The sequence below is a fragment of the Gossypium hirsutum genome, chromosome D10 (genome assembly GCF_007990345.1).
Source record: "Gossypium hirsutum isolate 1008001.06 chromosome D10, Gossypium_hirsutum_v2.1, whole genome shotgun sequence".
Taxonomy (NCBI): domain Eukaryota; kingdom Viridiplantae; phylum Streptophyta; class Magnoliopsida; order Malvales; family Malvaceae; genus Gossypium; species Gossypium hirsutum.
In genome coordinates, this window is record NC_053446.1 from 48,563,666 (window position 1) to 48,635,754 (window position 72,089).

Below are 72,089 nucleotides of genomic sequence, written 5' to 3' on the forward strand. Positions count from 1 at the left end.
ACCAAGTAAATACGGTTTTCTCGTATTAGAGTACCACTATATGTACTCTAACAAGGGTTACAAATCGAAAAAATATCCAACTGAGGTCTCCGCGCCATCCGGTTGTCCCACACTGCAATATATTATTGATGCACAACCCCCAAATTATTTTCATGTTTTCCTCTCTTGTTAATGCCATAGATCTTCCCCAATTGCATTGGCGGAGCCGGGATGTACTGTATGCAACCAAACTATCAAAGTACTCGATCCCTATTATACCACTTCATTGTCTAGAAATTGATAATGGGGTGCGTTAATGCAATTTTCGGTCTTCGATAACGAATCCAGATGAACTACACAATTAATAGCATGGTTAAATTCTAATATGGTTCGAGTAAGATATACAAAGTAATTACATGTCACGAATATTGGAATAGCTTACCCCTACCCCAACATGTTGTTCAATCATCAGACAGTATATCATAACAGTGTATGACCTCCGGATAGCTGGATTGGTACTCCATCTACGAAAACAAATAACTTGTTAGAATAGTATCATTACAAAAAAATGTCAAATAATTGCTATAATAGATAGAATTTTGTCACCTATTCACCAATGGAAATACTTATGCTTGGTGACTAACCGATGCCAACAATGGCATCCAGTAAAGAGCCCAAGATAGTAGCAATATGAAGCATCCGCCTATGTCCATGGCAGAAGACTTTGTCATCCGAAAAAGTTCACGGTACAATATGGCCAGTACTGCAAAACCCCAACTATACGAGTGGACATTATGCAAATCAGTTAATAGGGGTAAGTACATCAAAACCTTGTTGTTTACATCTGACATGAGTATGCCCCCTATAATCTGCATAATGTAAACTTGAGCAGCGCACATCACCTCCTGCTCAGTGGTATTAATTGATAAATGCTCAAAATTGGCTTTTAGCCATGAAATCTCAAACCCGTAAATTTCAACTTAGCATCACCGAGCGAGAATCCTAGTAGGTTATCACAAAGGGTGGTAAGCTCAAAGATCGTACTTATGTCTGTTACAGCACTCTCGTCGATTGAAAGCCTAAGTTGCAATACAATATCCTCTAGAGTGACAGTGCACTCCCTATACAGCAAATGAAAAGTGTGGGTCTCCGGGCGCCAACACTCGACAAAAGTGGATATTAAGTCGTACCACAAATCAAACATCTGGATCAATGTTGCTGACCTGAATCCGACTAACTCAAACTATGGTATCAGTCGTTGATCCGAGGGATATCCTAAACCATTCACACGACCCTTCAATGTGTGGTACGAGTCTTGACACTATTAAATTACAGAAAATAGTTACTATAACATAATTTAATTCCGTAAATGACGTGGAACTTTTTATAAGGGAACCTGTGAATAACAAATAACAATATACTACCATCTCATTAATTGTGTTTGATATTTGATCATCGTTATTAATCAAAGAACCCATTTCGATATCTACAATTTTAAAACAAATTTCGATAATTAATTTCTAATTCTGTTCCATTTTAAATATTTATCAAAATACCTAAATGTGATACAATAGATTTTACAATAAATACAATACAAAATTTCATTACAAAAATACTAAAATACTAAACAATTTTGTTCACATCATAATTTTTTGCTATACTATTGCAGTATATAATTAAAAAATAAAAATATCTCATAAATTCCAACTCAATGGTCCCATTCATGAATTTCAACTCAATGGCCTCATCTTTTACCTACATAAAAAAACAAAAAAAATTATGTTAAAATAATAAAAATTATCAAAACAAAATAAACTTAATTGGACTATATATTGTTATGTGCATCTAATATTAAACCTAAACAAAAAAAAATGTTAATTAAAAAATATAACAGAAACATAACATGAACTATCTCAACATAATAAACCTAATAAATATGAATGATGTTATTATTATTTTTTTTTGATATAAACAGATTGTGCTTTTGCTTATCATTAATCCAAAACAAAAAAACTTAAAGACAAACATAAGTATAAAAACACCAAACAAACACAAACAAATCTAAAACACACATGACAAATGTTAGAATTAAGTGACCCAAATTCTTATTTAAATAAAATACAGTGGTAAAATAAAATAAAAGTAAAATTCCTATAGAACTACACTTCTTTTATTTTATTTTAGAATAAGGTTTTTTAAACCTTATTAAACTCCATCTATTTGATACTGATTAGAATAATGTGTTTCAATCTTACTACACTCATATTAGAATATGGTTTTACAAGCCTATAAATAGACATAGTCTACTCTTCTTGTATTCTTTCAAATTCGACATAGTGAATTATCTTCTCCTCTGCCCGTGGTTTTCTTCCCGAAAGGGTTTTCACATAAAATCTGTGTGTTTTTTTTAAATTTTTCTCTCTTTTTTTTCTTTGCGATAAATTTTCATTATTGACGTTATATTTTTACAAATTGGTATCAGAGCTTTCGGGTTGTTCATCTCAATCACGATAATGGCATCTTTGAAGTACGAAATTTTGTTGTTGGATCATAACACTAAATTCGTGTTGTGGTAGATAAAGATGTAGGCAGTTCTTACACAGATGGACTTAGAGGAAGCCCTGCTAGGGGTAGATAAGATGCCTTCAACATTGACGGAGGAAGAGAAGAAGCGCAAGGATCAAAAGGCATTAACACAGTTACATCTACATTTGTCTAACGAAATTTTATAGGATGTGATGAAGGAGAAGATCGCTGCTGGATTATGGAAGAGGTTGGAACAAATATGTATGTCAAAAACTCTAACTAGCAAGCTACATATGAAGCATCGTCTTTATGCTCATTGTCGCACCATTTTTTTTGAAAAAAACAAAATTTTAGTTGTCGACTAAAAAGAAAATTAAAAAATGGAGTCGCCACCGATACTTTATTGGAGTGAGGTGTGATCGGATCACCTTGAAAATAATTTTAGGTCTACGAGATTTGAGAAAACAGGTCCGGGAGTCGGTTACGCACGAGGAAGGGTTAGCACCCTCGTAACGCCCAAAATTGGTACCGAATCGATTGTTTAATGTCTTAGTGTCGAAATTTTGAAAAGATTTTAAAATACGACAATCATTTTATCTTGAATAAAATGAATTGGATGATAAGGCTCATTTATTTCAAAGAAATAAATTGTCACACTCAGTAAGTTAGAGTGCAACACTTCAAATCCCCAAAATTAAGTTTGACTTTTAAAACCTATGCATTTTGAGAAGGATATCTGATTATTTGGGTCAAATGAAGAAATCAAAACCCAGTAAGTTAGGGTTCGATTTCACAAAATTCCTAAATATCAAATATTGCCTTTATGTTTATTTATTAGAAAAATCCTCGCCTCGAGAAAACAACATGTCATATCCAATGCGTTAGGACACAACACGTCGAATTCCCGAGAATGAGCTTCTTATTTATGTGTTTTGATTAAAGCATATCCTCGATTATTTAGATTCGACGAGGAAAATTGGAACCCAATACGTTAGGGCTCAATTCTTTCGGAGATCCTAAATATCGAAGATTGCGCTATCTTGAAAGACTTTTGAATGAATTGATTTTGATATTTAAATAAAATGTAATCCTTTCGATGAATAAAACGCCATGAAATGACAATGTATAACGCAAGAGGATAACTCATAATATACATTACTGAATGACAAATAATCAATAAATACAAGTAGGCCAAATATAAAACAAAGTTTCCCCCCTTTTTTCTTAAAAAAATAAACTATATATATAATTAAGTTCGAACGTATATATACAAAAGCTTGTTAGAGGAACAACTTAAAATTAATAATGATAATAATTGTGAAATTAATAGTAATTTAATATAAGTCATATATGCGTATAAATAGTTTCTATTATGAAAATTCTTAAAATATAGTAATGCATGTAAAATACAAAGACATTGAAGCATGAGTATAAATCATTGAATCAATAAAATGTATAATGATGTTAAATTGGGTTTTGATGCACAATATATATATTAATACGTAATACTTTTTTTTAAAAAAATAAAATAATAATGCATAACAAATTTGAAATGATAATACATAATGAATTTAAAAACAAATACATAATAAATCTAAGCTAATAATACATGAAAATTTTATGATGCTAACAATATATTGTGACTTAAAAATAATACATAATGAAATTTAACACTAATACATATGATTATAATAAATAAGGAAAATTAAAGTATAACACGTAAAATAAAATATACATATGAAAAAAATAGATAAATAAAATCTGAATAACATAACAACAAATTAATTATTGAACTAATTAATAAAAGGATCCAACCATAATTAGAACTGAATTAACAGGAAACAAAAGAAATTAAAAATAAAATGCGGGGTCAAAATGCAATTAAAATAAGATTAAAGAGCCACAAACAGAGTTAAAATAAATAAAAAAAGGACTAAAGTGAGACGCGCTAATAACACGAGGGATCAAAAGGGGAAATGATCCCAACACCTCGAAACGCAGCGCCTTGACACGGACCAAATTGGAACACATTTCCAATGCGGAGGGGCTACAGAGAAAATAACCCACTTAACCAATAACGTGCGGATCCCCCATGGAGCAAGCCGGGTCGCGCGCGGGTTGCTAGGTAATATGATGCCATTTTTGGAGCCAATGATTCAAGCCCCAAACGGCGTCGTTTAAACACCCCATACGAAACAACTTTGAAACCCTAAATGAGGATGATCTGCCATTAAAACGCAGCAAAAGAAACTTTATCTCTCCCCTCTCCTTTTGCGCCGTTTCAATCATGAAACCCCTATCTAAACTCCGATTTAGGTGGAGTAGACGAGGGCTCCGTCAACGCGCTCGTAAAGGTAAGATTAATCCTTCTTTCTTTCTGGCGCCACAACCACGAGGACCCCTCCAACTCTGATTTCGGATGGAGTGAACGGAGCCCCGACGGTGTGCTTACAACGGTAGGAACCTCTCTCTCTTTCGTTTTGGATTTCGTAGGGGAGCAAAAATGATTTGCATTCTATCAGAAAATGAAATCTGCCATTACTCTTTTAAAAATTGATCGATTATTATTTTTTGTTCATAAAAAAATCAAAGAAATAAAAGAAGAAGAGAAAAAAAAAGAAAACAGAGAATCACCTTCAGAAAATTACTTTTTGATTCTTTTGTATTGATATTGTACGTGTGTGTAACCACATTATAGATTTAAAATCAGCTTTTTATACCCAAAAATTACAGAGAATTTCATCTTTTTCTCTATCCTATTTGCTGTATTTTTTGTTGTCCTTGTTGCCCCTCTTTTCGTCTGTCTTTTTGTTGCTTTGTTTGTTGTTTGCTATAGGTGTAGCCGTACGAAAGTAGACATGGAAGTACGGAGGCACGAGTGAGGCTGAGGGAGAACCCTGGTGGCTGCGGCGCTGGAGGCTCACCATTGTTGCTAGGGCTTCAGCCTCTGATTTTGCATCGTTGGGCCACAGAGTAATTGGGCCACTGTTTTAGGAATTGGGTCTGGGTAGATTCGGTTTCAATTGTATGGGTATTGGGTTGAAAATGATTTGGGCCATATTGGGTTATTGGCATTTGGGCCTACTTGGATTTAGGCCTGCTAATGTAAAGAATTGGACTGTATTATTATTATTTTTTAGACTTTTAATTTTTTTAATTTGGTTTATTTTATTTAATTATTTGGGCTCAGGCCGGGCAAAGTTTGGGTATTACAGCTGCCCCACTTTGCTCATTCTCGTGTAACGGGAATAAAGCAAAGACTTTAAAAATGGCCAATTTTGCCCGGTCGTGCTGGACCTTGGTGCTCTTCTTCTTTAAGTAGCCTCATTCTATCCTACTGCATCTTCAGAGGTATAGGAATTAGTGCCTCAATCCACTCCACCGCAACGTTGAAGAGATGGGATTTGTAACTCAGAATTTAAATTTGCTTAGCTGTGATGTCGGGGAAGCAAGATTCGCCATTGTAGCTTCAATCTGCTCCACTACACCACTTGGGAAGATAAGATTTGCTTCTTCAGTCTGCCCCACTACAACCTCAGGGAGATAAGACCTGATGCGATCCACCCTACTGCAACTTCAGAGAGATAAGATCTATTACTTTAATCCGTTCCACTACAACTTCAGGGAGATAGGATTATGCTTTAATCTGCTCCATTGCAACTTCAGGGAGATAAGAGTTGCCATCTTTGATCTGCTCCGCTACTGCTTAGGGAGACAAGATCTATAATTTCAAACTTATTCCACTGCTGACTAGGATCATAAGACTTGTGGCTTAAATCTGCTTCCTTACACTTGAAGATAAGATTCACCGTCTTTGATCTGCTTCACTGTCGATGTAGGAAGGCAAGATCTGCTATCTTTAACCAGCTCCACTACAACCGAGGGAGGCAAGGTTTGTGTCTTCGATCTGCTTCGCTGTCGATACAGGAAGGTAAGATCTGCTATCTTCAACCAGCTCCACTACAACCGAGGGAGGCAAGGTTTGTGTCTTCGATCTGCTTCGCTGTCAATACAGGAAGGCAAGATCTACTATCTTCCACCAGATTCACTACAACCGAGGGAGGCAAGGTTTGTGTCTTCGATCTGCTTCGCTGTCGATGCAGGAAGGCAAGATCTGCTATCTTCAACCAGCTCCAGTACAACTGAGGGAGGCAAGGTTTGTGTCTTCGATCTGCTTCACTGTCGATGCAGGAAGGCAAGATCTGCTATCTTCCACTAGCTCTACTACAACCGAGGGAGGCAAGGTTTGTATCTTCGATCTGCTTCACTGTCAATGCAGGAAGGCAAGATCTGCTATCTTCCACCAGCTCCACTACAATCGAGGGAGGCAAGGTTTGTTCGATCTTCACTGATCTGTTCTCTGGGGAGCATGACCTGTATAATGAACCTAATTATGCCTAATGATCAGGATGGCATGATCAAAATGAATCAAATGCTCCTAATTAGACATGTGTGAATGGTGTTTGCATGAATGCAGAATTTTTTTTTCTGAGAATGATCCCGCTTAGGTTGTCATTACTCGAAGTTTATTAAGGCTTTGTGACTGACTTGCTATAACGACTTCTTGTTTGACTGACTTTTCTGAAGAAACATTTGGCCAGGTTGCCCCCCACTGTGAACCTCCAAGTTTAATCCACTGGGGTACAAAATTTGTACTATCATTCTCTCACCGTAATCTAATGGTAGAAATATGACTTTTCCTCAATCCTCTTATCACAATTCAAGGATATAGGATCTTAATCTTTCTAGTTCCTTACACCATTCTCAAGGTGTCGTACCAAAGACCTATCGCAGATGAAGGCTCTCTTCTCTGAGGTAACCTCCTTCTCTTGCCTGGTGATCGTTGCTTGCTTGTTTATTTAAGCTTTGTCACCAACATGGCATCTTTTCATTTTGTTCAATCAATGCATTTGACCACAAAATCCAAAGAGATAGTCCAAATTTAGACTCTTCCTTCTCAAATTTCCAACCTTTAAATTCGGTGTGTTCTAAACAATAATCCTGTTTCAGGTTCCTATATTATTTAGAAACTTTTCAGAGTAATATGCAAAACTTCCTTCGTGAAAGTTCTATTAGTCCATTAATCATTATTCCAATGCAACATGCTTGCAAAAAGGGTCATAACAATGGATAAGAATAAAGTTGATTCTGAGTATAGCTCGAAAGAACAAATTATCGAAAATAGTAAAGAATGATGACAAAGGAATTAATTGGGAATGTATATCTTGGAAAAGAAAAAAAAGTATTCCAAGAGCAACAAATAATATGAGAATTGGGTGCCCCAGATATCGCAGCTTGAACTTCTCTGCACAAACTTTCTGAAGACCATTTTTAGTTGGACATGTGTTTAGGAGATCTACAGTGCCTTGTTGATGCCCCAAGATGTCACCTATCCTCTCCTGTTGATTCAGGCATAGCAAGATCACCACATGCCCAATCTGATCAAGATTCGAGTTGCTTTGATTACCTCATGCCCCACTTTAATCAATATTTGAGCCGCCCTTTTCGGGTTTTCAACTCAAATCCCCTTTGGCCTAAGGCCCTTTGCGGATTTTCCCCTTAGCCTCTCTGTCATTACTTTTCATTTTCATTTTTCATTTTTCATCCCTTTTTTTTGGTTTGAAGAATCAAGGCACCCTTTGCAGGCTTTCATCTTGGTCCTTTCTCCTTCTTCAGGTGAGGTAATGCTCGACTGAATCTGAGTTTGCAAGATTTGGCGAGTTTTTACCATCTATCCTACTCAAGATCAGAATTCCTCTGGAAAAGGCCTTTGGTATCCATTTTCCTCTAAAATATTTTTGTGTAAGAAGGATCTTTCTCAACATTAGGTTTCCCTTATAGAATTCTCTGAGGAAAACCTTTTGGTTGTAGGCTTGCGTCATTTGCCTTTGATACATTTGACTGTGCTGCATAGCTTTTAGCCTTTTCCTTCTGATCAGATTAGATTCATTCTACCTCATCCAACTCTTAGCTCAACTAACATCTGGAGGGAAAAGATTTTTACTGTAATGGGTAGAACTACCTCCATCCCTCAAACCAAAGAGAATGATGCTACTCCGATAGGAATCGTGGTAGATATTCAACCAACAAGAAGGGCAAATGGTAATTTCTCATGCCCGTCCTTGTAAGTCTTAGTCATCTTTGCAATTCATTGTCTTGTAATACAGTGACAAATCGTGGTGTCTAATTTTGAATTGATTACAGCTCTCAGCTATCGTGTTATCATTCAAGTTCAATGCATTTTCCAATACCATCCTCTTGGAATTCTATATCGGTATATGATGACATTGATGTATGGAGCAGCCTCTAATGATCTCAAAATGAAGCAATTCCCATTAGAAGTCCTCGATAATGGTGATGACCATGCCCCCTTTTGCTCAAAATTTGAGTCATCATTTTTGGGTTTTCAACTCAAAACCACCTTTGGTCACAAAGCGCCTTTTGAGGGTTTTCGCCGAATGACCAAATTGGAACACATTTCCAATGCGGAGGGGCTACAGATAAAATAACCCACTTAACCAATAACACGCGGATCACCCATGGAGCAAGTCGGGTCGCGCGCGGGTTACTAGGTAATACGACGCCGTTTTTGGAGCCACTGATTCAGGCCCCAAACGATGCCGTTTAAACACCTATAAGAAACAACTTTAAAACCTTAAATGAGGATGATCTTCCATTAAAACGCAGCAAAAGAAACTTTATCTCTCCCCTCTCCTCTTGCGCCGTTTCAATCATGAAACCCTCATCTAAACTCTGATTTAGGCGGAGTAGACGAGGGCTCTGTCGACTCGCTCGTAAAGGTAAGATTAATCCTTCTTTCTTTCTGGTGCCATAACCCCGAGTACCCCTCCAACTCCGATTTCGGACGGAGTGAACGGAGCCCCGACGGTGTGCTCACAACGGTAGGAACCTCTCTCTCTTTCTTTTTGGATTTCGCAGGGGAGCAAAAATGATTTGCATTCTATCAGAAAATGAAATCTGTTATTAATCTTTTAAAAATCGGTCGATTATTATTTTTTATTCATAAAAAAATGAAAGAAATAAAAGAAGAAGAGAAAAAAAGAAAACGAAGAATCACCTTCAGAAAATTGATTTTTGATTCTTTTGTATTGATATTGTGCGTGTGTGTAACCACATTACAGATTTAAAATCAGCTTTTTATACCCAAAAATTACAGAGAATTTCATCTTTTTCTCTATCCTATTTGCTGTATTTTTTGTTGTCCTTGTTGCCCCTCTTTTCGTCTATCTTTTTGTTACTTTGTTTGTTGTTTGCTATAGGTGTAGCCGTACAAAAGTAGACGTGGAAGTACGGAGGCACGAGTGAGGCTGAGGGAGAACCCTGGTGGCTGCGGCGCTGGAGGCTCACCATTGTTGCTAGGGCTTCAGCCTCTGATTTTGCATCGTTGGGCCACAGAGTAATTGGGCCACTGTTTTAGGAATTGGGTCTGGGTTAGATTCGGTTTCAATTGTATGAGTATTGGGTAGGAAACGATTTGGGCCATGTTGGGTTATTGGCATTTGGGTCTACTTGGATTTAGGCCTGCTAATGTAAAGAACTGGACTGTATTATTATTATTTTTAGACTTTTATTTTTTTTAATTTGGTTTGTTTTATTTATTTATTTGGGTTTTAATATTTGGGCTCAGGCCGGGCAAAATTTGGGTATTACACTCATCGTTTGGAGGAAGGTGCATTTGTGCACGAACACTAAACAGTGTTTAAATAAATTCTCTCAAACTTGGAGGCCATAGAGGTTTAATATGATAAGGAAGATCTAGGGTTGATTCTACTTTATTTGTTGCCCCCGTCTTATTCAACCTTTAGGGATACAATTTTATATAGCCGTGAGTCTCTCACAATTGATGAGGTTTATGATTCTTTAACCTCATATGATAAGATGAAGCATCTTGTGGTTAAAATCGACTCTTAGAAAGAAAGTTTCATTGTTCATGGAAGACAAGATCGGAATGTTGATGATGATCGTGGAAGGACACAGGAACGGAATCCTTGCAATAAATCTAAGGGTAGATTGAAGTCTTCAAACAGAGGTAAAACTTGTAACTTCTGCAAGAAGAAAGGGCACATTAAATCTGAGTGTTATAAGCTACAAAACAAGATTAAAAGGGAGGCTGAGAATCAAAATGAAAAACAACCAAAAAATTCTGGTAAAGTTGGTATTGTAGAAGACTACAGCGATGGTGAACTTCTAGTTACTTCTGTCAACAATTCTAAAGTGAGCAAGGAATGGATCCTTGATTCAGGCTGTGCCTTTAACATGAGTCCCAATCGAGATTGGTTTACAACTTACGAAATAGTATCTAAAGGTTTTGTTTTAATGGGAAATAATGCTTCATGTAAAATTGCAGGTGTTGGAACAATTAAAGTTAAGATGTTTGATGGAGTTGTCAAAACACTTAGTGGCGTACGACATGTTCCAGAATTGAAGAGAAATTTAATTTCATTGAGTAGTCTTGATTCAAAAGGGTACAAATACACAACTGAAAGTGGGGCTTTGAAGATTTTGAAAGGTTCCCTCGTTGTGATTAAAGGGCAGAGAAAGACTGACAAGTTATATGTTTTGTAGGGTTCTATTGTTACTGGTGACGCAACTGTCGCATCCTCTTCCTTGTCAGATGATGATATTACTAAACTTTGGCATACGCGCCTAGGGCATATGAGTGAGAATGGCATAACAGAATTGAGCAAAAGAGGACTTCTTGATAGGCAAAGGATTTGCAAACTGAAGTTCTGTGAGCACTACATTTTTGGGAAGTAAAAGAGAGTTCAATTCACCAAAAGAATCCATAACATGAAGTGAACGTTGGAGTATATTCATTCTGATTTGTGGGGGTTATCCAAAGTGCCTTCGACAGGTGGAGCTAATTATATGCTAACTTTTATTGATGATTTTTCCAGAAAAGTGTAGGAGTTCTTTTTAAAGTAGAAAAGCAATGTGTTTTCCACATTTAAGTCTTGGAAAACTATGATAAAAAAATAAACGAGAAAATAAATAAAATACCTCCTCACAAACAATGACTTAGAGTTTTGTTCTGATGAGTTTAATAAACTGTGTAAGTCAGAAGAGATCGTGAGACACTTGACAGTTCGTCATACTCCATAGCAAAATGGCATTGCAGAATGAATGAACAGAACGATCATGGAGAAGGTTCGATGTATGTTGTCAAATGTCAACTTACCAAAGTCATTTTGGGCCGGATCAGCCTCTACTATATGTTTTTTGATCAACCGATCTCCATCCGTTGCCATTGAGAAAAGACTTCACAAGTGGTATGGTCTGGTAATCTTGCTGACTATTCTGATTTAAATATCTTTGGGTGTCTTGCGTATGCTCATATTGATAATGGAAAATTTGAACCGAGATACATTAAATGTATTTTTCTTGGTTATAAAGCTGGTGAAAAAGGGTATAAGTTATGGTGTCCTGAAAATAGAAAAGTTGTGATTAGCAGAGATGTTGTTTTTGATGAAACTACTATGCTACCTAACTTATCTCTTAAAGGCTTTTCCAATAAAGAAAATCAAAAGCAGGTGGAACATCAGATTAATCCTGAATCTACAACAGAGTCGACTCATTAAGCTAGTACAAAAATTATGAATAGAGTTGCTTCTTCACCACAATACTCTATCGCCAAAAATAGAACTAGAAGAGAAACTAAACCTCCAAAGAAGTATGCCGAGGCTGATCTAGTTGTTTATGCTTTAAATGTGGCTGAAGATATAGATGCAAACCAAGAGCCATCTAATTATTCTGAGGTGCTTAGTTGTGAAGACTCAGAAAAGTGGATGTTTGCTATGCAAAAGGAGATGGAATCACTCCAAAAAAACAAAACATGAGATCTTGTGAAACTTCCTAAAGGTAAAAAGGTTGTTCGTTGTAAATGGGTGTTTTAAAAAAAAAGAGGGGACTCCAAGAGTTGAAGAACCCAGATATAAAGCAAGGCTTGTAGCAGAGAGTTACAGTCAAATTCTAGGAATGGACTTCACAGATGTGTTTTCCCCAGTTGTGAAGCATAATTCAATTCAAGCTTTTCTTGGTATTGTGGCCATGCATGATTTGGAGCTTGAGCAGTTAGATGTAAAAACTGCATTTTTGCATAGAGAACTTGAGGAGGATATTTACATGCAACAACCAGAGGGCTTTACAGTCTCAGAAAATGAGGACTATTTTTGCTTGCTGAAAAAGTCCCTTTACGGTTTGAAACAGTCACCAAGACAGTGGTACAAGAGGTTTGATTCCTTTATGACTTCTCATGATTTTAAAAGAAGTAGCTTTGACAGCTGTGTTTACTTTAAGAAAAAGAGTGATGGTTCTTTTGTGTATCTACTCCTTTATGTTGATGACATGTTGATAGTAGCGAAATATAAATGAGAGATAAGAAAGGTCAAAGCCCAACTATGTGAAGAATTTGAGATGAAAGATTTGGGATCAGCAAAGAAGATACTTGGTTTGAAGATTCTCAGAGATAGAAAAATAAGTAAATTGTACCTAAGTCAGAAACGGTACATTGAGAAAGTTCTTTGCAAATTCAATATGCAGAATGCTAAGCCTGTTAGTACTCCTTTAGCAGCCCATTTTAGACTTTCATCGGCTTTATCTCCACAATCAGATGATGAGATTAAGTACATGTCACATGTTCCATACTCTAGTGCAGTGGGATCTCTCACATGTTCACGTCTAGATTTATCATATGCAGTCAGTGCAGTTAGTAGATACATGGCGAATCCAGGTAAAGAACATTAGAAAGCAGTTCAGTGGATTTTAAGATATTTACGAGGTACTACTGATGTTTACTTATAGTTTGGAAGAGCTAGAGATGGAGTCTTTGAGTATGTTGATGCTGATTTTGCTAGAGACCTTGATAGAAGAAGATCTCTCACAGGTTATGTCTTTACAATTGGAGGTTGTGAAATCAGTTGGAAAGCCACTTTGCAAATTACAGTTGCTTTGTCTACCACTGAAGCTGAGTACATGGCGATTACTGAGACCTGTAAAGAAGTTATTTGGTTGAAGGGACTCTTTAGTGAACTCAATGAAGACATTCAAATCAATATAGTATTTTGTGACAGTCAGAGTGTCATCTTCCTTACAAAAGATCAAATGTTTCATGAGAGAACAAAACACATTGATGTTCGGTATCATTTTGTTTGTGATATTATTGCTCGTGGTGATATTGTTGTGAGTAAAATTAGTACTCATGAAAATCCTGCAGATATGATGACTAAGTCACTTCCTATAACCAAGTTTGAGCATTGCTTAGACTTGATTGGTGTTCATTGTTGAAGTTAAACCCTTAAGGAGTTTTATGGAAGAGGTGGAGAACTTGTTCGTTAAGAGTTCGTGATGAAGAACTTATTCATTGAGAATTCATGTCAAGGTGGAGATTGTTAGAATTAAGTGACACGAATCCTTATTTAAATAAAATACGGTGGTAAAATAAAATAAAAGTAAAATCCTTATAGAACTACACTTATTTTATTTTATTTTAGAAGGTTTTTTAAACCTTATTAAACTTCATTTTTTTGATATTGATTAGAATAAGGTGTTTCAATCTTACTACACTCCTATTAGAATATCGTTTTACAAGCCTATAAATAGACATAGTCTACTCCTCTTGTATTCATTCGAATTCGACATAGCGAATTATCTTCTCTGCCCGTGACTTTTTTCCCGGAAAGGTTTTCACATAAAATCTGTGTGTTCTTTATTTTTCTCTCTCTTTTTTTCTTTGTGATAAATTCTCATTACCGACGTTCTATTTTTACAACAAATAAATTACATAAAAAAAACATAGAGAATTCTACATAAATACAAATGTTGTTATTTAAATATAATAAAAAATAAAAAAATTACAAATGAAAATATAAAATAGAAGCATACCTTACCAAAATAATACCTATAAAAAATTTACCCTTTTTACTGAAATAATACCTTACAAAAATAAAAATAAAATCTGAAATAAATCAAAAACAACAACAAAAAAAGTTAACTTTTATAACAAAAAAACCACTAAATTTTAAAAAAAAATACATTTTTTGATTTTTTTAACACTAAACCCTTATAACCCCCAAATACAATCTCTTAATTTTTTTTCAAACTCCAAACACAACCCCAAATTAAATCAATTTTTCCTTTCTTTCTCCTTTCCTACTCTTCTATTTTTTTTCTTCTCCTTCTCCTCTCGTACCTATTCTGCTTCTCTTTTTTTCTTTTTTTTCCTTCTCCTTTTCCTCTCGTACCTATTCTTCTTCTCTCTTTTTTTTTCTTTTTTTCCCTTCTCCTTCTCCTCTCATACCTATTATGCTTCTCTTTTTTTTCTTCCTTTTTTCCCTTCCTTCCCTTCCCTTCCCTTCCCTTCCCTTCCCGTTCTCTTCTTCTTCTTCTTCTAAACTATTTTTTTTCTTTTAGATCACAAAATGGGATTGGGGAGCATTATAAACTCCCCAAAACATAAGTCACGGGATCAGTGATGGTCTCATCCCATTGTTGTAGTGCAGTGCAGTGCAGCGTTGTAATAGCTCGATTTAGACCCTAGTTGGACAATGATTTTGGGACCACAAATCCGAGTCAGAAAAATATTTTAATATTATTTTTCGTGCTTATAATGTGTGAATTAATATGTGAGAAAATTTCGTGTGAAAATTTATTGTTTGTGTGCTCAATTTGATAAAAAGAACTTAATCGCGTAAAATGCAAAACTTGAGTTCTATAAGTTAAATGTATTAAATGGTTATAGAACCTGTTTATAAGAGTACTTAGGTGATAATTATACCATTTGGTATTAGTGGACATTTATGAGTGTGGTTGCACGGAAATTTATAAAGCTTTTAAAGGGTATATTGGTAAATAGGAAATTAAAGTTAATAAAAATAAAACAAACATCATTAGTTCATTTGTTTTTTTTTTCATTCCCATTGCCGAAACTCAAAAGAAAAAAGAAAAGAAAAAGAGTTTCTAGGGTTCGGTCATGTTCAAGCTTGATTAAGGTATGTATTAAGCTCGGTTTTTGATAATTTTTACGTTTTTGAGATCGTTGCTTTGTATATTACCTAGCCCATGTGTTAATTTTTAGAATTTATGATGATTTTGTGATGTGTCATTGAAGAGAGCTTGTGGTTTTTGTTGTTAAATGATGGAAAATAAATATAGGTCGTTAGATTTTCAAGTTTTAATTAGCAATTTTTGATGAAAATGTGTATTAAGGACTAAATTAAGAAAAGTATAAATTGAGGGATCAAAATGCAAAATAAATGAAATTTTTGGGCTTATATGAGCTATAGAGATATTCGGCCAAACTAAGATATTTTAAATTATGTGTATTTTGTGTTTCGTGAAATAGGGACTAAATTATGAAAAATGTGAAATATTAGGGGCTAAAATGTAATTTTCCCATTTATAAGTTTTTGTAATAAACTTGAATGAAATGTGTTATTAAATAGCCAAATTTGAAATTATTTAGATCAAGAACTAAAGAAAACAGAATTAGATCGGGGAAAGTCGAAAGTGGTTGAGTAGTCGATTCCGTCCGTCCGTTCGTTCCCGTCCGAGGTAAGTTCGTAAGAGAATGAATGATATTAAATTAATTATGTTTATTTATACATATAGCCGAATGGAATTGTATGAATGAATACTACATTGTTGAATTGAATTTGGCATGGAAAATTAGTTACGAGCTTATTTCAATTGAATTACGACATCCGAAAGCCCTAACAAATCATTAGAATTTCGTATATGATTTACGTATAAGATCATATTCGGGACGTTGGCATCAATTTAAAATTTACGCGTAATACCTTGTCTAGGACATTGGCATCGTATATGATTTACGTGTAAGATCCTATCTGGGACAGTGGCATCGATATTTGATTACATGTAAGACCACATCTCGGACGATGGCATTTTACGAGCTGTTGAGCTACCAGAATATCCTTATTGATTCCAAATGGTTCAATGGGTAGTGTTAAGTTATGATCGAGTGTAAAATTGAGTTAGAAAGACTCAGGTATGTATTCATATTAAATTATGAAAATAAGGTAAGTTGAATATTTAAATTGATGATATGATGCTATATGTTAATGTGAACCATGTGTATATAAATGTGAGAGTAGGTATATTTGGCCTAATGATGTAGTTGTATTATTGAAAATAAAGGTTAAATATACTAAGATTTATTTGAGTATTCGGCCAAAAGAAAATTGTTACAAGTTATATATATGCTTTAATAAATGAGATGATAAGTTAAATTGTATATGAAATTATAATGGCATATTACTACTTAACTAGCTTAAATTATGTAAATAATTAAATGTTGATTTGCTTATGACTTACTAAGCTATGATAGCTTACTGTGTGTATTTGCTTTTCGTTTTATAGATTTTTTTTAAGTTGGTTATGAGCTCGGGGATCGTTAGAGAAGTCTATCACACTATCGACCGTTAATTTTGTATTTTAAAAGCTTGAATTATAATCTTTTGGCATGTATAGGCTACTGTCTTTTTGGTTAAATTTTGAATTGAATATATATATAGCCATGCGAATATGGCTTGTTGATGACTTTAATTATGATATGAATCGGCAATGTATTTAGTTTATTTTGAAAGTAAGTTTTAAGATATATCTTATGTGATGGATGATCTTAATATTAGATTTAAGAAATGAAGTAGATGTTGAATGCATTTTATAGTATAATATGTATTTATGATTTTCCTTATAAGTGGTTTAAAAATGTTGTTTAAGTTGGTGTGAATTCGACATGGTACTTAAATCAATTTGGGGACTATGTGACATGGTGTATTATGTAGTTATAGCGATTTAATGAGTTGAAAATAATTGAATGATTTATTTTGAAAATTGGTTGATTGTGTATTAGGAAAATTTGTTAATAATGAAAATTTCTTGGTTATTTGTAAGTTGAAATAGTATAAATGTTAGGTTAATTTGATTTGTGGTTTGGCAATAGTGATTTAATTATGTACTTATTTGTTTAGTTAAATATTAATATGTAAATTTGTTGTATTCATTATATATGAATTATGCTATGCCATGGTTACTTTGAGACAAATTGAAATGGTATGATTTCATTAGTGAGATGGATAGAAATAGTGAATAATGTGTATTCATATATTCGGCCAAGAATTTGATTCATATTAATGAGTATATGTTATGATTTATATTATGTATTGAATTTATTTGAATGACCGAATATATGAAAAATTTTACAATGCGAATTGGTATATAGGTTTGGTTGATAAATGGAAATTGAGAAAGTGTTTAGGTTAATTTTGCTAGCCGAATTGTTAAGGAGCAAGTTGGTTTTGTATGATAATTTGGTGTATATATATGTTGCCCAATTTAGTGTATGAATGCTGTCCAATTTGGTGTATATATGCTGTCAATTTTTGGTGTATAAATGCTGTCCAAATTAGTATATATATGTTGCCCAATTTAGCGTATAAATGCTGTCTAATTTAGTGTATATATGCTGTCAAATTTAGTGTATAAATATTGTCCAAATTGGTATATATATGCTGCCCAATTTAGTGTATAAATGCTGTCCAAATTGGTGTATATATGCTGTCAAATTTTGGTCTATATAAGCTGTCCAATTTTAGAGTATAAATGCTGTCTGATTTGATGTATAAGAGTGGTCCAAACAGGGTAGATTACCTATGTTTGTAATATGTAGTAAGTTAATAAATTGAAACGAAATAAATGTGTACAAATAGATATTTTGATATATGCTTGGTATATGATAAATAATCGTATGTGTTTGAAAATGTTTTAAGAATTTAAATGATATCAAATTTTGATTAGATAAATGATAATGATTTGGTTGAATTTTGAAACATGGTTGGTATATGTAATTTAATTAATGGTGCATGTTTGATTTTAATTGGTTATGTGCTTATATATATATGAGATGACTTATCGAGCGAGTGAATGATTACTATTTGAATTAGATCGAAATAATAATAATAATAATAATAATAATAATAATATATATGGAATTAGGGGTGAGCAAAACTCGATTCGACTCGAAAAAAATCGAAAAAAATTTGAATTTCGAGTTAAACGAATCGAGTTATTCGAATCAACTCGAATTTTTTTTTTCAAATTTCGAGTTCGAATCGAGTTAGAGTTTTCGAATTCGAATAACTCAAATAATTCAAATAATTTGAATATCGAACTATAATATTTTACATTTTTACCCCAAACTCCCAAACCTTTTTACTTTTCCCTCAAAACTTTTACTCCTTCCCACTTTTCCCCCAAAACTTTTACTCCCCTCCCCTCCCAACCCCCAATCTACCCAAAATCCATTTCCCACCAAAATTTTACTCTCCCATTTATTTTTTCTCAAAATTTTACTCCCAAAAACCCTCAAAACCTTTTATTTTCCCTCAAAATTTTTACTCCCTCCCACTTTTCCCCTAAAACTTTTATTCCCTTCCCATCCCACCTCTCATCTACCCCAAACCCTCCCCCCATCCAATTTTTTTTTAATATTTTCCCTCCAAAATTTTACTCTCCGTATTTACTTTCCCTCAAACTTTTATTCCCCAAAACTTTTTATTTTCCCCCTAAACTTTAACTTATTACCCTTTACTCTCAAATAAAAAATTAAAATTATCCAAAAAAAATCACTAAACATAAATAGTAATAATTTTATTTATATCTACTATTTATATTATTAAATTAAATTTCACATTTTATATTATTTATATTATTGAATTGTTTAGTCATATGGAATATTTATATTAAAATTGAATTATTAATTATGCCATTAAATATTCGTGTTAAAATTTTATATTGGTATAAATTTCACATTTTATTTTTAAAATAAATTTTATTAAAAAAAATCATATTTTTACATTTAATATATTTTTTAATTCCAAAATACATAGTGACAAGAATCTGAAGATAATTGAAACAACTAAGTAAGCAAGGAAGCTAATCAGTATATAAAAAATTAATAAATAAATTATGAGGTGATGAAAGTTAATAAAAAATTTGATTAAGGTGGACAAATTTTATTATGATGGGTACAAGGACCCAAAATTATTTTTTAAAATTTAACTCGAACAAATATATTCGATTCGATTCGATTCGAATTCCATCTCACTCGACTCGATTCGAGAAAACTTCAAATAAAGTTAGGATGATAAAATGATATTCGAAAACTCGATTAACTCGAAAATCTTTTATTCGATTCGATTCGATTCGACCGAATGCTCACCCCTATATGGAATGAAATTTCGTGATTGAGTTAGTCTAATTTATGAATCAATTTTTAAAATGAAAGACTGTTCTGAGTTGAGTTTTGATTGGTAATGCCTCGTAACCCTAATTCGGAGACAGACACGGGTTTGAGGTGTTACAAGCGTCCCATCACTACAGAAGAGACTGGTGCCACCTGTCAGGCGGCCTTCACCTTTGGCTCTCACAGGGTTGGGTTGGGTTTGGGTCATATACGAATCATATTCAACCCATATTTCTTTGGTGCTGCCTATCTACAAGTTATGACCTATTAAAATATAATTTTTTTAAAATGGCTATCATAATTTAGGGGTGGTGCTCTTTTCAAATTTAATATTAGGGTAAAAAAAAAAAGCAGCCTAATTTTAGGAGTTGGAAAACATGTGCAGACACAGTGAAGCCGCCTAATAGTTGGTGAAGTGCGCCTGGATTTAATGCATTCAAACAATTGATTCATTTGTGTAAAGAATTTGAGTTTAGTTACTTGATGACAACGACAGTTAAGAAGATTCAACAATGAAAAAAACTTCTTTCATGACACGTGTGTGCTTTTTACATTTTAATTTTTCTCTGAATAACAATACCTTAATGTGTAATAGAGGTGCTCATGGGCCGGGCGGTTTGGCCCGGCCCGACGGCCCGCTTGAAATATGAAAGGGTTTAGGTAAAAATATAGGCTCGAAATATGGACTTGGACAAAAAAACGAGGCCCGTTTAGAAAACGGGCCGGGCCTAGGGCACCACTTTTTTGGCCCGGGCCCGGCCCAGCCCGATATAATAAATATATTTATTTTTAATTTATTTTTAATTTTAAAATATTTTTAAAATACTTTTTTTATTATTTTTTAATTTTAAAATATTTTTAAAATACTTTTTTAAAAAAATTTTAATTTTAAAATATTTTTAAAATATTTTTAAAATACTTTTTTTAATTTTTAAAATAAATTTTTTGTATTTATTAAAAAAATTGGATGGGCCAGGCCGGGCTCGGACTTATTTTTTTTTCTCGGGCCGGGCCTGGGTAAAATTCCAGGCTCATATTCCGGGCCGGGCCGGGCTCGGGCCTAGGACAGGGCCAAAAATTTTTATGGGCCCGGCCCATGAGCACCTCTAATGTGTAAACAACCTCCAATTTTTTTGAAATGTTTTTTTTAATTCTTAAATTAATTTCATAATTCCATAATATTTTTAAGATTTTTATTTCAAAAATAAAAATATCACTTTTGTTTTTGTGTTTTTACTATGTGTTGTGACACGTGGTAAAGTCAATATTAAAAATTAACTATAATTAAGATACTAATAAATAAATTATAAAAATAAATATAATAATCATAAATTTGAAGTAACGCTTGTTTTATTGTTAAAATATTTTTTCTAATTAATCTTTAATTTTATTTGAGAAAAATATTTTTTATTAAAGTAATAAAAACAAGTTTGGTTATAAATTTCAATTTGCAAATTTTAGTTCCAAGCTATCATAGTCTATAAATAGCATATTTACTGGTATGTTAATTCACAGCAAAAAAAAAAAAACCCTTAGCTAATCAATATAAAAAAAACTTAGCTAAGATGAATATGGGCAATGCCAATGGGGAGCTTGATAATGAGCTAGTTCAAGCACATGCTCACGTTTTGAACCATGTTTTTATATTCATAAGTTCCATGTCTCTAAAATGTGCAATTGATTTAGGTATCCCAGATATCATTCAAAACCATGGCAAGCCCATGACGATTACTGAGCTGGTTTGATACGAGCCAAGGAGGTGACACTCAAAGGATTGTCTTTCCTAGTGGTCCAAAGATATCATTCAAAATCAAACATGAATACTTTTGTCCAAGACTTTGTTGCGACAAATTTAATTCATCATGTTCGTGACATTGACAAATACGAGAATGCAATTCACTGAACCAATCTTGGAATAGTAAAAGCCCATAAATTGGTGGATTAATTTTTTATGTATCTTATTATTATTATTATTTACTTAATTCTCATTGGTTGGGACACATCATTTATGAGTTAAGTAATTTTATTGGTTAGGTTATTATTTATTTATTTTCTTAGATAATTTTAAAGAGTTTTATTAAGATTCAATTACTCTTTAAAGAGTTTTTATTAGGATTCAATTACTCTTGAAAGAGTTTTATTAGGATTCAATTACTCTTGTAATTTGCCTATAAATAGGCTTATTTTCTACACATTGGGCAAGAATAAAAAGAAGAGTATTTGTTTTCTTTCAAATTTGTGTGAGGCAAATTTTTTAGAGTAGAGTGATTCTTCTCTTGCTATTTAGTTTGGAGTTTGTTACTTTTCGAGGGTATTTCGGAGTTGCAAATATTTAAATTTCTTTCCCGTTCATCGGTGTTTCTAGAGGTTCTTCTTCTAGGGGTTTCATAGGGAGCTGCTCAATCATTGGCGTTTTTGGTTACAAGTTAACCAAGGGTTCCATAGGGCAAATCTATCCTTTTTATTTATTTATTTATTTATTTATTTATTATTATTTAACTAATTTTATATATTCTCGTTTTATTTCTAATTTGTGTTTCTCTTGTGTCTAGATCCGGGTTTCCGCATCAGTTGGTATCAGTTTCAGGCCATTCGGTGTTATTTTTGAAGCTAAAATCATATCTGAAATGAGTCAAAATATCAAAAACACTTTTCATCGGTTTCGTCGATTTAAAAAAAATTAGTTAATAAAAAAAGCAAAAAGAAAAAAAAAGTTGAGAAAAATCTACAAAAAAAGCAAACAACGTAAAAAAAAAGAGTTGAGAAAAATTAAAAAAAAAGCAAACAGCGCAAAAAAAAAAAGTTGCCTACCTCTCATACGTAGGTTTCTTCTTTTCCTATTATTATTTTTATTATTTTTATTTTTTTCAAAATTGAATTTTTTCCTTCTTCTTTTCTTGACTCAAGTATAATTAAAGCTTCAATTTTTTTTGAAAATCTTAAGACACCGAACGTTTCTGATTTTTGTTTTTTTTTAAATTCGGTAGAGTTTTCTTAAGTTTTCTTTTTATTAAAGCTTTTCTTTGACTCTAGAGTTAGGGATCGTTGCAGGTCTACGTTTTTTTTTCTCTTACGCTTTCTAACACATTGTTTCTTCTTGTGTTAGCAGATATTAAAGGCACGCACAATTCCTTCATCCGTGTAGCCTCCATTACAAATTGCATCGTCAAGTTTATTGGCCTCTTAGAGCAATTAGGGCCTTCATTGTTTCTTTGAAGTTTGCACCTTCGTTATTTGATCTTGATTAGTAACCCTCTCCAAACATATTTACAAGTTTTGAATCATTCAGAGAGTTATTCTTTTGAGAGCTAACGAGTGAGGTTATTATTATTTTTTCTTTCTTATTCTTGTTTGTTTGATCTTTCACAGATACCATGCCGCTCACTAGATCCCAAACTAGTAAAAATGAAGAGGATGAGCAAAAAAGAGAGAACGATCCTTTGGTCGAGTTGTTATAAAAAGAGATGAAAAAGTTGCAAACTCAAGTCGAACATCGCATGACCCAGATGTTACAAGAGCAAAGGGAGTATCTTGATACAAAACTTACAACTCAAGAGAGATACATTGCCGATAATTACAAGAAGTTGAATGAAGCCTTTATAAGCCGATCAAATTCGCGAGATCGAACTTTTAAACGAAGGGAGGACCATGTTTTTGATGATGACTTTGAGTCCGAGTATGTACCTAGAGAAAGGGTGGAACGAAACAATGACACCCCCAAACCAAAATTTCCTTCTTTCTTAGGGAAGAATGATCCTGATGCTTACCTTGATTGGGAGGAAAAGAAGGAAGCAGTCTTTGCTTGTTACAATTACTCTGATGAGAAAAAGGTAACATACGCTGTCGCTGAGTTCATTAATTATGCACTAACATGGTGGAATCAATTATGTAAAAGTAGGATTCTTTATAGAGAACAACCTGTTACTACTTGGGTTGAAATGAAGCGCATCTTGCGAAAACGGTTTGTTCCACCATACTATTATCGAGAACTCCATCAAAGACTCCAACATCTTGTTCAAAAAGATAGATCTGTGGATGACTACTACAAAGAGATGGAGACTATTTAGATTAGAGCCAATCTTGTTGAAGAGGCTGAGGTAACTATGGCTAGATTCCTTGCCGGCCTAAAGCCTGAGATTGTAAATCGAGTTGAGTTACAACACTACATGGATGTCGAAGAGATGCTTCAAACCGCACTCACCATTGAAAAGTAATTACGAAAGAAAGGGACACCGAGGGGTGCTAGTTCAGTTTCTAATCCTGCTTGGAGAGGAAATTGGCAAAAACAAGATGATAGATTGTGGAATGGGAGAGATGCACGGTTCAAGCCAAATGAGTCTAAAACTTACTCCAAAGATAGAGGTATGCCTAATTCATTTAAAGGTTCTACTTCTACTAATCAAGCTCCATCTTCTTCTTCTACTTCTCCTAGTGCCATTAAGCAGCCAAAAGATATTACCTGCTTCAAATGCCAAGGAAGGGGTCACTATGCTCGAGAATGCTCTAATAAAAAGTCATTGGTGATTCGAGAAGATGGGGAGGTTGATTTTGAGTCTGTTAACGAAGATGAGATGCCTCCTTTGGAAGATGCTGATGATGTGCATACTCATGATGAGTACGAAGAATACTTGGAGTATGGTGAGAAAGCACTTGTTGCTCGAAGGGCTTTAAATGTCCAGTTTAAAGAGGAAGGGCGCGAACAAAGAGATAACATTTTTCACACGAGATGTTTGATTGGTGGATAGCCTAGTTCATTGATCATCGATAGTGGAAGTTACACCAATGTGGTGAGTTCTTCCCTTGTTGAGAAACTTGGCCTACCTTATGTGAAGCATCCAAGGCCATACCGCTTGCAATGGCTGAATGATAGTGGGGAGGTAAAAGTATCTAAACAATGCTTAGTTTCATTTTCCATTGGTAGATACTCTGATAAAGTTTTGTGTGATGTTGTTCCAATGCAAGCTGGGCACATATTACTTGGACGGCCATGGCAGTTTGATCGACGAGTAAATCATGATGGGTTCCTTAACCAATATACCTTTGTGTTCCTTAGAAAGAAGTTTACTTTGGCTCCACTTCCTCCTCAAGAAGTCTACAATGATCAACTCAAACTTGCTACTGAGATGGGTAAGGGAAGTGAGGTAAAATCATTGAAAAAGGCTGAGAGTAAAGAGGCCCTTAGTGTTAAAAGCCAACTTAAAGGCCCAACATTGGTGAGTGATTGCACACACAAGTCACGAGATGAGAAAGTGAGTTTATTCGCTAGGTTTCGAGATATCAAATTTGCTCTTTGTACAAAAAAACATTTGTAATAATTAGGTTTAGGGAAAATTTTGTTTTGACTAACCCTAATACACATTTGCCTAGTTGTTTTGTTGATCTTTTGTAGGATTTTGAGGATGTATTTCCTTCTGAAATGCCTAAGGGATTACCTCCTTTACGAGGGATTGAACATCAAATTGATTTTGTGCCTGGTTTGAGTATTTCGAATAGACCAGTCTATCGAAGCAATCCTGAAGAAACTAAGGAGTTGCAAAGAAAAGTTGAAGATCTCTTAGAGAAAGGGTTGATTCGTGAGAGTCTAAGCCCTTTTGCGGTTCCTGTACTTCTCGTCCCAAAAAAAGATGGTTCTTGGAGAATGTGTGTTAATTGTCGTGCTGTCAACAAGATTACGGTAAAGTATCGATATCCAATTCCTCGATTAGATGATATGTTGGATGAGCTTAATGGTGCATGCATTTTATCTAAAATTGACTTAAAAAGTGGTTACCATCAAATAAGAATGAAACAATGTGATGAATGGAAAATTGCTTTTAAGACTAAGTATGGCCTGTATGAGTGGTTAGTCATGCCATTTGGCTTAACTAATGCTCCTAGCACATTCATGAGATTAATGAACCACATACTTAGACCTTTTTGAGGAAAATTTGTCGTTGTGTATTTTGATGACATACTGATTTATAACAAAACTTTGAATGATCATGTTGGGCATGTTAAATTAGTATTGGATGTGTTAAGGCATGAACGACTCTTTGCTAATCTTGAAAAATGCACATTTTGTATGGATAAGCTTGTTTTTTTGGGTTTTGTGATAAGTTCTACAGGAATCCATGTGGATGAGGAGAAAGTAAAGGCAATTAAAGAATGGCCTATCCCTAAAACTGTTTCTGAGGTAAGGTCTTTCCTTGGGTTAGCTGGTTTCTACCGCAGGTTTGTTCGTAACTTTTCCGCAATTGCTTCGCCTTTGACTGCACTTATTAAAAAGAATGTATATTTTCATTGGACAGATAAGCAAGAATTAGCATTTAATGAACTTAAAGATAAATTGTGTATAGGTGCCGTCCTAATGCAAGATAGTAAACCACTAGCCTACTTTAGTGAGAAACTTGGTGGAGCACATTTGAACTATTCGACTTATGATAAAGAGTTGTATGCCTTGGTAAGGGCATTAGAAGTTTGGCAACATTACCTTTTACCAAAGGAGTTTGTGATTCACACTGACCATGAACCACTTAAGCACTTAAAGGGACAAGGTTTACCAAGGACAAAGCGTGGACGAGATAGCATCTTTGTGGTTGTGGATTGATTTTCTAAAATGGCTCATTTCATTCCATGCCATAAGACTGATGATGCAACCCATGTTGCCGATCTATTTTTCTGTGAAGTTGTGAGATTACATGGAATCCCAAGGACTATCGTTTTCTATAGAGATGTAAAATTTCTTAGTCACTTTTGGAAGGTGTTATGGGGTTCAGATTCGAGGACGAATCTTCTTGAAGAGGGGGAGAATGATACGAGCCAAGGAGGTGACACTCAAAGGGTTGTCTTTCCTAGTGGTCCAATCACTCGAACCAAGGCACGACAATTAAAATCAAAGATGAATGCTTTTGTCCAAGACTTTGTTGCGACAAATTTAATTCATCATGTTCGTGACATTGACAAATACGGGAATGCAATTCAATTACTCTTTAAAGAGTTTTTATTAGGATTCAATTACTCTTTAAAGAGTTTTTATTAGGATTCAATTACTCTTGAAAGAGTTTTATTAGGATTCAATTACTCTTGTAATTTGCCTTTAAATAGGATTATTTTCTACACATTAGGCAAGAATAAAAAGAAGAGTATTTGTTTTCTTTCAAATTTGTGTGAGGCAAATTTTTTAGAGTAGAGTGATTCTTCTCTTGCTATTTAGTTTGGAGTTTGTTACTTTTCGAGGGTATTTCGGAGTTGCAAATATTTAAATTTCTTTCCCGTTCATCGGTGTTTCTAGAGGTTCTTCTTCTAGGGGTTTCGTAGGGAGCCGCTCAATCATTGGCGTTTTTGGTTACAAGTTAACCAAGGGTTCCATAGGGCAAATCTATCCTTTTTATTTATTTATTTATTTATTATTATTTAACTAATTTTATTTATTCTCGTTTTATTTCTAATTTGTGTTTCTCTTGTGTCTAAATCCGAGTTTCCGCATCATGGTTGCTGCACTACCGATGCTCAACTCTACCAAAGCATGTAACATTTATAGGCTCATGTGCATTCTAGTTCATTCGGGCTTCTTTGCACATCAGAAGTTAGACGGTGATGCTCAAAAAGAAGGATATGTTCTTACCAACTCTTCTCGTTTGTTGCTCAAGAATAATCCTTTGAGCATAACACCTACTTTGAAAGCTGCTATAGATCCTGTTTTCACAAAGCCTTGGAATTTTTTAGGGGCTTGGTTTCAAAATGATGATCGTACCCCATTTGAAACCGCACATGGGAAGATATTGTGGGATTATTGTAGCCAAGATCCACAATTAAGTGACTTGTTTAATGAAAGCCAAGCTTGTGATTCTCGATTGGTTACTAGTTTTTTGGTTGACAAGTGTAAAGGGGTGTTTGAGGGATTGAACTCCCTTGTAGATGTTGGGGGTGGCATAGGAATCGTGGGCAAGGCCATTGCTGATGTATTTCCACACTTGGAGTGCACTGTGTTTGATCTTCCTCATGTTGTTGCTGGCCTGCAGGGTAGTAAGAACTTGAAATATGTTGGAGGTGATATGTTCAAGACGTTTCCAACTGCAGATGCGATTTTATTAAAGGTTAACTTTTACTATCTTTATTCTCATTTATCTTTTTCTTGATATTTTCACTATTATAAATAATGCACAACAAATTTAGTTGCACATATTAATTCAAAAATTAAACTGTAAATGTAATCACAGTATTTGGCTTAGTTAATAATTTATGCTTTTGAGCAGATGGTATTGCACGACTGGAATGATGAAGAATGCGTGACGATCCTAAAGCGATGTAAAGAGGCCATTTCAAGCCGAGATAATGTAGGAGGGAAGGTGATTACAATAGAGATGGTTTTGAGGGAGGATGATGATCAGGTGTTTAAATCAAGTGAAACAAAGCTCTTCTTCGACATGGAGATGTTGGTGTTGGTGAATGGAAAAGAAAGGCTTGAAGAAGAATGGAATAAGTTGTTTTTAGCAGCTGGTTTTAGTCTCTACAAAATTACTCCTATTGTTGGTTTAAAATCTCTCATTGAGGTTTACCCCTAAGAATCATCGATTCTTGCCTTATGAATAATGATAACAAAGCTATAGTTAGAAGGGTATAGCTGCCCTACTCTACTCCTATTGTTGGTTTAAAATCTCTCGTTGAGGTTTACCCCTAAGAATCTTCGATAACAAAGCTATAGTTAGAAGGGTATAATTGCCCTACTCTTATTGAACTTTTTCTCTTACTGTTGTGAGTACTTGTATCTCTATGAATAATAATTTTCCTACTATTATTTCATAATATAAATTCTTTTCTTGATTGCTAAGATTTAATTTACTTTTTGTCTCACACTATAGTATCTAATCTCACTCGTTACCGTTGTTTCTATACTAACTACAAATAAACGCACCGCTCATCTAAACTCACCCTTTTATACAAGCACTACAATATACACACAAGGAGTTAAATTATTATAAAAGTTTTAAAATCCAAATAATTGTAGGAAAAACTCGATCATGGGTTGGGCTACCAGGCTCAGCCCGAAGGCCCGCCCAAAAAATAGGAGGGTTCGGGAAAAAATATAGGCTCGAAATATGGGTTTGGGCAAAAAAAGAGCCCATTTAGAAAATGGGCCGGGCTCGATAAAACTTTTTAAATATATATATTAAATATATATTTTTTAATCAAATATATATATTAAATATATATTTTTATTTTTAATCAAATATACTTTTTAATCAAATATATATTTTTTTGGTGTTGTAAAATTTAATATGGGTCGGGCTCGAGCTTAACAATTTTCTTTCAGGCCGGGTTTGGACAAATTTTTAAGCCCATATTTCAGGCCGGGTCGGGCCCGGGCCTAAAAAACAAGCTTAAAATTTTGTTTGGGCCCGGCCCATGATCACCTCTAAAGAAAACAAATGAAAGAAAAAGTAATTTGTTTTATCCAATTATAGTCATTTTTTTTGTCATCCAACTATAAATTTTTTAAATTAGTCACCCAATTATGTATTTGTTTCTTTTTTTGGTGACCTAATTATGAATTTTTTAAATTGATCATCCAACTAATTGAGATTATTTTTTTGTCCATTTCCGTTAACTGCACTGAAGGGAGGATGATGTGGCAGTTAAAAAACCAGTATAATAATAAATTTAACCCTCAAATTTTACATATTAAATCAATTTGATCATAATTTTAAAAAATTAACCCTCAAACTTTACAAATAATCTCAAATTTATCTAATTCTAAAAAATATATCATAATAATTCATAAAATATTTTGCGTAACAATTAGCCCGGAAACACTAACTTTTGATTTTCTGTGTTGGATCTGCTCTAAAAATTCCAGTTTCGAATTTTATTCCGAATCGAGATAAGTTTAGAATTTTTTTTATAATAAATTATTTTAAAAAGTTCTAATGAAAGGATAAAATTGAGATTTTTAATATTTTTTTAGTCATAGGCTTTTTGAATTTCGTGTTTAAATTGAAGTTTGATTTTCTTTACTTCTAAATTATTATATCTCAACCGTATAAAAATTATCACATTATTGTATCTTCAAATTATTTGACCAAACTCACTTTACTTGTAAATTAAAAATACAAATTTTTAAAGGTGAAAGTACACTAAACTAAATCTCCACTTGAAATTCGTTTTTAAAAATTAATGTATGGTTTGATTTAAGGGATTAATTAATTTATTAAAAAAATAAGATAGTAATAGTTGAACATCAAGTCACCATTCTTTTTTATCCTCAATGTAAAATTTATATGATTATTTCGATAAAAACACACGACACTGTACCAAAACAAGTACAGACTTCTTCTTTGCAAGCACTTTTTATTACAATTAAACATTTTTAACCTAAGATTCCAAAGTCTCATCCTTGCTAGTGAGCCAAAACCATCTAAATCATTTTAATTTCTATTTCTTTTTATATGAAAATCACGTTTTGAATGAATTCCTATCCTCTTGAGCATTAGTGCAAAAAGGCATGCTTTCATTTTTATATTTTATATATAATGTTGCCTAAGAAACATTTATCTAGAAGTGAAAAAAGAAAAAAAAATGTGTTGATGAGTTAAGAAAATCACAACAATGTGTTATTGATAATTTTTTTTAAAAAAAAAACTAGTTTTAATTGAAAATTTGGATCAATCAAATGAGAGTTTGCATGTCCATGAGAATGATGAAATTAATGATCTAAATGAGCCTAATAATGTGTCAAATGTTTCCAATATTGAAAATCTTGATCTTAATGAAGAACAAACAATTCCTCATGATATTGACATTGATGAAGAACGAATAATTCCTTCTTTGGATATTTATGATCCTAGAAATTGGGCTAATCTTAATAACAAAACAAGGGACATTTTAGTTGAAAGAGGCCTATAAAAGAAACGAATCTTGATTTTCCTCTCCGTAATAATAATAATAGACGTTTTTCATATGCTTATTTTTCTAGGAAGTTGAGCAATGGTGAGATTAGCGATAGAAAATGGTTAGTTTATTCCAAACATGTTGACAAAGTGTTTTGTTTTTGTTGTAAGTTGTTCAAATCTATTAGTCGTAACAAAAGTTTGTTAGCAAATGAGGGTTTAACTAATTAGAGGCATATTAGTGAGAGGCTCAAACAACATGAAAACAGTCTTGAGCATATGGCTAATATGAGTACTTGGAATGAAATGAGAGTAAAGTTTGATAAAAATGAAACAATTGATAAAAGTTTGCAAGAACAGATTATGAAAGAGAAAGAGCAATGGAGGCAAGTTTTACTGTGAAATCTCTTGCTACTCATAATTTTATTTTTCGAGGGTCTAATAAAAAACTCTACCAAGATAGCAATGGTAATTACTTAGGATTGATTGAAATGATTGTGGAATTCAATGGATAATGCAAGATCATGTTATAGACGCATTCAAAACCGTGAAATTCATTATCATTATTTTGGGCATAAAATTCAAAATGAATTGATTTCCCTTTTGGCCAATAGTTTTAAAAGTTCTATAATTAAGATCATCAATGAGGTGAAATATTTTTTTATAATTCTTCATTGTACCCCTAATGATGGTCGTCAAGAACAAATGGCTCTAATAGTATGATGTGTGAACATGTCAACTAATAAAATAAAATTGAGGTGTACTTTTTAGAGTTTTGAAGGTGTATGATACATCTGGATTGGGACTTTTTAATGAATTACAAGATGTTTTGAAGTCTCTTGATCTTAGTGTTGATGATGTAAGGGGCCAGGGTTATGGTAATAGTTCCAATATGAAAGGGAAGCACCAAGGTGTTCAAAAGCGATTGTAACACCCCAACCCGTGTCCGTCGCCGGATTAGAGTTACGAGGCATTACAGATCAAAACCCAACTCAGAATTTTTTTTTATAAATTATACTAACTCAACCACGAAATTTCATTCCATATATATATATATATATATAAACACATAACCAATTAAAATCAAACATGCATCATTAATGAAATTACATATACTAACCATGTCTCAAAATTTCAACCGTATCATTATCATTTACCAAATCAAAATTTAATATCATTCAAATTCTTAGAACATTTCCAAACATATATGATTATAAATCATAATTCAAGCATATATCCAAACATTTATTTGTACACATATTTCATTTCAAGTTACTAACTATACTACATATTACAACATAGGTAGTCTACCCTGTTTGGACAACTATTATACAACAATTTGGACAGCATTTATATACCAAACTAGACAGCATTTTCACACCAAAATTTAGACAGCATATATACAGCAATTTGGGCAGCATATATACAACAATTTGAGCAGCATTTTTTTTTCACCAAAATTGGACAGCATATATACAAAATTGGACTGCATTTATACATCAAAATTTGACAGCATATACATAAATAATTGGACTGCATTTATACATCAAAATTTGACAGCATATATATATAATTGGACTGCATTTATACATCAAAATTTGACAGCATATATATAAAATTGAACTGCATTTATACATCAAAATTTGACAGCATATGTACAAAATTGAACAGCACATATTCAATTTTTTATATAAATAAATTAATCCATTATAGATATACTAAACCATAAATCCTAATCAATACACATTTGAATATATATACATTCATTTACTCTATCAATAAGCCAAACGTAATTAATCATCAACATTTACAAGCATACTTCAATTTATAAATCATCTCCTATATTCACTTAACTACTAAATCCAACCAAATCATATATATTTCATATATAATACATAACCTAGACACTTAACTTAACATTACTTATCTTAATGAGTATAACAAACTTACTTACTTCAACCACATAATTACCGAAACACTTGAATGAAATCACCATGCACATATATATATACATTACCATATAAATACTAACCATAAAATACTAATCCATGATTAAAGTATGCTTAAACCATAATTCAGCCCAAAACCGAACACAAACAAGAAAATTAAGTCATTTTCGCATGGCTTAATATTACATAATCTAAATTCAAGCATTTCAGCTACGCTATACATGCCATAAGATCGAATTCAAAATTTACAAAATACAGAGAGGAGTCGATAGTGTGTTAATCTTCTCTGATGATCCCCGAGCTCGTAACCAACTTCCAAAATCTATAAAACGAAGAACAACATACATACAGTAAGCTATTTAAGCTTAGTAAGTCATAAGCAAAAATATAATTATCGACAATTACATATTAACATTTTATTACCAAGGCCGAATATGCATAATATCAAATTCAAATTATCATTTACTACCAATTCACATTTGAACCTCATATACATATTCCTTATGGCCGAACATAATCAATCATATACATATTTATATATTCAAATAGGTTATCACATAGTTCATAATCAAAATAAGAACTTTTATCGATTCAAATAATCATCTTACCTTATTTCCATGTAAACAAATAACTAACACGTACCTGAATCTGTAATTTAGTTTTACATTCAGTCTTTATTTTGCATTGCTCGTTGAACCATTCGGAATTAAAAAGGACACGCAGATATTGTTCAAACTCGTACAATGCCAACGTCCCAGACGTGGTCTTACATGTAATCACATATCGATGCCACTGTCCCAGACAGGGTCTTACACGTAAACACAAGTCGATGCCAACGTCCCAGACGTGGTCTTACACGATAACATATATCGAAAATCCTATGTCATGACATATGTATCCTATCTATTCCTAGGGTTCGTACGGGACTTTCAGACAACATATCTAGATCGATTCGAGCTCAAAATATCGCTCCTTTGCTCAATATAATTCGGCCATACACAATTATATTCACAAAAATTTCATTCATCATTTAACATATATATATTATCAAATTTAACGACATTTATGTGCTTATAGACCTACCTCGAATATCGTCGACAGTTAAATCAGCTACTCAACAACTTTTGTCCTTCCCTGATCCAAATCTGATTTCTTTAATTCTTGATCTAAACATATTCAAATTAAGCTTATTTAAAAACCATTCTATTCAATTTAGCCTAAAAACACATGAATGAGAAAATTACAATTTTGCCCTTAACATTTTACACTCTTTACAATTTAGTCCAATTTAAACAAAAACACAAAATATCCCAAATTAATTACACTATAGTTTAGCCGAATATCCCTTAGTCTCATATAGGTCCTTGTATGCCATTTATTTCATATTTTAGTCATTCAAAATTTTATTTTCACAATTTAGCCTTAATTACTCAAATTCACCAAAAATTCAAAAACAAAACATGTTAATCTAACACATATATTTCATATTTCATCAACTAGCATCATAAAACTCAAACATTCATCAATGGAACATTTCAAAATCATCATCAATTCACAAAATTAAGACATGGGTTTTGAAGAATTCGAAGCAACGATCTCAAAAACGTAAAAATTATCAAAAACCGAAACATAACTAACCTTGAATCAAGCTTGTAAATTGGCCGAACCTAGCTTATGTATTTTCTTTTCTTTTCTTTAGTTTCGGTCATAAGAAGATGAAGAATAATGAATTATATTTTGATATAATTTAACATATATTAACATATTACTAGTTCACTTATTTAACCTTTGTTTATAAATTTATATACCTTATAATACAAGAATACAAGGTCATTCTTGACCATTACCACCCACTCACTTAATAGTGGACTAATAACCTATTAAGGACTACATATTAAAAAAGACATTAGCAATTTAACACTTTACACATTAACTAGCCTTTTTATCTTTTTACGCAATTAAGCCCTTTTTCTTTAATCGATCACTCAAACGACAAAATTAAAACACGAAAATTCCACACAATCAAATTCTCACATAATAAACACACAAAATAATATTAAAAAAAAATTTCGACTCAGACTTGTAGTCCCGAAACCACTATGTCTGATTAGGGTCGAAATCGGGCTGTTACAGCGATTGCTTGAAATAAAACCAAGAGCATTACATATGCCTTTGTTCTTGTCATTGTTTGAATCTTACTCTTAGTGATATTGAAGTTATTTCATTTTTTGGAATTGTTTAACACATATATTCATTATTTTCGAGTTCTACAAAAAGACGAAAAATTTTGCTTGACAATGGCCCTGAATTAACTGTGAAATTTTTATCTAATACTTGTTGGGAGAGTCGAATTAAAAGTGTTAAAGCTATTAGATTTCAAACTCCCCAAATAAGATTGGCTTTGTCGAAATTATATGAATCTTGTGATGATGCAAAGTCAAATAGTGAAGTGGAGAGTTTGGTCAATGCACTTGAGAGTTTTGAGTTTTTGCTTGGTATGGTAATTTTGTATGAAATTTTATTTGCTATAAATATGGTGGGCAAGAAATTGCAATCTAAGTCTATGTGCATCGACACCACCATAAATCAATTAGGTGCATTGTCATATTTTGAAAAGTATAGAGATAAAGGCTTTACTTCTAGTATGAATATTGCTAAAAGTATTGCACTTGATATGAATGTAGAGCCAACCCTTCCAACAAAGCGTCGTGTTATTAGAAAAAAAACAATTTGATGAGAATAACCAAGAAGATGAAGAAATTTTGTTAACTGATGAATTATTTAGAGTTGATTATTTTTTAGTTATTGTAGACATGACAATTACTTGTATAAAGAGCAAATTTGAGCAACTAAAAATATTTGAAAGTATTTTTTAGTTTTTGTTTGATTCAAACAAGTCAAAGTCATTGGATGAAAATGGATTTGAAAGAATGTTGTGTTACTTTTCACTCTACCTTTCTCATGGTGATTAATCAGATGTTGATCTAAATGATCTTTTCTCTGAATTGAAAATGTTGCAATTTATTTTATCAAATGAATTAATGTTAGCCACAGAAATTCTTGAGTTTGTCAACTGTGGCATCAGTTAAAAGAAAATTTTCAAAGCTAAAGTTAATCAAAACCTACTTGAGGTCCTCATTAATGATTTTGTATCTCGAAATGCTCCTAGAACCCAATTTTTTATGATTTTTTGTAGTTGATGACATTGGAGTAGATTGAATAAATTTTTTTTTTAAATTTTATTAGAAAATGTGCTCTCCAAAGAGGTAAACAACTGGTAATAAAATGTACTCTTCATTCTCATAAGAGGAGATTGAACCCTGACCACATAATTAATGGACAAGGTGCATAACCACCATGCATCACCTCATAATTTGAAATATGTATTTTTAGTTTGAAGATTAACTCTTTTTTTTTATTCCATCAAATAATTTGATTTATGCTATTTTGTTTTCAATCTATAATAACCAAACATACATCTAAACATTTTTGTGTACAATTAAAAAGAATGAAAGAAATATGTTATTTGTTGAGCTATATAAGAAATGCCAAGATCTATACATCATATCAACGGCATAAAGAAGTTGTGACTACAGCCCATTGTTGACCAGGATTCATTAATTATTTTTATTTTTATTTTTAAATAATAACACTTACATGGGTAAAACTTTTGTTAATACAGATTCATATTATTAAAAAAAAATTTACATCAAATGATGTAATAATACAAAACTTAGAACGAATTAGAAATTATGAAGCCAAAAAGAGAACTCCAGAAACACTAAATATACAGAAAACGACAACTTTCTCTAAATTTAACACTAATTGAAATAAATGCCAATGTGTAATTATTTAAAATTAAATTATTGAAAATGAATAAACTTGAAAAGAAAAGGGTTCTTTTTGGGGTTAATTTCTTGGTTCTTTCATTTTCATGGAAAATAAAAGATTAAGTACTAAAATTCAAATTAAAAAAAATGCTAAATGCCATATTTTGCAGTCGACTGCATGAATGAACTAAATTGAGCTTTGAGTTCAAATATAACTTTCACTGGATGATAAATGTTCTAAAAGAAGTAATGGAAGGATGACATAAAAAAAATGAGCAGAAAAAGAAGGTTCAGCCAATTATCAATGAAACAATCGACCATTGCATTCTTTTTCTAAAACTCCGAAATGGGAGAAAGAAATTCGTAAGATATAAAAATTCCAGTGCCATATGAATCATATACTATTGTGATACAGTAATCAATCCAATGATGAACACAAGTTTAAATGATTGTAACATGTAATCAAGAATTTGTCTTCCGGTTAATGATTAGAGGCCCAAACCTTAGATGCCTCGAGCTCACTTCTTTGGTCCCTTGCTCGTGATCTTCTCAGTGAGGAAGTATGGGAGGGGCGATTGTGCGTGTGTTATATGATTTACAATGACTGCATTTCTGCCCTATTATGTGGAAGTAAACTTCTGTAGTGTCATTGCAGTCATTGCATAGGATCCAAACCTGCATTCGTTTGTTAAATCAAGATATACGTGATTCGGATATAAAGCAACAGGTTGTTCGGTATGAACAAGGATCATAGTATGCACGCACCTTCTTGTGCCGGTAGTCCTCTGGCATTACAGTTGCTTCGATCTGACAACAAACAAGATAATTATATTGTGAATCAGTGTGGACAAAAACAGAATGAAGCAACTAAATCAAAGACAAGGCTGTTAATTACGAGTTTGATGAGCTTAAAGTCGAAGATGTACCTCTTCGTCTATCCTCTTCCAGGTTCTAGACATATCGATCACTGACTTCGAGCATATAGGACAACAATATCTGAGCAAACAACACCATTTTAAATTTGGAAGAACAACTAGAACAATTAAGCTTATACAAGGAAGAACTCGTTGTCACTCACTTGTTTCGCTTTATCATCTCATCGTAACATTCGCAGTGCATCGTGTGACCGCATTTCATCACAGTCGTATCTTTCAACGAATCGAATAGGTACTGGAGAAACAATACAATCCACTATTAGCGGATACAAATACTTGCTAAATACAATTGAAGGAAGTAGAAAAGATGAACCTCATAACATATGGGGCAATGATGCCGCATCGAGTTCTCCACGCACAAATGATTATCTCGCAACGCAATGGCATAGCAAGACCCTGCCCAGTGGTGTAAGTACGTGTGGTTATTGTGCAAAACAAATAGATGTAGCATTGAATAAAACAGATACTGTAAGCAGGGGATGGAATTCAATGTTTAAACTCCTCAAAACACGGTTGACTGATGTTTTCGGTGAGTTCACATCAAAATAGTATAGTTCTAAATCAAAGCAGAAGAATGTAAACATGGAAATGAAGTCATAAGTATGGCGTACTGAGAACAAGGATGAACAAAAACAAGAACGATTATGAAAGTGCATGACAGCAAAATCCAGAATAGTTCAAAACAACCCAATGAGAAATGCAAATTATTGAATACGACTGAATATGAAATAAAAAATCAGCCACAAATACCATTACAAAGTAAAAGAATGGGATTGAATCTAAGAACTTAGAACCAAGCATGATAAGGTAAGAAATGGGATATAAAGGTGTTAAGTACATACCGCACTTTTTGCAATGAAAAAAGTTATCACGACCTCCGACTCTGTATCAAAAATCATTCGATTAAGTCTCATAGCTTGAATTCAAGCAATCAAGATGAAAATAATAGCCATATATGCTTAAAACTTGGTAAATAACCTGCAGATCCCACAATCATGGCAATGAAAGTGCTCCTTCTCGGTCTGCATCAGATGTAACCGAACAGTAAACATTAATGGAAAGAAATAAACATTATATAGTAAAACACACAAGGATCAAACGCCTATCCATTCCTTATATCTTAAGTACTTACATCATCATCAAAGAACATGCAAATTGCACAGAAATATTCTCCCATGTTGACACCACAATTTGAACAAAGTAGAGCGACCTACGCAACATAAAAAACCAACACCAAAAGTGAAAACATAAACCAAAGAAAAGGGTCCATTTGTGTCTTAAAAGATACAAATCTGAAACACAAACCGGCTGCTCTGTGTCACAAACCGAACAAATAACCTACACAGAAACAAATTGGCACGAAAAGCACATATCATTAACATGATTAACTTGAAAAGAGAAAGACAATAAATTGAAAGAAAAGAAAAACACAGCGATTTTCAATTTCGTACTTGTTTAACGTCTTGGCGAACAATCTCGTGCCTGTCCATGGGGTTCTTTAACATGCTCTGAAGAACCAATAAGTGAATCCAAATACAATGAATACGCAGAACAAGAAATTGCATAAACAGTCAGAAACGAGGGAACTTTCAGCTTAAAACATAGAAAAAAAAAGGGGGGGGATGCAGAAAAAATGACGAAAACGAATACCGAAGCCTCATTGTGGCAATGGCGACACCAAAAAACCTCGTTGCAACAGGGAGCTCGAATCTTACATCTCCTCCTATAATGTTGGCATCTATAAAAAGCAAAAACAAACAAACCCAATGAATCATTGATGGAAAAGACCCAAAAAAAAAAAACAAAAAAGGGATAAGAAGAAAGAAGAGATACCCATATCCCATCTTCCCAAAATGAAGGCGTTCATTGGCTGAAGAGGCCTCCATCTCCAGGAGAATTGGAAGACAAATTTTGTTCTTTTCTTCTCGGATTATCCAGAGGAAACCCAGAAAGAAGAGGGGGTTTCCTGAATTGGAAGATGGGATCTAAATTTTCTTGGATTGTCGTGGATTCTTAAATGAAGAGAAAAGAATGCCAACCCCCGCCTTCAAAGGGGCACTCGTTTATATAAATATATAAAAATATATATATTTAATATAACAATAGCTATCTTACATTAAAAGGCAATAGTAATTATTGAATAATAGAAATAATGAGATTCTGTTGGGAGAGAGAGACAGAGAAAGGATAAGGTGGGGGGAGTGCCTGCCAGTGATGACTTTAAGAGAAAGGGACCAGTCGCCGCAGTGTCAGCGAATCGTGTTTCAGTCCGTAATTTTTCTTTTGGGGGGCATTTTAACAAACATGTGCAAGCGCTTTTTGTTTCCATTCAACTTGAAGCTGAATCCAAAAATTGTTCTTCCTTCATATCAATTGATTAAACTTAAAACCTGAATTATGGTTTTCCTTATTGCATTATCCAAAGAAAAACATGAATAACAGGTTGAGTATTTTTCAGAAAAAAAAATCTAGATTCAAAGGTTAGAGATGATATCATTGAGAGGTATGAATAGAAACATAGAGACTAGAATAAAAAATTTAAATTCTACTAAATTAAAATACATTGATTACATTTTCAATTTAATTTGCGATTTAACTTTTCTTATTTATATAATATTATTACTATCATTAATCTCATATTTTAGTTTATTAAGTTAAAAAAAGGAATCTTTTAGTGATAAATTAATGAAAAATTAAAAAAAATTGATAAATATAATTTCCTTTTTAAGTGACAAAAAACTTTTGAGTTTTGGATTTACATTAAAAATTACGTCGCTCGACTAATGAACTTTTAAATGTATTTAAATTTAGGCATAATAATAATTAAATAGAATAAACCCTAAAGTAAAATTAGTTTAATTCAAATTTTGTTTATTTTAACACATTATTTATGAGCGGTAGAGTTCATGTTGATGGTCACAAAACACAATAATAATTATTATTACAAATTTTATTATATTCGTATGCACGTAGAAACTAATGATGATTTAGAATATAGTTGTATGTTTAAAAATAATATCTAATAAATAATGAAACGTATGATTTAAAATTAATTAATTATAATAACATATAAAATATGTACGATATTAAAATAAAAAAATTAGATTAAATTGTGAGTAAAATAAAAAAAACTAAAATGCCTTTAGATAATATAACTTATTTTAATATAAAATGATATTTTTGTAATTTCTCTAACAGTGTTGGTGCTCGGTTGCCTCATAAGACCAACCCAATACGAGATTTTATTAATATAGTATAGATAAATGATAGAGATAATGAATTGTGTATATTAAAATAAAAATGTATAAAATAGATCAAAATAAAGCTTTGTTTAAGTAATAAATTTAATATTTTATCAATCTAATTAGCGTGGGTTCAAATGCCGATCATATGCATTTTCTTTATTAAAAATAAAAACATTAAAGTACCATAGAATAATATAACATATTTTAATTATGAAAAAATATTTTTGTAATTTTCTTAACAAGCTTTCCGTAATTTCCCTAATTGAGTTAGTGCCCAATCACTTAAATAATAGTATAGATAGAGACAACGGATGAAGGTAATAAAATGTGCATGTTAAAATAACAAAATAAAGTTTTGGTTGAGTGATAAATTTAAGATTGTACTAACTCAATCGGTGTGAGTTTAAATATCTTTATATGCATATTTTCATTGATTTTTGTTAAGGAACAATTTTAGCTAAAAAATATTTTGTTAAGTGAGCATAAATGAAAATGTGCCTTGCAGCGATGACAAGACATTAGTTTTGCTTGTTTTCCAACTGACTCATCCGTTCAAGGATTCGATCTGTAAGTATCGAAATTGGAATAAAATCAGATTTAAATTGAAAATATTATTTAATTATAAAAATATGATATGTAAAAGAAAATAAATAATTGTGAAGGATAATTTAGGTGATGTCAGTAGATGGGATCTAGAGATAAAAAAGGAAAAGGAAAAAGAAAAAGAAGCAAGTTGTGCATGGTATGGAGCGCCAGGTGAATTGGATCTTGGAAAAGAGTTGAGATATATGCATGCCAAACCTCAACTTGCACTTCTCTTATTATTCCTAAAACATCTAAATTATGATTTAATACTAATTATATTTATGTTTTTCCGTGATGGCTTGTTGGGGGATGACATGTCCTACCTTAGGGCTGCAAATTCCTGCAACACAAACCTCAATTTTGAGGAGGTTAATTGAATGGAAAAGTAAGTTAGATTTCGTGGGAAAAGAGGTAAATCAATTGAATCGAGAACTAATTAGGGTATCAGTTTGAAGAAGGACTTTAAGTAGGTTGATTCGAGAATCGGTATAAATTGATTGAATCAATTTTTTTATGATTTATTTAATTGAATTGGATAAATTGATTGAAACAGTTAAACTAATTTAACCGAAAAATTAGTGGCATGACTGATTTAATTACCGATCTAATTTTAAAAACGTTGATAAAAAGTATGAGTTATTAGTAGTAGATGAGTCTTTTATACCTGACATTTAGGATGTTGGATGTGTGGCCATACCATGTTGGTGGTGCATTACCTTGGTTGATTCGCCTAGTGGTTAGTTTACTTGCATTTTAACCCTGCTTTTTTAGGGTCTTTCCTAGTAAAGTTGTCGAGTCTTGATAATTACTTTTATAGCTTAAGTTTTAATTAGATGAATGATGAGAATCATTTTAATAAGATTAAAACTAATAATTATAGTGAGATTAAATTTTATAGCGGTGGAATTAAAATCTATTGAAGGATGTGTTGGGATACAAACGTAATGGTGGAGAGATAAATTATAGTATAAAAAAAGGCTATTGAGAATATTAGGTTAATATATAATTATCATATATTTGCATAAAATAAATTTTTTTTATATAAGGCTTAAAATTACTCAGAATCTCTCTCCAGTCCTTAAATAAGAGAATAAACGTGTTGTAACACACTAAACCCTAACAATATTTATAAAAAAAGTTATCTAGTGGAAAGAATACATCCAATGGAAAGAAAGAAAGTTACAAGTATAAGAAGTTATACAAGTTACAAGTATAAGAAGTTATAAGAATAGTTATTCAGTCTATTTTCATCACTTAATTTTTTATTTTTTTATTTAGTCATTCAGTTTTTTAAAATTAAAGATTTCTGTCACTTTTGCCATTAATTTAGTAACAGAAATCTAACATAACCTAATAATAAATTTAATTCTTCAATGTTTACACATTTTGTCAATTTGATCTTAAATCTAAAAAAATCAACAAATTTAGCCCTTGATCATTTTAATTCTAATTTTAAAAATCATAAAAATATTTTTATATTTAATGTTTAATTTTTTATAATCTATATTTAATTTTTTCTCATCAACCATGCTCATTTTCTCATCCACCAAACATGTGAAAAACCCAAAATTAAAGCTCTTTTTTATTCAATCTCTTTTGATTTAGTCCCTTTTTTCTTTTGCTACATTATTCGCATCAAATGCCTAATCAAAACTGAGAAAGAAACTCAAATTAACAAATTTATAACCCCTAAAAATTGGTTGAGTTGACGACACCAATTCGCCTTACTCTTTGCTATAGAGATAATACTAGTTCCAGTCTCTAGTGTTATCATGTCTTTTATTATTTGTAGCCTAAGCATTGGAAAGAAATTGCATGTCAAGACTATGACATTTGATATTTCCAATTTTATCAATTGAATAAAAGAAAGAAAAATGTGAAAGATACTATTGAAATATATTTATATTTACTTTTTAAAAGTTTTAATTTATAATTTACATTTAATTTTTTAAAATTTTAAGGTTTTAAAATATTCTTTTTATATTTTTTTATAATTAGGACTAAAATGAAAATCTGTTAGTGCCGAATTCTGGTGAGGAAAATCTTGAACATTCGAACGAAACATGAACAATAACTCGAATCATTAGGACAAGGCTCCAAGACGTGTATCAAGCCACTATCTTTAAAGTTGTATTTGCCCTCACCTATACTCGATGTGCAAATAAGGTTCAAGCAAATGAACCTCGAGGAAGCAATGAAGCTCGTTGACTATATGTGTTTTGCACTAACGAAAAATAGTCTACTAAGCACTGAGCAGTAAGAAGAAAATCAATTTCTATAAAGAATTTCTACAGTAATCATTTATAGAACAATATAAGAATAGTAGAAGATGGAGGAAGAATAGAAAGAACTTTTTATTATGTCATCCAAATGAAATCCCGCTCCTGTTTATAGGCATTATCATGTCTGTTCATAGATATATAACTTTCAATAAGTGTCTTTTTATTGATAATCGCACATTTAAAAGAGACATAATTATTCAACTAATATCTCTTAAATAGATATAAATATTAAAGTAAGAGATCAACTATTCAAGTAACATCTTTTAAATAAACATAACTATTCTAGTAATATTGCTGGAATAGTTATAATTCTTTGTAAAAAAAATCAAGTGATATAACTCTTTATATTTAAGAAACATAACTTATTATTATGAATAGTTATAACTCTTGACCAATAACCAAAATTTAAAGCTTTTGATTAATTACACTCTTTCATTTATAATCATTGGAACACAATAAATATTAGAAAATGTTCCAGAAATCTTCCCCCATTTTCAAAATATTTTAGATTTAGATCATCTTGAAAATCAATTTGCATAAATGAATTGTTTTACAATTGAACCTTCACTTAGTGAAAACATGTTAAAATTAATTGAAATTGCATTGTAACGCCCCAAAATTTTGAGAATTTAATTATGAGAATCTGTAGTAATTAAGTTTCTATATCTGTGGCTCTGTGTTCTGCTATTATGTTTAAGGTCTGGAGTTTGAATCGCATTTTTAAAAGTTTTGTTATTTTAAAAGCGACCCTTAATCATGCATTAAATAGTCAAGTTCAATTTAGTGTAAATTTATGTTAAGAATGAGCATGTTGGTTCACTGGTTAAGTATCTATATTCCATTAGGTCTTGTGTTCGAATCCCAAACTATACGATAGGGAAATATTTTTGCTAAACGCCGAATGACTGGTTGGTGGTTAACTTAAATCATTTTGAATTAATTCTATTGTTCTTTTCCTTTTTAATTTCTTTTTCTAGTTCTTCGTTTTTCTTTTTTCTTTTTTATCTTTTTGCTGATTCTGCATTAATTGGGAATTCTTTCATTGCTTGTTGCGTCGGTTGTGCAATTGTTGTGTAAGTTCCATCGTTATTTCCTTCCGTTTCTGTGAGTTTCATCTTGTTATCGTTTATTCTGTCAAAACAGGGTTTTGTTCGTTTTACTTCAATGCTCTATTTAAACACTCAATTGGTTACTTTTTAGACAATGATCTTATGAAAGACGCTCCTTTGTTGCGTTGGACCGGTTTCCTCTATTATGTGCAAGGTAAGTGTGCGAAATTGAGTTGAGGTTTTGTCGAAACTTTCGACATAATTTTGACGATATGTCGATCTTAGTGATGAATTGAGAATAACAGTGTAATTGATTTTTGGATGGTCGTGTTAGGTTATGGGATCCTCCCATGTTGTTTTTACATCAAAACTACTTCAGGTTCGTATCAAAAACCCTATTTTATACGAATTTTGGTTGCCAGAAAACGTGACTATTGATGCCACATAGTCAGGGACATGGGCGTGTGCCTAGGTCGTGTGGATGGTTGTGTAACTCACTGTTCACCAATTTGGAGCCACACACACAAGGCACACAAGCATGTGTCCAAGCAGGGTGTGGCCATATTAGTGTAAGGTTTATATTGGCAAGGACACGGGTGGGTGTCTAGGCCATGTAACTCACTATTTGTGACTTAAGACCACACGGCCAGGGACATGGGCATGTGCCTGGGCCGTATGAGTCACACAGGCAAGGACACGAGTGTATGTCCAGGCCGTGTAACTCATTGTTTACGTTTTACAACCACACGGGTAGAGGATATGGGTATACGTCTAGGCCGTGTGAGGCACACGGGCAAGGACATGGGCGTGTGTCCAGGCGGTGTGGCATATAAATTGGGCCCAAATCCTGGTTTTTGAGGCCGTGAGTGTTGCTCAACTCTATTATTGACCTCCCTAATGTATGAATGATCTGAATTTGATTATACGAGGACTCTCTGATGCTCTGTGACTGAAGTATGAATAACATAACTGTATATGTACTGTGATAAAATAGAGATTATTTGACATCTATTCATTACAAGTAAGTTTGTGATTTCTAAATATTGCAATACTATTATTAAAAGTCATGGTCAAGCCGTCTTTATATAAACATGCAATAGAAATCAAGTTTCTTTTTAAATTTGGTACATAGGAAAAGTCTTTCAAAATAATCTTCCTAAAAGTATCAAAATAATTATGTACATCTCCCATTACTTCAGTTGCCATAGTTTTCTCATTTTCGGTCTGCAACGATAGGCTCTTATCTCTAAGATCTTTCATCTCCTCGAACCCCTATAGAGAAACACACACATGACTAGTGGCTCTAGAATCAATGACCTAGTGGTGTATTGATCTTCCACTAAACAAGCTTCTCTCTTAAAGAGTTTCATACCTTTGCCTTCGGTGGCTAGATATTCCTTCAACTTTTTATAGTTCACCTTAAAGTGCCCTTTCTTAATGCAAAAGAAACATTTAGACTTAGATAAATCTTTAGGATTCCTGGTTCTTTTCCTTTCCACTTGTGATGACCCAAAGACTTTAGCCTTAATTTTCTTAGTGCTTATTCCCTTCCTTTTTGAGGAAGAAGTGATAGCTATGTTTGCTTCTTCTTTTCAGACTGGCTGATCGCCATTCAACATTAACTCATAGGATTGTAATTCCTATATGAGTTGTGTAAGCGTTAGGGTCTTGTTCCCAAGGTTATATGCAACCCAAAAGCTGGAAAAATCTTTGGACAAGGTTTTCAATGCCATCTCAATTTGAGTGGTCTAGTCCAAATTGGCCTAATTATCTGTGGCCTCGGCAAAGTATCCAATAAGAGAAAACATATAGTCACATCCTTCCCTTATCATTACGAATACCTGACACTTTAATTTTAGGATGGATTTATTTATAGTGCTAGTAGCCTCATACTGATGATGTATTTTATCTCATTGAACTCGAGACTTGACATTATACCAAGCGTTGAGTCGATTTTCCATCATGGATGACTCTAATTAATGGTCTTGAGTTCTATCCTTCTTGAGGTCTTGTTGACTACATCAAAGATTAATTGTTAGACATAGCTATGTCTTAATCTAATGTGTGTAAACTTTTTATTATATATTTGGCTATATGCCTTTGCTAGAGTAGTCTCACTATCACAACATATAGAAATAGGTGAAATTGGTTTAGGCCATTGAGGTATATCATAAAGCAAATTTCTTAACCATTCTGCTTCTTTAAATGCAACAACTAATGCAATAAATTCAACTGCCATGGTGGAATCACTAATACATGTTTGTTTCTTGGAACCCCAAGAAATGACTCCACCAAAAATAAAGATCCATCCACTAGTAGAAGTATGATCTTCAAAACTTGTAAACCAACTAGCATTTGATACCCTTCTAAAACTGAAGGATATCCACTATAGCAGTACCTATAGTTAATAGTTTTCATTAAGTACCTAAGTACTCTATTAATTGGCAAGCTACTTAGATTACTAGTGTGCCTATTCAATTTCCTAATAACATATGCAATACCTAGTCTTGTACAAGTCATTATGTTCATAAGACAGCCAATTAGACTTGCATATTTCGATTGATCAATTTTCCTACCAGTACTAGATACTAATTTTATTTCAGAATCCATGGGTGTAGATGTTGTTGGAATGCCGATACGCCCCCTCGTGCGGCAAAAGAATAATTCCAGCGATCATAACCCATAAATCCATGTACGAGGAACAAATCCAAGTCACAATAAATGTTTGAAATTATGCCTTCCTAATCTGAGCACAAAAAATAGATTCTAGAAGTCAATGTCTAAAGAAGAAAACAAACCACAACCGTAACATTTATTTTGAGCCTCTAAGGTATCCATCCGATGAAAATGATCTGAAAAACTCCTTTGAACTTTTTAGAGAATTTTTAGAAAAATCCTTGTTTCCAGACTAAGGAACATTTCAAGGTTAAGGATAGAAGGAGAATCGAAACTTTCCTATAGTCAGAAATTCTTATTCAGGAGCCAACTCACGAAGAGTGATTTAAAGTGTTAGAATAAAATTTGATCTTCTTCCCAAAACAATATCAGTTTATTTCCACACTTGAATATATCTTTCGACTAAAATTAATGAAAACCCCTTTTTAATAATTACAACAAAGATCTACCCAATTAAAATTATATGAAAGCTATTTCATATTTATTTTAATTGGATTCTCTATATGTACATACATTGTGTGTAATATTTAACTTAATTGAATTAAATTAATTATGAGAACATTTCTATAATTAATATAATTCAAGCTTCAAGTTAAATATAACCCCATCCTTCTATATATTCCAATCATTTTAACCATAGAGTGCGACCCTGTAGGATCCTACAACGTTGGCAGTAATAGGAGAACATTTTTAATGTTACAAAAGTGAGTGACATCTAGCAATACATCACAACTACCCAAATTACAAGAACTCATGGTTCGACATAATCTTTTCATAATAATGCCATCTTGTAGTATATCCCTTTGTCCTGGATATCTAGATTGAATATAAGTCATGGAGTAGTCACCTTTGTATCGCCTAATCTCTTGTTTCCTAATTTCCCAAGTAAATTAAAATAAACAAATAAGTGTGATATCTCAGATCAACTCATTGGATCACGGCCATGCATTTATAATCTCACACAATCAAAAAGCTTAAGATATTTCTTCCTTTATGTAGGAGAGACAAATTCTATCTTGATCACTCACGTCCCAATACATAAATTGTGACTCACCTAACATCAGTCTTTATAGTACAGCCATTTACAGAAGAAGTTTGACTGTGTCAAAGCATACGACTCACAATGTTGGAAAAATGATATCTCAAGTCTAAGGATCATACGTACAATTTCACTATGACAAATGTTGTGACTATTACATAATAATCCAAGGAACATTCTCATAGCGGGTTAGTCTAGTATATTAATCTCTAACATATAATTATGTGTTGATTTGATATCACATATTTATAACAATACTTGTCATCAATCAAGCACATCATCTTAACTTAGGGTTAAGGACGACGACCACCTGAGATCTATAAATAGGCTCATTTTGTCACATGTAAAATACACAATTCACTTAGCTTTGGATAACTATTACCCACACAACATCTTTCATCCATTAGAGGGAAGGATTACTTACCTTACGTGAATTATAAAATAAAGAAAATTACAACACATGGAAGTAAAAAAGAACTCCTCAAAAACTCTAGCACAAGTCAATAAAACAGGTCATTTGCCTTTATCACTTGGGCTTTCGTTAACTTCTTGAGCTAAAATATAAAGATAGTTAACATATCAGATCATTAATCGATCAAATCTAATCATGCATGCAAGAATCAACAATGCTTAATCCAGAATTAGTAAGTTTCCTTCCTCACACTCTATTCTAACATTTGTGCATGTAGATTAAGAAACAAATAAATGATTTAGAGGGTAACCTAGTTCATTAGTAATTACTAGTGAGCTGGTACTAACATAGACGTTAGCTAAATACCATTGCTATCCTTATATACTTAAGCTCGGAGACTAACATTAGTGTAAAAATAAGATAATTCCACTAACTCTCTTGATTCCCGTGATCAAGTGTACTTAACATTATTTAAGTATTTTAATCTACAGTAGTCTAATTCCGTTCTAAATAAATCCCAACTTAATTAAGCAAATTACCATACTTAAATAATAAACAGTATAAATGGCTGCAAACTTAAAAAGTTCACCTAGAGTATCTGGTTGGGTGGATACTTAACAGAAGAGTCCTCTAAGCCTCAAAAATCGCCAAAACTAAGAGTTAGCTAAATGGCACAATACAAATAAATTTATACTTAGCCAAGACAAACATTTTATTTACTCATATCTATCCTTATTTTACTAACTAAACGCCAAACAGTAACCAGATATAGAGACTTTACCGGGCAGGCTATTACAATTCTCCCCCACTTAGAAAATTTTGTCCTCAAAATTCATACCTGTGAATAGCTGGTAATACTACTATTTCCAAGTAGCCTCGTCTATATTATGATTTCTCTATAATAGTTTCACCAAAGGAATCCTATTATTTCTAAGCTCTTTCACCTCTCTTGCCAATATACGAAATGGCTCTTCATCATAAGATAGATTCAATTCTACCTTGAACTCTTCAATCTGCATAACATGGTTTGGATTTGATCTATATCTTCTCAGCATAGACACATGAAACACATTATGAATCTTTGACAACTCTAGAGGTAAAGCCAACTTATAAGCTACTGGTCCAACTTGCTTTAAGACTTCACATGGCTCTAAAAATCGTGGACTTAACTTTTCTTTCTGTCCAAATCTTATAATCTTATTCCAATAGGAGACTTTTAAGAACACTTTATCACCAACTTCAAAAGAAATCTCTTTCTTTTCAGATCAGTATAGGCTTTTTGATGATCATGGGCAGATTTTAGATGACTATGAAAGACACCGAATTTTTCTTCTGTTTCACGCACTAACTAAGAACCTACTAATTTTCTTTTACGAAGCTCCATCCAACAAGTAAGGTTCAACACCTTCTACTATGCAGAGCTTTAAACAGAGACATTTTTAGACTGGCATGATAACTATTATTATACGCAAATTCAACCAGAGGAAGATATTTTTCCCAATCCAACCCAAAGTTAATTATATAGCTTCTTAACATATCCTCTAGAACTTGAATGACTCTTTTAGACTAACCATCTGTCTGAGGGTGGAATGCAATACTGAATTGCAACTTAGTTCCCAATAATCCCTGTAATTGCTACCAATATCTTGAAGTAAACCTTGGGCATCTATCTGAAACTATGGAAGATGGGATTCCATGTAGGCGCAATATATCAGAAACATAGCTCTCAGGTAACCTTTCCAAAGAATAAGTAGTGAAACTATGGAAGATGGGATTCCATGCAGGCGCAATATATTAGAAACATAGCTCTCAGGTAACCTTTCCAAGGAATAAGTAGTGTACATTGGCATAAAATGAGCTAACTTAGTAAGCCGATCTACTATCACCCAAACTAAATTCTTCTCTGAAGGACTGAGAGGTAGCCCTAACACAAAATCCATGGTAATTTTATCCTATTTCCATCATGATATTTCTACAGGATGCAACTTACCCGAGGGAACTTGATGTTTTACTTTAACTCTTTGGGAAGTCAAACAGGTTGAAACATATTCTATGATTTCCATATTCATTCAGGTCACCACTATAAACTTTTCAAGTCTCTATACATCTTGATACTCACTGGATGGAGTGAAAAGGGTCTCTGATGAGCTTCCCTTATCAGTTCTTTTCTTAAGGCATTCCCAACTAGTACATACATTCTTCCCATGAATCGCAGTACACCATTTTTACCCAAATTGAAATTTATTGCATTACTAGACATCATACGTTGCCTATACATATCACACTATGCATATTTCATTTTCTCTTCTAGAATTTGAGAGAGAAAAGTTGGCTTAACAATTAACTTTTCCAATAATGATCTGTCATCAACTATGCTCACTTTGGCTCTCAGTGATGTTAATACTGCCACTATTTTTCTACTCAAAGAATTAGCCACAACATTTTCTTTTCTAGGGTGATACTCTATAGCCAAATTACAATCTTTCAATAGTTTCATCTAACTTCTTTGGTGTAGTTTCGAATATTTATGTGTCAAAAAATACATTAAACTCTTGTGATCAGAGAATACACATCACTTTTCTCCATATAGATAGTGTATCCATATCTTCAACACCAATACTATTGATGTGAGTTCCAAATCATAGGTTGGATAATTCTTCTCATGAGGTTTGAGTTGGTGCAATGCATAGCTATAACTTTACCCTTATGCATAAGTACATATCCAAGCCGATTCAGAGATGCATTAGTATAAACAACATACTCTATACCAAACTTTGGTTATGCTAAAACTAGAGCTTCAGCCAATACTGCTTTCAACTTCTCAAAACTTTGCTGGCACTCATCAATCCATTCAAACCTTTCTTTCTTTTCCAACAATCTAGTGAGAAGAATTTCCAACATTGAAAAACATTTCACAAACCTTCTATAATAGCCTACTAGCCCCCAAAAGCTGTGAACTTCAGTGACATTTTTAGGAGGATTCTATTCAAGTACTGCTTTCACCTTATCAGGGTTTACTTTAATACCTTCAGCAAAGATCACATGGCCTAGAAAATGTACTTCTTTTAGCCAGAATTTACAGTTGCTGAACTTGGCATATAACTGATTTTTACGTAATGTTCTCAGCACAATTCTCAAATGTTCCTCATGATCAGCTTCATTCTTAGAGTAGACCAAAATATCATTAATAAAAACCACCACAAACTGATCTAAATATGGCTGAAACACTTTATTCATCAAGTTCATGAATACTGCAGGCGTATTAGTTAAACCAATGGGAATTACTAAAAATTCATAATGGACATACCTTGATCGAAAGGCAGTCTTAGGCACATCATCACCTCTGATCTTCACTTGATAATATCCAAATCTCATATCAATATTAGAGAAAATTGTAGCCTCACACAACTGATTAAACAAATCTTCAATTTTTGGCAAAGGATACTTATTCTTTATAGTGACCTTAGTCAACTAGCGATAATCTATACATAGGCGCAGTGTTCCATCTTTCTTCTTCACAAACAAAATTGGCGCACCCCATGGTGACACATTCGGTCTTATAAATCCCTTACCTAACAGATCTTGCAGTTGTGCTTTCAACTCATTCGGTTTTAACAGTGCCATTCTGTAGAGAGTATAGGAGATGGGTGTTGTACCAGGTTCCAGTTCAATTGAAAACTCTACTACTCTCTCAGGTGATATCCTTAGAAGCTCTCTTGGAAACACATCTAGAAATTACTTTAACACTGTCCTTTCTTGACTTAGATGAATCCATAATGTACACCAAATACGTATCTGTGCCATTAACTATCAAATTTTCTAATGGATACAACAGAAATTATTCTAGTTAGTCTGTACGCCAAGTATTAATACTTTCTTACCCTTAGAAGTTAACTAGCATACACCTTTAGCACGACAGTTTACCATAACATTATTTCTAGTCAGCCAATTGAATCCCAAGATAACATCAAACTCATGGAAACTTAGTAACAAGTCTGCCAAAAATATGCAGTCACCAAACACCAACGGGAAATTCTTTATCATCTTATTAACCACAGTACTCTAACCTAGTAGATTAGTTACTAACACATTCGTTTTAGAATATACAACTTCAAGATCTTGACCCTCTATAACCTTAGTACAAATATAAGAATGAGTGGACCCTAGATCTATCAATGCATAAATATTATTTTCAAGTAAAGAAAATTTACCGTTATAACTTCTGGTAGATCAACATCTTCCTTTACTTTCATTACATACGCTTGGGCTGACACTCTAGAATTTGGCTTACTAAAATATTTCCTTAGTGCTCCTTGCACTGAGCTAGGCTTTACTGCCATTCCAGATCTAGTCTCCTGCTCAAACTTTTGAGGCCCACAAACAAATTGCTCTGTGGTTGTTTCTATCTTGGAGGGACAATCCTTAACCAAATGTCATTGGATCCACATCTAAAACATGCCCCATAACGTCTCCAACATTTTCTTCCATGGCTTCTGCTAGAGTGTTCATAGTTAACATTTCTCATTGCTCTAGACCCTCTAGAGCTTGCTATAGAAATAGTTGGTCTACTAAATCCTTTACGCTTGAAACTCGTAGGTTGTGAATCTCCTCTTGAAGTTGAAAAAGTTTGATTTCTAGGCTTCTTAAAACTTGTTAGAGGTGGAGGGCTAGACATTCTTCTTTTTATCTTTTCTCTTTCAAAGTTTCTACTTCTATCTCTCATAATTGTTTCCTTCTTATGAGCTTTTTCTGTCATAGCTGCTAAACTTTTACATTTAGAAATTGCTACTAGAGTACAAATTTCATTTCTTAATCTCCACTCAAACTTATCACACATTTCCTTCTCTGAATGGAACATGTTATTTTACATATCTACTGAGTCTAACAAGTTCTCGTTCATATTCCATCACAAACATCCTTCCTTGTCTAAAATACAAAAATTATTTCTTCATTTGTTTTATATACATCTAGTTCATACACCTTTCTCTAAACTTCTCTAGAAAGAACTCTCAATCAATAATCTCTTCAGGAGTCACACTAATCAATGTTTCCCACCACTGATAGACTTCTCTTTCTAGCAACAATATTACATATAAGAAACTGTCTTCTCGTGTACATTTCAATTCCTTTATCACCCTATAAACTAGAGACAACTACTGCTTAGCCACAATGGGATCATCACGTTTATCACCCATAAATTCTTTAGCACCCCTTTTATGAATTTCTTTTACAAGGTCTCCTTTTTCTAGAGTCACAGTAGGTACTGGTGGTGCAGGTTGTACTAGGTGAACCACTTCTGGTTATGGTTGTTGAGGCTGTTCAGGCTAGGGTGCTTGAATATTCCCCATAAAATAGTCAAACATATGTGTCATCATCGTAAATAAAACATTCTTGGAAACATTTCCAACTGTTCCCAAGCTAGCTGTAGGTGATTGTTCTAGAACAAGAGGCATATGACTTTCAACTTCTTCTCTAGTCGCTTCTCTAGATCCTTCAAACATCTTTTTCAATATTACAAGAAAATTCAAATTAGTTTAACACACTCAGGGACTAAGCCAAAGGTGAATCATGCATGATGGGGCATGACTTAGCCTTTGATTTTAAAAGAATAGGCTCAACCTTGGCTCTGATACCAAACTTCTAACATGTCAAACCCAACCCTATAATAGGATCCGAGTATGATGTGTCACTACTTAAAATTAAATTAATTTTAAAACATTTTGGCGAAAACTTTATATAATTCTTACAAAGTTATAAACATATATAGGCTTTATTTGTAATGTATCAATTCTCAAGTAAGAACACTTACTATTGTGACTTATATTAGGTGTTCAGAACACCTAGTCCCCCTTTAACTCATTGATTATGCATTAATCATAGCACACCAAACCACTCACCTTGATCAACCTTATTTCAAGCCAAAGATCAAGCTTTTCTTTGCCTTTGTCCTTACTTGTAGGGGCTTCCAAATGAGTTGGAACTTTACAAACACATCAAAAACAATAAAAATGCATTACAAGCAACACCAAACACAACTAAATCATTCCAAAACCACATATCAAAGCCTCTTATACTCAACACCGAAAAGTTAGCTAGTTTTGCCCAAATAGGTGTTTAACCGCTCAAATCTCATTTCTAAGCTTAGATTTCAACTTCATCCTAAATATCATCTAATTACAGATCTAAACCGTTAATTTTATCTATTTACACAAATCTAATTTTTTTAGAAAAATAAAGCTTATGTGATCATTTGAAAGGGGAAAATGTTTGATTTGTTTAAATTACTTAAGGATTTGTTAAATCAAGATCAAATACCTCTTAATTAGATCAAAATGAGTTAGAAATCACTTTAAAATAAAACCTTCGCTTATTAATACAAGATCCACCATTTTCAAGCTAAAAATTAGTTTAAAATCAATGGATCTATTGAAATCTTGATTAAATCAATTAAAAATTGAATTGAAATAACAAATTACTTAATTTAATCATGAAAAGTCAAAATCTCACCTCAATTTGACGAAAACAACGAGTTATGAGTTAAATTTGAGCTATAATATGTGAAGAACTATAGATAATTAAAGGATGAAAACTTGATTATTCTTTGAAATTAGAAAAGGAATTCATGTTTGGAAAGCTTAAGAATAAAAATAAATAAATCAATTTCGGGAGAAAAGCTTTAGTTTGGTGTTTGGGAAATTTTTGAATGAATAGAGAAATGAAAGGGAGAGAGATGGTAAGGGTTGTTAAATAGGCAACCAATTTTTAAAAAATTGGGTCATTGCCCATTTAACCACCTTCAATTTTTCCCTTTTTCAAATAGGTCATTTTTTTTCCAATTAAAGCTTATTTTCCAAATTATTTTTGAATTGACCTAATTTTAAAACTTTGTTTTAAACAAATTAATTCTTGGACACTTAATTTTAGTTTCTAAAATTAATATTTTAATTTTATTTTATTATTCCTATTTATTTTAATTATTTAATCTAACTACAATTTTTGATTCACTAACTTTCAGTTTCCTAACCTGATTCTGCTAACAAAATTTTTGGGATGTGACAGCTTGTGTGACGTTATGAGGGACCCTTTCAAGTTTTGAAGAGAGTAGGCAAGGTGGCCTACAAGCTTGAGCTGCCTGCAAAGCTCAAGGTCCACCCAGTGTTTCATGTCAACATGCTTAAGACATTCCATTAGGGTCAGGAATATCCAAATCGAAGCAAGTTTGAACGACCACCAATGGGGGTAAAGGTCCCCTATGATCGAGAAGTTGATTGCATCATGGTTTATCGAGTGATTTGATGAAAGTACTATAGGCCGAGGCATGAATACTTAGTTCGTTGGAAGGGGCTTCCTAATAGTGAAGCTAGTAGGGAACTTGTCGAGGCTTTGTGGCAGTTCCAAGATGAGATAAACCAATTCAACTCAGAGGACACGACGAGGGTGTGCTAGGGCAAGTGGGGGAGAATGTCATGGGTTGTGCATGGGAGCCCATAACCATTGCACATTTGAAAGATCCATCATGTTCACAAGGGGTCACATGGTTCAATAGGACTGGTCTATTGGTTGGAGAGTTTGAAGGCCCATTTACAAAGCATGACAAATATGGAATGTAATTTTCAAATATATGAAATCTTAGAGGATTTATAATCTTAAAAGATTTGATTCTATAAATCCTAGAGATTTGATTTTGTAGATAGTTTTTAATCTTAGCCATTGATGTACTTTAATCTGTACTATTTAATTTGGGGAAGCTCAACTATAAATAGAGGTCTTTCCCCCTTATTGTAAACCACTTCATTCTTGAGTAATGGAATTCTTGAGATCATTTACTCAAACTTTTGTACTTTCTATTTTTTGTGGCTTTTCTCTTCTTTCAAGTTCTTTTGAGTTGCTTCTGTTTTCCTTGCTGCCCTAGAGATTTCTATAGAAGTCTTAATTTTAAGAGTAGGTTGACTTAGGCGCATTTGAAGTGAAGGAATCGTCTAAGGCCGCATAGATTTTAATGTGAAAAATCTAAGTTTGTGACACATTATAAGCACCAAATAGATAAATGGTTAATTGACATGAAATAGCTACCAAATGGGCAAATTTTGAAATTGATGCTTAAGGTATTGATACATTAGAAAAGGGTATTGGTACTTAAGAATTTATTTTTAATTTTTCAAACATCGAGCCTAAAAATGATATCAATAAAGAGGTAAGGTATCGATACCTTAAAGGAAGTAGCAATACTTTGAGTTTAGTATCGATACCTTTGGTTTAAAATTATTTTTTTTGAAATATCGAAGCTCAAAATAGTATCAGTACCTAGCAGGGGTATAGATACATGTTCTGAAACTCTGAAAGCTTTGCAATTTGGTCCTATTTCATGTTTAGAATAGTAATTGAGCTTTTGTAAGCTCGATTAAGGCTTGAATTTAATTGAATTTTATAAAGTGAATGTGATTATGATATGATGAAATGTTTGAATTATTTATTTATGGTATACCTTATTTGAAATTTTTAAAATGTTGCAAAAAAGTCCTTATTTAATCTCTAGTTAATCTTAAAGCATTCGTATGCTCATATAAGACCCGAGAAAGAATGTTCATGATATTCAATATTGATTTGTTGTTGATTGCATGAATGATGACATGAATTAATGATTTTACTGTAAATTTATCAGTAGTTGCTCCGACAACAATTGCAGCATCCTGTAGCTCGAATTTGGCAATTGGGTAGGGCGAGGGGTGTTACAATCACCATTCAAAACAAAAACATTGTTTCGATCCATTCATTTATCATTTCCCACCATAAATTTTCATTTCATCCATTTTTTTCAAGTAATTAATCATGAGACACCCACATCTTTTGCATAATACAATTCAATAAACACATAACAGGTGAAATCAAAATCACGCAATAAAAGTAAAACAACAAACTTGACATACCTTTTCTTGTGATGAAGAGTTCTTCTGGATCAAAATTTGAAAATATCACTGACCTTGGTGCAACCACATTTGCCAACATCCATCCTCATAATACCATGCTTATAGTGGCATCTGAATGTGCGGTGAATAGACAAGCCTTCTTTAATTTATCATAAATTGAAAAATAAAACCTTAAAATTGTTGGTTTGTGGGGATAATAATAAACTTATGAGAAATTAACGAAGGCTTCGAGGCATGTATCAATGCCACTTTTTTAAGGCTCTATCCGCCCCCACCTATATTATGATGTGCAAAAGAGTTACTAGCAAATGAACCTCGAGGATACAATGAAGCCAAACGACTATCTACGTTTTGCACTCATAGGAATAGTTTACTGAGCACTAAGTGGAGCATAGAAAGTAGACTTTGATCATGAGCCTAGCCACTCGCCTAGGCTTGAAGGCCCACTTGAAAAGTGGGAGGTTTTGGGAAAAAATATAGGCCCAAAAAATGGGCTTGGAAAATAAATAAGGCCCATTTTTTAAACGGCCCAGGCCTCAAATAATATGTTTTTGGCATGGGTCCGACCCGACCTGAATTTGCCTAAATTTTTTTCCTGGTGTTGTTTTGCTATTGTTTTTCTTCCATTTAACTATCATATTGCCACTATTTTGTTGTTATTGTTTTGATATTGTATAACTCTTGTTTTATTGTTAATCCTGCTACTATTTTATAGGCAATTTGCGTACTAAGTTGCAATTATCTTAATGTTATTTAAGTATAAAGACTTTTTTTTAATGTATTATCATTTTGTTGGGAAACATTTATTTTAGTGTTTAGTGTATTTGATGTATTATTTTTTTAAAATTTATTTTTATATAAAAATAATATTAAAAATTTTAATATGGGCAGGCTAGGTTTAGCGTTTTTTATCTGGGTTGGGTTTGGGCAAAATTTTAGGCCCTTTTTCAGGCCAGGTTGAGCCCGAGCCTAATAAGTGGGCCTAAAATTTTGCATCACCCCAACCCATTATCAGGTCTAATAACAAAGATAAAAATTTCTATAAAGAATTTATGCAATAGAACAATCTAGAAATATAAAAGATGGTGGGAGAATAGAAATAAACTTTTGATGTGTTTTTTTGGTGTGTCAAACAAATGATATTTAACTCCTATTTATAGGAGTTCTCATGTCTCCCCGTAGGAACACTACTATCTAAATGGATTGTCACATCTTTTAACAATAAACATAGTTATTCAATAGATGTCTCCTTGAATAATCACGATTCATTGTTAATAATAAAGTGATATAATTTTTGAATTTAAGAGACATAATTCATCACCATGAAATGTGATAACTCTTGGTTAATAACCAAGTGGTATAACTTTTGGTTACTTGTAACTTTTCATTTGCAACTATTGAAACACTATATATATATTGAAAATGTTCCAACATATAATGCTTTCATGTATCAAAACATGACCTAGTGGTATTGATATATGCCTATAGGTATCGATACATGAGTGTTAGAATGGTCACTAATAGCTAGTTTTATGAGAAGTATTGATAAATCTTTTATATGTATCGATGCGTGAGCTATGGTGACACTTTTTCAACAAAAAAATAATACGCTCTAAATCATTCCCAACGACCATAAACTTCCACGACCTTATTCTTTACTATAAATACAAGTCAAAGACAAATTAGGACTCAAGAGAAACATATCTAAGCATCAAAGTCAAGAGAAAAGCTCCAAACCTTCATTCTTTCATTTCTCTTGTAAAATATTCTCTAGGAGCTTAGTGTCTAATCTTTCATCATTTACATATCTTTGCATTTATAGTTAAAACTTGTAAACATCCAACTTCCTAAAGGTTTTTATTGTTTATTATCCATTTCACTAATTGTAACTTTTAGAGGGTTTTAGCTAAGCCAAACAAATCTAAGAAAGGCTCTAGTTAGACGTAAAAGCTATGGGAAAAGGTTTTATCTAAGCGTTGTGAAAAAAAATAGAGTTGTAAAGGTTATACCTTCTCCTCAAAAAGTATCAATTCCAATAGTGAAATCAGAAAATCATTAGTGGTGAAAAGTTGAGATAGTGGAGAAAGACAATTGAAGTCAAACCACTATAAATCGTTTGTGTAAGTTTTTCTTCCCTTTCCCTATTATATAGAAAAAGCTTTCAATTTTTTTAAAATATCAATTCACTTTCTCTTGGTATTTTCAAGCATAACATATTTGGACAAAAATATTTTCTATATTATTATAAATCTTATATTTATAAAAATTGAAGTGAAATAATATATTTTCTAAAATATAATATTTTATATATTTTTAATTTTAAAATAATAATGTAAAAATATAATATTTTATGAAAAATTAAAATATATAAAATTACCATAAAAACATTCCAAGATGAATATAGACAAATCATTGTCTCAATTAATTTGTAATTGGAAACCATATGTCTTAGTACATTCTGACATGAAATAAAAGTTTCAATTTTTATTAATTTATATATTTTTTAAAATTAATAAAGTAATCAAATAATATAAAAACTTCATGTGTTATAAAAAATAAAAATAAATAAAATTATTAAAAAACATAGTTAAAAAAATCAAGACAATATTTAAATGAATCAAGACAACCATCTCCCTGAGTTCATTTCAACATAAAATTATATTTATAATTTTTTATAAATTTATATATTTTTAAATATATTTTTAGATTTTATATATTTTTAATTTCAAAATAATAATATAAAAAAGTTATATGTTATAATATATATATATATATATATATATAAATGCTAAAAACACATAGTCTATAATGAACCTAGAGTTGACCAGATTCCTTCTATATGTGAAAAATTATTTTTTATATTTTTTTATAAATTTTATAAATTTTAGATTTTTATTTTGTTACTTTTGAAAATGTGGAGCTATCAGATATTTGCTATATTATTGGTCATTAGTACTACGTCAACGCATTTTAATTTTATTGATTAGATATTAAAATTTTTGTCAGAATTAAAATTTAGATACCAATTAGACCTAAATAAATATCAATTAAATACAAGTAAAAAAAACCCTATAAATAACTTTAACATTGTTAATTATTTGTGTAATATACATTTTAATATATTCATGATATAATCAAATTATTACTATTAATTGCCTAGAATTTGTAGGAGGTTTCTTAACCTTAAACAATTTCCTATATTTAGCCAAAGAAAAAACAGTGGATGAGAAACAGATTATAGAATCCAACCAGTGTTTATGAAACATTGTTTCAATATAATCCAAACTTGTTGGATTTAACTGTAACCATCTTCTTTATGAACTTGTTTGAATCTGGTTTAATATGTTAAAAGTTTCCGGATGTTCTTACAAGTTCCAATAAATCCAGCAAATATCCTCCATTACAATCCAGCATAAAAAAAAAAAGAAAAGAAAAGACATTGATGGCCTACAAATTTTACAGTTTATAAAAATAGACCTTTCTTCCCATTGATGATTTGTTAAATATGGTTAAGTTCCAATAACCCCAAAACATCAACAGAAAAAACGGTTTAGTTATTACAAAAACAAACTGTAGGAACCAAAATGCAAGCAATGTCAATTTTTTCGTTTCTAGATTAAAAAGAGGTGCAAATCAATCTTCATTGTCGTAGTTTACAATTTGCAGAAAATGGGGTGTGGTGAATCAAAACACGCTGTCATCGAAAACACCATTAGCCGAAAAAACTCAAAGGCGGGATCCAAGCGAGGGAAAAGCTCCCAAGTCATTGAAGAAACAAGGAAAGTTGATAGCGAAGTGAGCTCATCGGTGCAACAGGAAGGCAAAAACGACGGTTTGGACATCGTTGGAGTCGCTGCTGGAACCACCTCTATCAGTCGGAGGAATTCGAGAGCAAGGTCCAAGAAGGGGAAAAGCTCGGAAACCATTGAAGAAACGAAGAAAGTTGATGGCGAAACAAGCTCAATGGCGCAACAGAAGGAAGTCAAAAATGACAATCGGGACACCGACGGGAATAATTCCGCCACTGTGGTTGATGGGAAGAAGGTAGCTGAAAGCATCGAATTGACGAAAGGAGATAAAACGATGGCCGAAGAGACAAAGGAAAAAATTATGGAGGAAATTAAGCTTGTCGAAGAAACAAAAGATGGTGAGAAACTAGGTGAAGATTTAAAGAAATAAATTGTAAAGGATCAAAAAGTTGTTGAAGAAATTGCAAATGGTTTTTGAACTTAAACTAATGATGCATGTATGCTTCAATGGCGGTAATTCTTTCTACATTCATAAACAAATTTGATTCCTTCATGTATGATTTTTCAGGAGAAGCTAAAACCATGAAGAAAGAGAATTTGGTACAAAGGTCAAAAACAATAACTTCTACAACTACTACTGAAGCTAAAGTTTCAACCTTGGTTGAAAAACAGGTATTAATCTATATTACTTAGTGAATGTTGTTTGGCATGATCAAACATTTTTTCCATGGATGCTGAAGAAAAAATAGAGTTGGAGCTTATTTAAACCTAGTTCTTGTTCATAATATTAAACCATTAGAAGTTTAAGTTTAATGAAAATGGAAATTATCTATAACTTTTTTTGTGTGTTTCAGGAAGAAAAACCTGCAGGGGTGGAGGATTTGAAGAAAAAGTGACACCATTTAAAGAGTTTTATCTGCATTTATTAGACTGCTTTTTCTCCTCAGTTTCATGCATGTATTATAATATATGGTATTATTTCTCAAAAACCTATTTCACAGAAAAATGTATCATTCTTTAAGCTATGAAAATTATAATGATCATTGACCTTTCGTGTATGTTAATCTAACTTTTTTTTCCCTAAATATCTGTATCTAATATATATTAATACAAGAATATAATGCTTCAAAATACGTGAGAAAACATAGAAAGAAATGAACATATCGATCTCACATATTTTTCTTAAAATGGTCATGTGCTATACATATATATAAGAAATAAATCACTATAATAGATGAAGAATTACAAAAAAAAAAATGAAAATCACAATGGTGTTGTGGACGCCTTTATATGCCACACATATGACGGGAAAAAAAGCATTAGTTTAAGTTTTTAAAGTGAAATTTTTTACTCTTTTTATGATATTTTTATTTTAGGTTTTGTTTATTTTTAATTAGAGTTAAGTTGTTTTATTCTAGAAACATGTTTTTATTTAGATGTAACTAGTACATTTAAGGATTTATTGGGGAATAAAAACATAAGTTGGAATTTTTATCTATTTTTCCAAACATCTAGGTTTCTTTCTAAACGAGTCTTAAAGTTCGCGTCTCTTTTCGACAAGCTAAGTTATCAGCCATCATAGGTCATTCTAGGAATAGAGATAAAGTGAAGGCATTTGATTCTAACGTTCCCATTCATAACTCCGTGACTCGATCCTATTACCGCATACTCAACAATTTGGCATCAAAGCCTCTCACACTGAAGCCTAACAGGTGAAAATCCACAGGGGTAATCTTATGTCCAATCATACTCAAGCCATCCACATTTGAAAGGGCATTTTTTTTTAAATTTTAGGTTTAGTGTGTTAGGCTATTTAAAGCCCTTTATGGCACAAAAAAAACTAGACATTCCTTTCACCATCTTTATTCCCTCAATCATGTTAGATACCTATATTTTTCTTTTCTAGGTTAGACTTTATTTTTATAATTTTCAATATTTTTCCGCACTTTTTCCTCTTTGGATTTAAAAAGGTGTAGGACCTCTTGTATTCTTTTGGGTTTTTCTTTATAAAACTCAATAAATGAAAGTATTTTGGTTATCTAAAATAGAAAATTATTAATTGGGTTGTGGATTTGAGGATGTCTTACTTATCATCAATTCAATAAAGGACTTTGTCAAGATTTACTAAGCATCTCTTAACCCTTACCTCTTTTGTGATTTTTTGATTATTCACTTAAGGATGAAATCGTTTGGGCTTTTATATTTTGATGATGTGCCACACCTCAAAATTAGGGTTAGAAGGATCAAGGTTTGTAGGGTAAGTCAGTGGTGTGATTAGACTTTTAAGAGTATTTTTGTGTCTTAAAAGATAGAATAAATTTGTTAGTTCAATGGTAAGGTGTTTGTTAGTTTACCTTTAGGTCTTATGTTCAAATCCCCTAATGTGCTTAGTGGAAATTGTTTTGTTTTTAGCTTCAAGTTTCCTAAAAATTCTCTCATGTTCCTTCACTTTTGCTCATGTTTCCACTGTCACAATTTTTTTTTCTGTATCTCAATTACTCTCTTGTTTCTTTGGTATTTCTTTTTGTCCTATTGTCGTGTGTCGCTTTAAAAGCTAGGTAATTTTTGAGTCACGGGGGCTACCCATAAAGCCATGTGACCCCCGTTAAGGAATTTGTCGATCGCACACAGCCTGAGGAGGTTTCACACGACCTGAGATACGATCGTGTGTCCCATGTTTCTTATTGTGAAATTTTGTCACATGGGCATAGAGAGTTACACGGTTTGCCCACACGGCCGTATATCTCAGCCACATGGTCGTGCCTCTCATTCACATGGTCGTGTACCCCTGTCACATAGTCTGAACCCTCCACACGGCCGTGTGGTCTTTTTTTGCAGTTTTTCCACTGTTTCTTTGAAATGATTTGTTTTAGTCCTTGAGTGTTCCCTTGTATGTTTAAGCCTTTATAGGAGTGTTTCGGACACTAAGACTATTTGTGGAAGGTCTCCGAAGGACATATTACTGGTAGAATATTTTTATGTATATGTGTTCATATGATTTTATTTTGATATTCACATAAGCTATTTATGTGATGTGGTATACTAAACTGGGTATACAAAAATGCTTGGATGTGATGGTTGGTAATGGTGTATAATGTTGAATTCGCTATTTTGATAATGGATTATGAGTTTGATATGAAATACTGGAAATTGAATAAGCGTATGATTGATTCAATATATTTGTATGTGTTGAAAATTCTGCATATGCATTATGGTTGGTTTTTGATTTTGAAGAGAAGAAAGTTCGATTGGGGCAGTTAAATTGCTTCGATATAATTTGGCGGTAAAATCACAATAATGTTAATAGCTTGACTGCATAACACTCAAGTGGCATATGACCACTTAAAGGTCTAACACCTCAAACCTGGCCTAGATGTTATGGCCAGATCAGGAAGTGTTAAGTAACTGGTTGAAAAATGCAGTTCTCGTATATTTTGAAAATTGTTATAAGCTCATAAAATCTTGAATTATTTGAAGTCATATTTTATCTAACTATTTTATTGAAAACATTGTTTGTTTATATTTTCTAAAAACTTGTAGTTTTGAACAGGAAACTTTTTAAAAAGTGATATTTTGGAAAATACTATGCATAGCTTGAAAATCATTAATTTTGCAGATAAGTGAATGTTGTCGATAAAAATGTTTAAGATATATTAAGCAAAATAGGGAAAGTCCCGAACCCAAAATAGTCCAAAATGTCCAAAGAGTCCAAAATTTATAAAACTTTAAACCCAAATTTTAAATAAGTCAAATTTACAAAAATATGATATTAACTGAGCTGACGTCACATTGATCCGCCTAAGTCTGAGGATTACCTGAAAATAATAGTCAAACAGAATGTGAGTTTTCGAAACTCAGTGTGTAACAGATGATGTAACAGTTAGATTATAGCAGACAGATGTAGCATAAATAGATTCATATCAGAGCAATACATATACGGACATGTAATCCAACCCCCATCCGCTACACACCAACTCTGACCATCCCAACGCACCATGTGAGGTACGAATCACCCACCCAACCCTAAACACCATTTAGTGTCTGTATGACACTTTATAGAATATTTACATTTGAGTTACAAGATAAATAGATGAATTATCGCCTTTTACTGAACACTTCTTCCACATAGAAAAACCAACTCCAGACGCAAATACAGAGCGTAACAAATGTCAGACATATTTATAATATATACACATAACAGAACAGATGCAGAACATACGTAGCATTTTTCGGTTTTTTAACCTATTACGCAATTTACTTATCATATGATGTTTCAGTTATACAAGCAGATATTAGAAATCATGCAAACAAATGACCAGATTTCATATTTTACAATCTATTTGTAGAACTACTTTAAGATGCCCATCATGATCATCCTCGGACTTAGAGTATACCAAAATGTCTTTGATGAAGATCACGATGAACTGGTTCAGATATGGTTGAAAACCTCGATTCATAAGATCCATGAATACAGTCGGAGCATTCGCCAAACTAAAGGGCATGACTAGGAACTCTTAGTCCCCATAACGAGTCCTAAAAGTAGTTTTGTGAACATCGGCTTCCTTAACCTTAAGCTGATGGTACCTAGAACAAAGATCTATCTTGGAGAACACAGAATCCCCATGAAATTGCTCGAACAAATCATCAATCTTCAGAAGTGAGTACTTATTCTTTACTGTTAACTTATTCAACTGACGGTAATCGATACACATCCTTATAGTACCATCTTTCATTTTTACAAACCAAACTGGTGCCCCCCACGAAGACACACTAGGACGGATGAACCATTGATCAAGGAGTTTCTGAAGCTGAGCCTTTAGTTTCATAAGCTCTTCTGGTACCATGCAGGAGGGAGAAATTGACATCAGAGCTGTACCTAATAGAACCTTGATACCGAACTCAACCTCTTTATCTGGAGGTAAACCTGATAACTCATCAGGAAAAACATCCGAAAACTTCTTAACCGTTTGAATGTCTCCAACAGATAAACCCATTGAAGCTAAATCACACACATAGGCCAGAAATGCCTCACATCCTTTACGAACCAATTTTTTTGCCAAAAGAGCGGAGATCACATTGGATAAGTAATCCTAATGCTCGTTGATCATAATTACTTCCACATCATTCTCAGATTTCAGAACTACCCTTTTAGTAGCAGAATCCAAACTGACCCGATGCTCCGCGAGCCAGTTCATTCCTAGAATCAAATCGAATTCCCCAAATGGTAGTTCCATCATATTAGTCGAAAACACAACACTTTGTATCTCCAACGGTACATTCTTATAAAGGCTATTAACCCAAACTGACTGACCTAGTGGACTAATTACAATAATCTCTCCAGAAATGCTCTCAATAGACATCCCCATGTTCATAGAGATAGAACTAGCTATATAAGAGTTTGTTAAGCCTATGTCTATCAAAGCCAAATAAAGAGCAGTATGAATAAAAAAACGTATTGGTGATAACATCTGCGACATCCCTGTCCTCATGACATCTAGCCGTATAAACTAATGCAGGCTGCCCTGCCTCATTGTGATTAGCACTTTTTCCCGGTGCTCTCTGACCTCTGCCAAACCATTACCACCCCTAACTGGACCATAGCCCTTAGGCGACTGTTGAACTGCCAGTTGAGGCTGAACAAACCCCAAAGCTAGAGCTTGCATTTGATTAGACTACAATGGATAACTCCTGATGTGATGCTTCATTGACCCACATCACAGACTAGCCCCTAACCTCCTCCAACATTCGCCCGAGTGGTGTCTACCATAATCCCTACACGGTTGAACCATAGTAGGAGCAACTGGAACCTCAACCCTTGGAGGCCCATCAGATCTGGCCCATTTTTGGGGTCTCTAAGCAGAACAAGAGGGCTCTGAATCCTTCTTATTCTTACCCCTTTCACGTTCCCTATTTTCGTGCTCAACACATTTAACCTCATCAGCAATTCTTGCATTGTCCACAAAAATGGAAAAAACTTGCTCCCTCTACAGAGCTATCAGAACTTTGAGATTATCCCTCAATCCTTCCTCAAAGTGGATGCACTTATCATAATCGCTTGATACCATCCAATGAGCATATTTGCTAAATCTAAAAAATTTGGCCTCATTGTAATGGCCCAATATTGCCCGACCTGATAATAAAAAAAATTAAAATAAAAATAGTCCAAAAACCATAGTGTTCAGTTTACAACCCAAAATTAATCTAGTCCAAACCAAATCCGAATCTCCCAAGCCCAGACCTAACCATCAGCACAAATACCCGCAGCCCAACACAAAGAATCAGAAACCCTAGCCCTAGCTACTGCTGGCCGCCGCTCCTGCCTCTGCCTAGCTCCAGCGCAGCACGAGCCACTCCCCATGCACGTAGCAGCACTCACACGAGCTGCGCCACGTCCCAGCTGGCCCTCGTACGCCCGTACACCTACACACAATGAACGCAACAAAGTAGAAAAGGCAGAAAACGACAGCAAAAATAGAAAAAAATAAGAAAAAAGGGGGATTCGGGGGAAAAGATTTTTTTTTCTATTTCTTTTTGATTTTTTGTAAATCGGGCGATATAAAGCCAATACAAACATTGTAAAAAAAACACACAGATTCGAATACAAAAAAATTCGAGAGAAATAAAAACTTGAAAGGTGATTTTCGATTTTCTTTCCCGTTCACAAATCATCTTATTCTGTTCTTTCTTTTTTATTTTACGCTTTTTTATTTTTTATAAAAAGAAACAAATAATAAAAAGAAAGGGAGAATGTACCTGGTGGCCGACTTGCCTTCCACTTCGTCGCAATCGGAGTCGGAAGGAGGTAAAAGGCGAAACGGTGCACCGACGGAGCCCCGTTCACTCCGTCCGAAATCGAAGATGAACGGGGATTTCAGGATTGCGGCGCAGAGAGGAGAGCATTCGAGCTATCTGTTTTTTTCATGTTTCTTTTATTTTTCTTTTCTCTTTTCGTTTAAAAAATGAAATGGAGGCTATCAAATTAGGGTTTTTTGGCCCTTATGTGATGTATGAAACGACGCCGTTTGGAGTTTGATCAATGGCTCCAAAACGGCGTCGTATTAAGCTCGACCCGCATGTGTGGCCAGACCCAGGGAGGATCCACGCATTCTGACTTTTTGGGTTATTTGCGTTTAAAGTCCTTCCATGTTTTGTTTAGTTTCAATCGGATTTCTTTCCATTTTCCTTAAATTGTACCGCCTATTTAATTATGTATTCACTTGGATCCAATTTTAAACGGTGCTGTTTTCTATGTTAGGTTCTGCTTATTTATTTTTTGCGTTTAATTGCTAATTTAGTCTCGCAATATTAGGTCAGATTTCAATTTAGTGTATGTTGGTTTTATTTTTCTTTTTATTTATTTTTAATATTAGATTTTAAATATATTAAATCATATTTTGACATATATATAAAAAATTTTAGTATTATTTTAACATTTAGCTTTTGATGGTTTTTTTTAAATTTTACTATTATTATTGTTTAAAATAACAAGTTATTATTTTATATTATTGGTTATACTATTTTAATTCATCATGCAATAGTATTTTTTTTAAATATACGTTTTTAGGAAAATGGTAATATATTATTATTTAATTTATTATTCATTAATATACATTTTTGATAATTTGATATAATTTACATGTATATTTTGATGTTTTATCTTTGTTTTTTTTAAAATATATCCTTGTAATATATTATATATCAAATATTTACATAATAATATTTTTTATATGCTATTCTTCATATATGCATAAATTATTAATCATTTTAAAAACATGTGTTAGTACTAAGATATTAGATATTATTAAGGTTATGGATTTCAAGAGTTTTTTTAATATGTTTATGTACCTATTTTAAATCGATTTTACTTATATGTAATTCATTTTTTCTTTAAAAAAAAGGAATTTACTTATTTATGAAATGTATATATATGTATGTGTATGGTATATTTATATGGTTATGTTGTATACTATTTTTGTGAAATTAATAAATGTAGATTAGTTGTTACAAATTCGTTTTAAAATATTGTTCTATAATGTTATTATCATTTTTATGTCAAGTTTATTTTAAGTTCATGTATAATATAGGTTTGTTGCCCTTATGTATGTTGCATTGTTTATTTGTATTTTATTGATTCTTTGTAACTCATTAGCATTGATTTTAGTTTGTAAATTGGCTTTTCCCGATGTACAATGTTATTTCGTTATTCATTCAAAAGATTACAAGTGTCAAAGTTATTTCATTCAAAAACTTTCAAAAATGCTTGAAGTTTGGAATCTTCGAGAGAATTGAGCCCTAACGTATTGAGTTCCAATTTTCCTTGTCGAATCTAAATAATCGAATTTTTTTACATACAAATTTCCAATAAAAACCCATTCTCGGGAATTCGACGCGTTGTGTCCTAACGCATTGGATATGACATGTTATTTTCTCGAGACGAGGGTTTTAAAATAAAAGCAATGTTCGATATTTAGGAATTTTGTGAAATCGAACCCTAACTTACTGGGTTTTGATTTTCTCATTTGACCCAAATAATTGGATATCCTTCTCAAAATGCATAGGTTTTAAAAAATCAAAGAATAAGCTTAATTTTGAGGATTTGAAATGTTGCACTCTAACTTACTGAGTGTAACAATTTATTTCTTTAAAATAAATGAGCTTTATCTTCCAATTCATTGTATTCAAAATAAAAGGATCGTATTTTAAAATCTTTTCAAATTTTCGACATTAAGACATTAAACAATCGATTCGGTACCAATTTTGGGCGTTACGAGGGTGATAACCTTTCCTCGTGCGTAACCGACTCCCGAACCTATTTTTTTCAAAATTCGCAGACCTAAAATTATTTTAAAGGTGATCCGATCACACCTCAATAAAAGATCGGTGGTGACTCCCCATTTCTATTTTCAAAATCGATCCTCGTTTTTTCAAATTTCAATAAAATGGTTTCGACAGCTTGACGACTCCGCTGGGGAAGATAGAAGGTCAGGCCATAAAATTGATTGTTTTCTGTCTTATTATCGAGATTTGATTTGAAAAATTACGATCTTTTCTTTGCACTTGCTTGCATGATTATTGTAAATTGAGTTGTATATTTTGGCATCACATTGCATAAGACTTTTTAGTCTTGTCGTTGTAAGTGGGAGTGAGAAGCTACTCCTTCGTGAGGTTTTCACCTTCGTACAGGATAGTGGATCACTTTTGGAATACATCCGTACCTATGTCTTCGTGAGATTTTCATCTCCGTGCAGCCATAGGAAAATGTATTCCCCTGAACTGAACTTGGTCTGTATAAGCCTATAATGGGTGAAGATCGAGGAATTTGCTGGTTCGGGTACCTTGACTTTAGAGCCAAACCTCATATAGTGGACTTAGGAACTTAACCTAGGTAGAGCCACTCCAAATCTCTAGCGGTTACCTGATTAGGTACTTTCTGTTTTCCTTGTTTACTTCTATTTTGTACTAACCTATCTTGTTTTGTTTTGATTATGATTGCATTGCATTTGCATCTTAGGAAAGAGATTGATTCAAATCCGATTACTAAATTAGAAAGCTTGTCATGGAATACGAATTCCTTGATAAAGTGGAAAACAATACGACTTCCTGAATATATTCTGAGAAACACAAGAATGGCGATGGAAGAGTTCGTGACCTGAGGATACAAGGCGATTGTCTAAGAGCCTTCGATGTTCCAACTCCCTTAAAGAAGCTGGCGAGCCTTATGAAGATAGGCAGATGATAGATCACGACCAAGATCGAGAAAAGGAGCTAGCAGTGGTATCTATTGGCGAGATTATCTCCAACATGCGGATGAAGAAAAAGATCAATGTTGTTTCTTGAAACATGAGGGTGAGGTCGTACATGTATCTGTTTTATGTAAGGGAATTTGCTTTCTAGAAAAGTTTCCTAAATGTAATTGAATCAGAATCAATGTCTCTTTAGGCATACATTTCATGCATTAAAGTTTATTGAAAGGGTCTAATTGAGTAAATTTATTTCAGCTAATCTGGAAACCGACAAAAGCTCACCCATTAAGCATCAATACGGTACTTGTCGAAAGACTAAGGAACTAGACCAAAGATTAGAGAAACTGGAGCAAATGCAAAAAGAAATGCAAGATCAGCTACAGAAACAAATGAAGGAGCAATTGGAAAAAATTCAACAGGACATGACAGAAAGGATGTGGGAGTCTCAAAAGGACATGATGACTGAGCTGACGCAATTACGAAAAGGAAGTAATAAGGGGAAAGATCCTATGGTTAACGATGAAGGAGAAGACAATGATAGACCTTTCTATCCTCAAGGCTTTACGCCTCTGCATACGTAGATTCAGATCGAAGCTGGATCAGGTTCTAATCCTAGAGATAACCCAGTGAATCTGGTTATTCCTGATTTAGATGAAATGGCTGAAAAAGAGAAGGCAAACGTCGAACTGTCAAAACAATTGGAGGATAGGTGTAAATGGTTGGAGGAAAAATTCAAAGCCCTAGAAAGCACGGATAGTCACCATGGAATCGGTGCAAAAGATCTGAGCTTGGTTCCAGACTTAGGACTCCTTCACAAGTTTAAGATGCCTGAATTTGAGAAATATAGTGGGACCAGTTGCCCAGAAGCCCATATCACCATGTTCTGTAGGAGAATGACTGGGTATATTAACAATGATCAGCTGCTAATACACTGCTTCCAAGACAGTTTGGTAGGGGCAACGTCCAAATGGTACAATCAGTTGAGCCGTACTGAGATTGGTTCATGGAGTGACCTAG

At 32.9% G+C, this 72,089-nt stretch overlaps 3 protein-coding genes and 1 long non-coding RNA gene across 4 annotated transcripts; 3 read left to right on the forward strand and 1 right to left on the reverse strand.

Moving 5' to 3' along the window:
- Positions 1–15,449: 15,449 nt before the first annotated feature.
- On the forward strand, positions 15,450–16,906 carry LOC121222244 (uncharacterized). The gene is made up of 3 exons (XR_005919459.1): positions 15,450–15,512; positions 15,986–16,074; positions 16,329–16,906. It is a non-coding gene; the product is annotated as an uncharacterized lncRNA (long non-coding RNA).
- A 4,445-nt stretch (positions 16,907–21,351) lies between these two features.
- Positions 21,352–28,387, forward strand: LOC107911440 (trans-resveratrol di-O-methyltransferase). The gene is made up of 3 exons (XM_016839262.2): positions 21,352–21,523; positions 27,254–27,861; positions 28,021–28,387. Exons 1-3 carry the CDS (start codon positions 21,352–21,354, stop codon positions 28,327–28,329), a joined length of 1,089 nt encoding a protein of 362 aa, XP_016694751.1. The 3' UTR covers positions 28,330–28,387.
- An 8,341-nt stretch (positions 28,388–36,728) lies between these two features.
- LOC107913654 (E3 ubiquitin-protein ligase MIEL1) lies at positions 36,729–39,549 on the reverse strand. Its single transcript, XM_016842305.2, has 12 exons — positions 39,199–39,549; positions 39,016–39,103; positions 38,817–38,873; positions 38,671–38,703; positions 38,498–38,575; positions 38,344–38,387; positions 38,208–38,248; positions 37,679–37,761; positions 37,509–37,600; positions 37,357–37,426; positions 37,196–37,237; positions 36,729–37,105 (listed from the first exon to the last, which is right to left on the reverse strand). The coding sequence occupies exons 1-12, from the start codon at positions 39,249–39,251 to the stop codon at positions 36,980–36,982; spliced, it is 807 nt and encodes a 268-aa protein (XP_016697794.1). The 5' UTR covers positions 39,252–39,549; the 3' UTR covers positions 36,729–36,979.
- A 21,325-nt stretch (positions 39,550–60,874) lies between these two features.
- On the forward strand, positions 60,875–62,387 carry LOC107911441 (uncharacterized). The gene is made up of 3 exons (XM_016839264.2): positions 60,875–61,727; positions 61,898–62,001; positions 62,184–62,387. Exons 1-3 carry the CDS (start codon positions 61,250–61,252, stop codon positions 62,223–62,225), a joined length of 624 nt encoding a protein of 207 aa, XP_016694753.1. The 5' UTR covers positions 60,875–61,249; the 3' UTR covers positions 62,226–62,387.
- The last annotated feature ends 9,702 nt before the right edge of the window (positions 62,388–72,089 follow it).

Bases quoted from the DNA above. Each gene is read 5' to 3' on its own strand.
- LOC107911440 (XM_016839262.2), top strand. From the start codon at position 21,352: ATGAATATGGGCAATGCCAATGGGGAGCTTGATAATGAGCTAGTTCAA. The intron at 21,524-27,253 runs TGGTTTGATACG...GTTTCCGCATCA, and splicing joins GCCCATGACGATTACTGAGC to TGGTTGCTGCACTACCGATG. The intron at 27,862-28,020 runs GTTAACTTTTAC...GCTTTTGAGCAG, and splicing joins CAGATGCGATTTTATTAAAG to ATGGTATTGCACGACTGGAA.
- LOC107913654 (XM_016842305.2), bottom strand. From the start codon at position 39,251: ATGGAGGCCTCTTCAGCCAATGAACGCCTTCATTTTGGGAAGATGGGA. The intron at 38,874-39,015 runs GTATTCGTTTTC...TTGGTTCTTCAG, and splicing joins ATTGCCACAATGAGGCTTCG to AGCATGTTAAAGAACCCCAT. The intron at 38,704-38,816 runs GTACGAAATTGA...GTTTCTGTGTAG, and splicing joins TTCGCCAAGACGTTAAACAA to GTTATTTGTTCGGTTTGTGA.
- LOC107911441 (XM_016839264.2), top strand. From the start codon at position 61,250: ATGGGGTGTGGTGAATCAAAACACGCTGTCATCGAAAACACCATTAGC. The intron at 61,728-61,897 runs GTGAGAAACTAG...ATGATTTTTCAG, and splicing joins TGTCGAAGAAACAAAAGATG to GAGAAGCTAAAACCATGAAG. The intron at 62,002-62,183 runs GTATTAATCTAT...TGTGTGTTTCAG, and splicing joins CAACCTTGGTTGAAAAACAG to GAAGAAAAACCTGCAGGGGT.